The 72,089-nt window shown below is 35.9% G+C and overlaps 1 long non-coding RNA gene across 1 annotated transcript; it reads left to right on the top strand.

The window, feature by feature from the left end:
- Positions 1–26,919: 26,919 nt before the first annotated feature.
- Positions 26,920–68,864, top strand: LOC114013107 (uncharacterized). The gene is made up of 9 exons (XR_003555965.2): positions 26,920–27,009; positions 39,134–39,233; positions 47,433–47,471; positions 48,272–48,448; positions 49,460–49,543; positions 49,844–49,989; positions 63,947–65,522; positions 66,991–67,128; positions 68,488–68,864. It is a non-coding gene; the product is annotated as an uncharacterized LOC114013107 (long non-coding RNA).
- Positions 68,865–72,089: the final 3,225 nt, after the last annotated feature.

Raw genomic sequence — 72,089 nt, 5'->3', positions numbered from 1 at the left:
CCTCCACTGAGATAGGATAAATGAATTTGTAAGTGCTCCAAGTTTGTTTCAGTACAGAGTGAAACAGGTTCACATAAAGTATTATCAGTAATATTCAATAGCTACTGGGTTTTCCATGTGTTTTTCTTTCTTACCTGAGTACCCCCAAATTAAACTGCATTTATTTAACTGAGTTTTGCTGACTATCAAACCTGTATCTTTTCTTGCCATTTCAAAACCTATTCTTAATGTATTTTATTTAGATTATTTTAGATTGGGCATTAAATACAAACCGTACCAGAAAGAGGAAAAATCAAATCCTCTTGCTCAGAAGAGGTAGTAAAATGAGGGCAATATGTGCCAAACCTTGCTTCTAGATTTCACCTGGAAGGATCCTTCCTCTATGTCTTTTCCTTTTCCTAGATTGTGATACAACAGATACATGCAAGATAATTCTGGATAAGCTTTAGAGGATACAGATGGGAAAATATGAAGTGAACAGAAAGGAATATAAGGTGGCTAAAGATTTAGTAAAGGAAGACAACAAGTTATGCTGAAAGATCAATTATCAGACTGTCATTACATCAGTAGAATTCACTAAGGGTTGTTTTTTGGTGAATTTTGCTTTTAATAATTTGGTGAATTATTTTTGTATAAAGAAGTAGGTGGTTCCTAAAATTTTATTTTCTGATAACATATACTGGTGAAAGTGCCAAGAAAGGAAAAAGCCTTTTTAGGTTAAATATTATTTGGTCACCAGAACAAACTACATAGACTGTCCATGAACTTAGCTGGATATAAACTCTTCAGAAAAAAAGAAATGTTGGAAAAGGCTTAAAAATGGACTCTAATGTCAAGAAGACATAGCAGTTTTTAAGATAGCAATTTATTGAACCATATTATGGATATAGTATATTATATGATGACATTCTCAGAAGTGTAGCACATAATTTTAGTAAAATTAAAATACAGTCCAATGAAAAAAGATAGTTTATGATATATAAAGCAAAACTCCCAAACTCTGTGACTTGAACTCAGCTGACTTTCACTAAAGTTATGAAATGTTGTAAAAGTTCAGTTATTGTTAACGTCCTGACAATAACAAAAATGCAAAGTTGCGATGTTGAATGAAATATTACAAAGTGCTACTTGTTTTAAATGAGTTTAAGGTTGTGGGTTAAAAATAAACATATTAAACTGTTTGAAATATCAGATGTGACCATTTAAATGGAGGAGGTATTTAATACATAAGTCCAAGGGACCTATTTTGGGACTTGTCCATGCAACCTTGATTGTGGCATTTGTTTGTTCATGTCCTACATATTTTCCTTTTAGTATACATATTTTTATTGAATTATTATAAAATTGTGTGTTATTCATTACTGCAATTACTCTGCATTTTGTTTTTTGTGTAAAAATTACATCCAGAGCTGTATTATTTATATTGTAGTTCCAGTGCTGTCTTCTGCAGAAGGTTATGTCTTTTTACTGCTTGTTAAAGCCAACAAGAAAAAAATCATTGATATTTGTCTGTACCAAATTCTTGTACACACATCAAGTAGAAATAAATAAGATAAAATAGCCCCAAATCCTACTAAGAGAAATGGTAGTGCTTGATAAAAGCCTTGGGAATTGCAATAGGTACAAATAAACCCTCCAGTCTTGGAAATGATCAGTGGCAGGTAGGCAGTCTCCTTTCGGTTGTATTTCTTCTATTGTTCTGGTATGGACAATTACCATGTCAAAGGACTTAACCAACTGCTTTAAAATGTCATTAATTTTCTTAAATGAAACGTATCACAGGAAATAGCTCCAGTGCTTAATTTCAGAAGCTTGGATAATACACTGTGGACCTATCTTGGGACAAGCAGTCCTCTAACATTTTGTTTGCCCTTGAGATTTAGAAGGAATCATATCTATAGTATTCATAATAACTAGCAATTTAACCAAGTTCAAATTAGATGTGAACAAATGGATTAACAAGCACCTCATTAAAATTTTAATTTCCATTTCATTTATCACTTTTAATAGAATCAACTCTGTTTCAGGGTGGGGGAAGATTCATTTCCAAGTATAACATTAATTTCACTTGTTTTTACCAATAGCTTGAATTTTTTCTATAAAATATATGCTGCGTAGTTTCGAAATATTTGACCTGCACATAAAACTAATACATGTTTAAAGAGTAAGCAAAATCTAGATTGATATAGTAGATGTTTTTTAAACTAATGAACTTTACAGTACTGTTGTCTGTAATATTTTCCTCTAAGTGTTAATGTGTGCTTACTTGTAATGATTTTAAGAAAAATAAATGAATTTAAAATAAGCACATATTGAGGAATTATTTAAATAATTTCACTGAAAATATCAGTGTAAATATTTCAGAAGTAAATTCTGACTTTTAAACTTTACATTCGGATTGCAACTTCAAAGCAATATTTTAAATTACTTTGAATTCCTTGGATAGCATATATCATTAACATGTGCAGAAGTTTCATAATTTAATGTTTTCCTTCAAATACAGCTGTTCTAAAGCTCCAACTTGAATATATCTATTATTGAAGAATGATTTTATATAAAAATGTATGTCTTAAAAATGTGTTTTATTAACGTATTTATTTTCAAGGGGAAAAGAACATGAATTATAGGAAAATAATAATTTTATGTTGTGGTGGTTCATCTATCCTTTGAAGTTCCTGTATTCATTTGTGATGTGTTCCAGGTGTCATGTGGCAGTTTTTTTGGTTACAGAAAGTTTTTCTACAGGCATGTTTTTCCCCAAATATTTACTTCATGTTCTTTTCTATTTTACACTGACATATGTTATACTGATCACTGACAGAAGCAGAATAATTGTTTAGGGCTCTTTTTCTATGTAGCGCCAATATGAATGTCTAATTCTTAAGTCTCTATAAAATAATTTAGAGAGGGATCAAAACCACTTTAAATTATTACACAGCACATGATAGAGCAAGTAGGTTTTCACTGTAATGGCAGGCTGTGTGCTTGAGAGAGAGAGAAAGGAAGAATGGGAATGGTGTTTCAGGCACTTGCAAAAATTCTTCTAGCACACATTTTGGGCAAGAGAGAAAAAAAAAATATGAATGGACAAATGTCTGAAAAAGAATCCAAAACAAAGAAATATGTTGCTTATTTAAGATGGAGGAATGTATGTTAGGCTTTTTGGGTGTCAGTGCAGGTCAAGACTAAACAGTAATTGTCAGGGTTTTCTTGGTGTTTTGTTTTTTCCCTAAATATATATATTTAAATGTAGCTTCTCTGTAATATTGTAATCAATTTTAGACAGCAGTTTTTCACTAAATTGATTGGAGCTATGGTGTAAAAATCTAAAACTGAATAGGCACCTGAACATTCATTAAGATCTTAAAAAAAAAAAAACACAAAACAAACAAAACCCCCCAAAACCAACACCCCCCAGGAATTCATTAAAAATAAAACTGATCATTCTAAGAGTAGCCATCTACCATAGTAAGACATGAATAATGCATTTCTAACTGTTTTTCAGTTAAAGTTGTTCTGAGAACCCAGGAAAACTAGCATAACTGGTTAAGAAAGCCAGAATTCAGGAAAATGTTCTTATTTCACATCTGAAAGATAAAGAAAGATGAAAGATAAAGAAACCTTGTGTAAGTGCATACATACATGCATGTGGTAGTGCTGTTGGGTTGCTGCTGAGAGTGGTTGACTACTTTTTCCGTGGAGAACTGCATGAGTAGGTTAACGAGGACAAAAGGTTGTCTGGATTTAAGTGATGTTATCAGGTTAGATTAAATATGTTTTGAGGCCTCTGTTCCACTGCTTCAACAGCCTGACTTTTTCTTCTGATAAATTCCTTTCGTGTTTGGACTTCTGTTTAGCAAAAGAATAAGTAGAATCTTTTTGGGTTTTTTTCCTCCAGTCTTCTTTTTGTTCTTGAGAGTTTTGTTTTGTTTCGCCACAAGTTTATGTTCTGTGCAGTTATCTCTCTGGTACAAAGATGTCTAGTTTCATTTACCTTGATGTCGCCCTAGGTCCACAAATCCATCTACATTGTACAGATGCAGAGCTAATTTATAATAGATGCAATTTTGTAAATGTCATGGTTTCACCCCAGCTGGCAACCAAGCACCACACAGCAGCTGCAGTGGGACGGCAGAGGGAACCAGAAGAGTAAAAGTGAGAAAATTTGTGGATTGAGGTAAAGACAGTTTAACAGGTAAAGCAAAAGCTGCATGCACAAGCAAAGCAGATCAACGAATTCATTCACCACTTTGCATGGGCAGGCCTGTGTTCAGCCACCTCCAGGAAAGCCGGGCTCCATCACACCTAATGTTTATTTGGGAAGACAAATGCTGTCACTCTGAACGCCTCCCTCCCGCTTCCTCCTTCCCCCAGCTTCATGTGCCAGCAGGACATCACGTGGTATGGGATACCCCTTTGGTCAGTTGGGGACAGCTGTTTGGGCTGTGTCCCCTCCCAACTCTGGGGCACCCCCAGCCTGCTGCTGGTAGAGAGGGGTGAGAGACAGAAAAGCCGTTGGCTCTGTGTAAGTGCTGATCAGCAGTAACTAAACTAGCCTGGCATTATCTGCATTGTTTCCAGCATGAATCCAAAACATAGCCATGCACTAGCAACTATGAAGAAAATTAACTCTACCCTAGCCAAAACCAGCGCAATAAATCATACCTTGCTGTACTATTTCATTAAGTAATGTTTTGACATGTTCTAATCAAACTTTTCTTTCTAACTTGTTGGAGACAAAAGAATATGTCAAGGCACTAAATGGTACTTTGAGTTATTAAGGTAAATTAATTCAAGTAATTGCTATGAAGGTAGAAGACTGAAGTACAGGCTAAGGTTAATAAAAATAATTTAGACATTTTATTTATATATATACTTTCTGTTTCTGTCAGGATTTACATTTCCCAGAATGCCATTTAGCATGGATTTCAACTAGTGGACTGAATGTAACTGAAAACCAGGCATATAGCTGGAAAAGTACAAATAACTTTTTGCTTCTTTTCCAGAAGCTAGTTTCCTCCTGTAAAATGAAGTCACAGTTTATTGAAAAGATGTCTTGGGGGGGGGGGGGGCAGGGAGAAGAAGGAATAAAAAACAAATAAACCCCAAACTCAGAGAAGAACAAAAGGAGTCTGTTAAGACCATTTGCCTGGGTATTTTCAAAGACACAGTGTTCGTTGTCTTTCTGCCATTAAAAAAAATCACATGAAAAAAAGCAATCTTTTAAGGAAATGTCTGTATTTTACGGAAAGGCAGATGCCGTGAATAAGCATTTCTGTTTTGAGTATTTCTGTTCTGTGAAGTATTAATACACAAGATGATGATGAAATATTGTCATCAAAGGCAAGTCTCCAACACTGACAGACATTTTTTAACATCCTTGTGATTGAAAGACTCAGAGCACTTTTCTTCTTGTATCTTTTAGCATCTTAATCAAAATGTCTGAGGTACACAGCTGAATGCTTACAAAAGTCTAACTAGTCTCTCGGGGCCTAGGATGGCTTGCACATTTGTGATGTTATTTGATGGATTATACATTAGGCCATTTCAAGCATTGTTCCAGTCAGTAGACAACCCAAAACCATAGTGCAAGGTGTTTTTTAATAAAAATTCTAGTGAAAAGATTTCTTCCCACTTGAATGAATGAATCACAATCATATTTACATAGAAATGCTCTTCTAGTGCTACTTATGCCTTAAATCTTTAGATCTTGAGATTGATCATGCAGGCCAGTTTCAAACTTGGAGAATATCATAGAATCATGTAATGGTTCAGGTTGGAAGGGTCTTCAAGTGGCCATCTCCCTGCTCAAAGCAGGGTAGGCTGTAAGTTAGATTTTATCCAGGCTGGGCTTGAAAAACTCCAAGGATGGAGTCTGCATAACCTGAGCCACCTGTTCCAGCGCCTAACTGGCCCTTAGGGTGAAAAAAAAAGTCCTCCTATTTCCAGTCACAACCTTGGTTTTTTCAATTTAAATGTTTATACTGTGTCATAGGGTATGTGCTCTGACCATCTTGGTGGCCCTCCACTGGGCATAGCTCTTTTTATCAATGGCTTTCTTGTAGTGGAGGAGGTGGCAAAATAGGGTGTGCTACTCTAGGTGCCGGTAGCAATGCCTTGGGATAAAGGGCTGAAGGGGAATAATCACTTCCCTGACCTACTGGCTGTGCTGCATATGGCCTAGGATGGTGCTGGCTGCCTTTGATGCCGGGATACTTTGCTGGTTTATTTCAGCTCAGTGTTTGCCAGGACAGGTCTTTTCCAGCAGAGCTGCTCTCCAGCCACTCCATCCCCAGCTTGTAATTGTGCAAGAGGTTCTTCTTTCCCAGCTGCAGGGCTTGGCCTTTGTCCTTTTTTAATATATTAGAGTTTGTGTTTGGCCATTCCTCTAGCCTGTCCTCTGACTAGCATCCCCACCCACAAGCATGTCTACCAGACCCCCTCCAGTCTGGGGTCATTTGCAGACTCGATGAGAACACACTCTGTTGCCTCCTCTGGGTCATTGATTGGGTTGTTAAAAAGGAGAGGTCCCAATACAGGCCGCTGTGGTACTCCACTTGTTGCTGGCCTCCAGGTAGAGTTTGATATACTAACCACTACACTTTGAACCTGACTATCCCACCAGTTTTTTAACTGTCTAGTTGTCTGTGCATCCAGACTAACATCTTGTGTTGGATACAAGAATATTGTGGGAGACAGTGTTTAAAGCTTGCTGGTCCATAGTGGATCCCAGACACAGTTTAAATGTCCTGGAACAAAGAACAACATTGATGCCATTCAGGACTTTTCCATTGTTTCTGCCTGGAAAATAGTCCCTATCCTGATGGGGGAAATAATGGCTGTGTATATACAAACATACGTGTTTGAAGCCCAGTTGTTTATGAGTTGCAGATAAGCTGTTTAGGACTGGTGCATCACCACTTGGAACAATTTGTTAGTGCATTATCTCTTGATAGAGATCGTAGACTTAAGATATACTTAAGTATGAAAGCCTCCAGTTCATCCCAAATTTGTTCAAAAGCTGTTGCCTGATATTCACAGATACTGAGTTTGGAACAACCCATAGCAGAATAGGAAACTTCCTGACATGAAAACGCATGCAGGAGAGAGGAAGTGTTTTGCTTCTGAGAACCTGAAAAATCTATGCACTGGGGCAGTCTTCTTGCTGTTGTTTATTCTTCCATTATTACTTTTAAAACAAAAGCAGTACTCTTGACTTGCTTTTCACCAAATCAAGGCATTTTATTTGCTGCATATTATTTATCTGTTTTACGAAGGCCTGGCTTATATTTGTTTTCTTGTTAGAAAAACCCAGCTTGCTGAAACATAAACTTTTTTTTTTTCCTTTCAGTATGACGGAACCTCCATTAAAATAAATGCATCGTCTTGACTTGACATTCACAGTATTTTATTTGGATATGCTAACAAAGAATTTGCAGCCTCTGTTTATGTCAAAATGGCCATATGTTTTCATTCTGATTGGTATACAACTGTGTGTTTTTACCAAAGCCTTATTTCTTTCCAAGCAGCAAAACTCACCCTTGTAGAACTCTGTATTGTGTTTATGTAGAAGGTCTATTTTCAAATCTCATATAGATAGTTAAACAAACAAGCAAGTCAGTAGGGTTACTTACATTTCAATAAGTTAATTTTTTCCCCAGTTGTTTTATACAGGTATTTTCAACAGCCTGCTTCGTTTTATCAGAGCTCAGCATTTTACCATCTGAATTGCAGATGAAGAAGGAACTAGATGATGGTTGAGATTGCTATGGGTTTTATTCTTGTATATACATATGCTACAGGAACTTCTGAGTAAGACAATGAAATTCAGAAATTATTTGTGCACCATTACTGTGACGCTCACATAGATATCCTGAAGGTCCAAGGTTAGGTCATGAGACCCCACCTGGACTACTGTGTTCAGCTCTGGGGCTCCCAGCATAAGAAAGACACAGACCTGCTCGAGCAGTTCCAGGGAAGGGCCATGAAGATGTTCAGGGAGCTGGAGCATCTCCCATATGAGGGCAGGCTGAGAGGGTTGGAGTTATTCAGACTAGGGAAAAGGAGGCTCCAGAGACACCCTATAGTGACCTCCCGGTACTTGAAGGGGGCCTACAGGAAAGATGGAAAGGGACTCTTTATCAAGGAGTGTAGTGATAGGATGAGGGGTAATGATTTTGAACTGAAAGAGAGTAGATTTAGAGTAGATATTAGGAAGAAATTCTTTACTGCTAGGGTGGTGAGACACAGGAACAGGTTGCCTGGAGAAGCTGTGGATGCCCCATGCCTGGAAGTGTTCAAGGCCAGACTGGATGGGGCTCTGAGCAACCTGGTCTAGTGGAAAATATCCCAAACCACGATATTTCTATGGTTCCATAATTAGCTTTTTCCAACATACATTTATAATATTATAATCCTATATTGCAGTGAAGGATTGATAGTACTAGAGAAGGTATTTAGAAAGATTTAGAGTTTCAAGTCTGTCACTGTCATTTTTTTCCAGATGGCATAAACAAAGCAGGTAGCTATTTAGATCATTTGACTGCAAGCTGGATGAGAGTTATGAGCTGTAGCTCAGCCTGGATTCGCTGAACTGTTAGCTGACTAGTGGAGCTGTTCAGAGAAGGTGACTGACATAAAAGCAGCTCATGCTATGGTACGCTGGTATGATTCAGAACAGTTTCTTTTCAAAGTATTCCTTATCCATATTTGTCTCATATTTATTAAACCCAAAATTTATTTTTTAATTTATATTTTTAGTGGCTTTCAAAATGTCACCTCAGTGTTGTCATGGTAGAAGAGAGCAGCAGTGTTTGATTTGTTATTGTTGAAACCACTGACATGCTGAAAAACTGGTACTGTCTCCATAAACCTTCCAACATGACTGATTCTTGCTACAGGCTTTGAGCCCATGAGAGCGGCTTCACTGATTACCTCTCCTGTGTCCCTGCAGTTTTCAAGGCTGGATATATTGACAAAAAAATCTTCAAGAACTCTGATGTTAAATCCAACCATACAAGTTCATGGTTTTCTTTTCTCTTGGGTTTCTTTTCTGCCTGTGGTCTTTCTCAGTCTTATTAGCACCTTTGTTTTTTACTGCCTTACAACACTTGGCAGCCAGGATGGTGGGGAAGTATTGATAAAGGCAGAGGAGAAGACCTTTAACATTAGAAGTTTGTTGGTTTTTTTTTTCTTTTTGAAATGATGTGGAAAAATGTTAAAATAAGAGTGAAATGCTTAGAAAGGGTCTTCAGAAAGTTGTTATTGGCTAAATTGCCTGGCTGTTTAGTATTTAGTTGTTTGGGGCTGCTTTGCTGCTGTAAAACCAGTTATGTTTTTGTTGTTCAAAGCATGCTAGTGAACATAACCACAGAAATGAACTAGTGTCGTGGTTTAACCCCATCCAGCAACTAAATACCACACAGCCTCTTGCTTACTCCTCTTTCCCTACCCCGCACCCCCAGCAGGATGGGAAGGAGAATTGGGAAAAGATAAAACCTGTGGGCTGAGATAAAAACAGTTTCATAATTAAAATAAAGTAAAAAAACTACCACCACCACCACCATTAATAATTGTAATGAAGAGGAGACAGAGAGAGGAATAAGACCCAAGGGAAAACAAACCCACAAGTGATGCACAACACAATTGCTCACCACCCGCTGACCAATGACCAGCCAGTCCCCCAGCAGTGACTGGCAGCTCCCATACAGCTCCCCCATTTATATACTGAGCATGACGTTCTATGATATGGAATATCCCTTTGGCTAGTTCAGGTCAGCTGTCCTGGCCCTGGTCCCTGCCAGCTTCTTGTGCACCTCCTCACTGGCAGAGCATGGGGAACTGAAAAGTCCTTGATTTGCAGTAAGCACTAAGCAACAACTAATATGTAAGTCTGTTATCAACACTATTCTCATAATAAATGCAAACCGCAGCACTGTATTAGCTACTAAGAAGAAAATTAACTCTGTCCCAACAGAAACCAGGACAACTAGGAAATAAATAAAGATTATTCTTTGTATATTAAGGTACTTAAAACATAAGGAAGTTTAAGTTCAATTACTTGCTCTTTTTAACAGGCTTTATAGTCCTTTCCCTAGCTGACCTATGTGTTGTCCAGTGTAGTAGGACAAGCTCTTTCAGGTCAGCATTGCTCTTCTGATTGAAGGTCTGCCAGAAATCAGGATAGAGTTGAAGATCTGTTGGGTAAAGTACTACAAGAAGTATCACAACTGACTGGGGAAATAAAATCCATAATCCAGTTAATTCACATTTTTGTTTCATTTAAAAATGTGCTATATTAAAAATGTTAACACAAGAAGGGTTATTTCATACATGCTTTGAGTTAGGCACCGAACAAAATACACGTTACTGAGTAATGGTACTACTGATTGACCTGCAGGATGTAAGTGTGATGAAGTGTATAGATGTAATCAACCATGTATTTATAGAAATGTGTGGCAAATTATTAGAACAGAAACATTTATTTTTACCACTTAGTCTGTAACGTGTGATTTCTGTCATTATATGAGTTCCTGTGAGAGAAGTTGTATTGTAAGAGAGTTTAAAACAATCTTCATTTGCTATTACAAATATTTAAATTTCACAGAAGGGCTCATTAAAATTATAACTGTTGTGTGAATTTCCTTATTATATTATTAATTTGCTGTCTTTCATTTTATTTCCTATTAAAAGCAGTCTTCTAGTGTCTGGTCTAGCAACCTATGACTTAATCATTAGATTTATACTTTCTGTCCTTAGAGTGTTGAAAGGTCAGTGGAATCAAAAAACATTGCCTTTGGCCATCCATTATGAGTCATAGACCTACCCTCCTTTGTTGAAAGCAACCATCAGACTATCTAAGAGGTATTCCTTTTAAAGTTGCAACACTTACTTTGTTTCCCTCATAATCAGTGGAGTAAAATCTCCCAAGAATTTGGAGCTTCTAAGCAATTTGCTGAAACAGCAAGTGATCTGACTGACCTTAGCTGCCTATTTTGCCAACTCTTTGAAGACAAGCTGTTTTTAAGACAGGCAGTGTCAGGATAATATGCATAAAAATCATGTACTTCTTTAACTATAGCTTTAAAGAAAGAATGTTAGTATTAGAAATTCCTTGTAGCATCAGTCACTAAAGTCACTAAACACTATTTGTAATTTCAATCTCCTATTAGAAATGCAATTCCTTAGTAAGTTATTTCCTATAAGAGATATTTCCTGAATTAAAAATGGTAAGACAAGGCAACAAGAAGGATTTGTTAAGACTTTATTAAGGACTTGATAGAACTCTTTGCTGCCAATGGTCATCAAGTTACTGCATCAATGTAAATATCCATACTATATATAATCTGAAGTAATATTTGGATGCTACATCTAAGTATGTCCTCTAAAGAACATTCTGCCGAAGTGCAAGGTTTGATGCTTTTATCTTGGAATACGTGGCTTGTATGCCGATTACCCTAGCGCCTAAGACCAGCGTTGAATGTACTAACCTAAGTACATTGACCCTTGCACTCCAACCTTCGGGGCACTTCTGGTTTACAGTCTTAACTGTCCGGGGACCATATAACAGTTAAAGCAAGGAACATGCCAGCTTTGCAGTGGAGTGTCATCAGCATCAATAAAAGGCGCAGGAGTGCTATAGATCAGTGGTAAACCTTAAAAACATCTACATACAATTCTCTGCCCCAATTTCTCTGCCAAACACTAAAAGGCTTTTGGGTGCTATTCAATATTCTTTTATGGTTCAGATTTTGTGTTTTTCTTTCCTCCAATTCAGTCATCTCCTTCCAGTGATAAGACCAAGTGACAATGGCTCTAAAAAACCCCAGCAAAAACACCAAACCACAAAATACTTGCTCAGAACTCTTTCTCCTGTTGTTTATACTAGAATTTGTTATGTTACAGTTTGAGAGTAAGATTTCTGCTTTCTAGTGGAATGTCTGACAAATACAGTAGTGTCATCTAACTTTGAAGTTAGCCCTGTTTTAAGTGTGGGGCTGAGCTAGATGACCTGAAAGTGTCACTCCCAACCTAAATTATGAGACGAAAGACACTGAAAAGGTATTTCAAACTCCCATTCTGCCGGGTACCCTCATCGTTCTGTGTTAGCAGAACTTAATGTTTCTCTCATTTAGGTGTACACTGTGATGTCTTATTTGTACTATTTTATGTAGAGTCCTGCTTTTGCACAGTTTACCAAAAGGCAATAGCTTTTGGTCAGAGGACTTATCTAAACTACTTACATTTTTTCCAATTTATCTGTGCTCTGTTAAGTCTCTTAGACCAGTATCATTAGATTTCTTAGAAATAAAATCTCTAACATTTATATAGGAAGTGGAAATTAAAACCATTGCATGTATTTTCAACTTGGGAATCAAGTTAGATGACTGGTTTGGGAAAAATTATGAAATCTTAATGAGAGTAGCATCCTGATAGCCTTATATTTTAAGAGCATGGTAGCCTGTATATTTAAAACAACTTTTAAATCTTTGAGGCCTGTGTTGAAAGGCCAAATACCTTCGTTCTGTAGACCTTGTAGCTGTTAGCCTGTAGTTATTTGAATTTTTCACTGGATCACACCCAAACTCTCAAAGAGTGGCCAGTTCTGAAGGGCTGGAAATATTATAATAAAGCAAGCATAATGTGATTTCTTTTTGGGTAATATTCTCCAAGCTCCTAGCAATGTTCATCTTGGTTACAAGTAATATTACTGTGTTTTGTAGCCTTTAAACTTTTATTCTCTGTTTTTATTGAGCTACTTTTTAAACCTTTAAACCTGTATGCATTGGTAATTACTACCACACTTTAATCATTATGGTAAAAAGAATAGTATTTTCTTGTTTTTAGTAATTTTGATGATTTCCTTTGAATATTTTTATTTTTCTTGTTAGTAGAATATATAAAATATTCCTTGCTCTTGTGACTTTATAGGTCTTTGCCACATCTCTTCTGAGTTGGTTCTTTTCCAGATGGACTTTGAATTTCTCTCTGGCTGTCTGGAAGCTGTTTTGTACCTTGTTTACCCTTCATTTGCATTTTGTAAGGTTAGATATTGTTTTATGATGAAAAGCAATAGGACCAGAATATATGGATGTGCTATAAATAACTACCATATCAATGGATGGAGTCTGTTTAATTCAACGTTCTGCTCCAAAAGGGATCATAAGAGGTCCTTGGAAAGGAGAAAAAAACACTCAAGTAATTAATATGTATCCAGAAGTCCACAATTTTGATCTTGATTATAGCCTTTGCTAATGTGTCTAGTATGACATCTGGCTTAGAGATCTGGGTTTGCTGAAATTTCCCTGGTACCTTTTATGAGGATAGTCATTGCTTTTGTTTTCCTGTATTCCTGTACCAAAGAAAAATAAAACTTTACATACTACCTTTAATAATTCAGATTGTTCATTCCCGAGTTGTACTAGAGTATGTGGATGAATACAGTCCTGATCCTGGTGACTGGTTTAAAGTCCATTCTGCCTGTTTGTACTGTCACCTCGTTTGCAGCTCAATTTGAGACAGACCCTCTGTTGCAGCCTCTTCTGCCCCCAAATGGTTCTGATACAGTCATCTCCTTAGCTGCTTCTACAACAAATGCCGGTGCAGAGGCCTCCTTTGGCTTATTTGTTATGACTTTGAGTGCTTCTGCTGTATCAAGGTTGTCAGCTGGTCTTACAGTCTCCCTGCCAGATTTTTTTTCTCTGATGTTTTGGAATGAAAAAATTATCATTAGAAGATTTGATTCCTCCAGCTAGTTAAGATAGATTGGTAAGATCTCTGAGGTTTTTGTTTTTTCTTCCCCTTCACTTGCTTTTTTTTTTTTTTTTTTTTTTTTTTTTTTTTTGTGCTTTTACTTTTAATCTATTAGAATTTATTTCTGTTTTCTTTGCTTAAGTACTATTTTTGCTTTTTTTTTTTTTAATTGCTTTTTTTTAATTGCCTCCTTTGCTTTGCTCTGTAGTCAGTCTGACATCCATAGTGATATTTGTTCTTTAGATCAAAGAGAACCAGACGGTACACCTATCATAGTGTCCATGGTAAAAAACTGCCCTTCCTGTGGTGGGTGGTGGTAGCTAATTTTTTTCTTTTTAAAAAAAGATTATAATCTTGGCTCCAAATAATTCCTTTAAATCCTGTACAGAATAATAATAGTGATGAGTTCAGCTTTTATGGCTACATCCATTTTGTTTTCCAGTGCAGATTTGAACTTATACTTAAATTCAATGTCATCTTCCATTTATATTTGATACCAGAAATCTCAGACTTTGGAAGTGTTGTGGTGGGTAGGACACACATATGTAAGAAATAGAGGGGAAACAATGGCAAAGTTCAGAGTAAGGAAGTGGAAAGGAAGATCAAATGAGTGGAAGTGAGAAAAAAGGAAAAAAGTGAAAGTGAAGAGACAGTGGATGTACTGCATGGTGGAACAAAAATTATATTAACAAATCATGTATTGAACAATATCAATGACATAATTCTTTAAATAATAGAATCCAGAATATATCCAGTGAAGTACTAAGCACTGAAGTATACAAAATTTTAAGTGCTAATGCATATAAGCACATAAAGCCTGAAGTCATGAAACAATGATTCAGCTGTAAATCAGTTATCTATCGCAGTCTCAGACTTAATGGAGCTGGGTAGTGGGAGGTGCAGCTTTGGCCTCCCAGTGTCTTGAAAAGCTGTTCTGATCTTTACGGCCAGAAAGGTATAGAGCTAGGTTGACTTTGTTTTACACATTTTCTAAATTATTAGGAACAGGGATGCACTTAATGTAAGAATTATTACTGAGTTTTTATTTATTTTGGAATTCAATAGAAGGAGCTTGCACCTATGTTTTTTGCGTTATTAGTATATTTTAGGGCAAAAATGAAATTTGATGCTACTGGGTTTATTTCTGTGAAGTGTTGAGTACTTTTTGATGATGCCATCGAAGATTGAAGCCTTGTAACAAACTTAATCAAAGAATCTGAGGACACAGATTTCAGTTATTGATGAACACAGTATCTGTAGAAGTCACTTATCACTGATACAGATTAGATGCTGTTAAATGTATCAGTATATACTGCTTCTAGAACAAGCAGACTTTACAATCAGCAAGATATTTTTATGAAATAAAAATGTAATTTTATACTGAAAAGCTTTTGCTTCTTGAGTGAAGTTCTAATCTGAGTAGTAATAGTAAATTCCATTTTTCCTGTATCCATTGAATTTAAACTTCTGCTAACTGGGCTGTTATGTGTTAGTTACAGCTTCTACCATTAGAAATCTTCAAAGAGCTTCATGAAAATGAAGACTACTTCCAGTTTCTTATAAAAAATACAGCAAATGAAAAAAATTCTTATGCATTTCATATATACTGAGCTACATGTGATACATACATAGGATATGTAGGTCCCTAATGTATTCTGGTATAGAGAAGTGCATATGAAGAGTATTCCAAAGTAACCATTATGAGCTAGAATAGGGGGAAAATAATTTTGGCAGATGGAGGGATTATCCTTTACATTCATGATTGTTGTGCACCACATAGATATGATTGTGCTATAATAGAATCTATAATTGCTATGATTTGGATTGACATCTTGGATGCTATTGTAAGATAAACAATAGATAATGATGGCGACAGGGACCTTGGAAAAATTCAGGTAGAATTAGGGTTAGAATTAAGTATTGAGACTTTAAGGATAGTAGAATATTTTACTACTTACAGCTGTAAATTTTATTTTAAAATCTGCTTTTTCTACAGTAAAGTGAAAATACGCTGGTGGATGTTGCTTCCTTCTCTTTATACTGCTAAACAACCGTGGCAGGGCTGACTTCTATCACTAGCTCAATTTTGCATGTGAAATATCCCAGACCACAATGAAAGTAGTTCTTGAATTTTCTCCAGTAGAGAAATACTCCTGGATCCATGTTGGTACACCTGGAAACCTCATTTCCTTCTTGTAATATTCCATAATACTTTCAGAGAGGGTCCACAGACATTGTCTGGTTTGCTTGAACCTTGATTTAACAGCACAGAGTTTAAGTACTGAACAATTGCATTACTGACAGTAAGAATTCAGTTTATGTCTATGAATCAAGTCTCATGAAAAAAGGAGCTTTATGAAAGGTATTCAGAGTATTAAATGGAAGGAATATCATGAAGTGAAATTAGTATGCTTATGCAAATGACCTAGCTATGACTTCATAATTTGTAATGGTATTCAGTTAGGCAGTGTTTACACTTGTTAATGACTACCTTTATGAGTGATAATTGATCTTGCTCATTATCATATTAAATCCTTGATCATATGTCATTAGTTGGGAATGTAATAAATGGTCTGTTTGATTTTTAGTGTAATGAACTAATTAGACTAATTAAAATCAATATGTGTGCCAATATTAGACTTTGAATCCAAATGCTGCTGCTGTCTGCTGGCTAAAAATCAGTAACTCAGTAAAAAAGTGGCCTAATGCTGATTTATGAGCACTTGATGAACGTGAGGTAGAATAAATTGCTTGTAGTGGTAGAAACAGCATTAGTGAAGTACAAGATACTAAGTGCATTGTAAGGTCAGCAGTAAGGGCATACTTACATGTGTAGTTATGTGGCACCTTTAAACCTTCCTGGTTGATTAAATCATTCTTCAGAAATTATTCAGTATAAATATTGTAAGTGCATTAACTATAAATACAATATTCTGTGTATGTGTCTGGATGTACATGCAATTGATTGCTCTCTGTGTGCATATGTGTTTATGTATGTTAGAACATTTTGTAAATTTTAAATTTTTTACAGCACTTTTATTTTTATAGTAATCTGTGAATATACCAAATAGGTCACCCTTTCAAATTTAGTAATGTACTGTTATTGCAATGTGTTGTTCAACCATGGTATCCATTCACTTTTATGTTTATGAGGAATTGTGTTTATAAACCCTAAGGGAGACAGGAACACATCCTGTAATTCTGTAATGACCTTTTGGAGAAGAAGGAAATGGCTACTGGGAAATGAAGGGGAATAGTATTGCAGAATTTGCTATCTTGTTAGTATAAGCAGCAAAAAATGGGTGGAAATCCTTTTGGCTCCAAGAACAGATTAGAAAAAATATTAGGTGATGGGGAGAAATATGCCACGTTCTTATTTTCAATAAAAAATGTTTGTAAGTCAAAGTTTTAAGTGTAAAATATATATTATTAATGTCCATGTTTATAAAAGGTCCCCCTAGATACCTCATAGGTTCTTTGTGGAGCACCTGGTATTTTCAAAATAGATGGTAGTATGTCTATTTATTGATAAGCAGTGGACAGAGCAGAGCTTTATTTTGTCAGTCTTCCACTATTTATTTTGTAGTAATTATATGTTTATTTTGTCACTAAGAAAGCACATAAGCTGCTTGCTGTCTTTTTGGGTGGTGGGTTTTGGTTTTGGTTTTGGTTAAATTTTGCTGGAACAGAGACATTCAGAATTAGTGGGATCTCCATCCTTTTTTTCCACCTCTCCTACCACACACTTAACAGGTACGGTGTGGTGTTGAAGACAATACAGAATGGCAGAGGAGAATTCGGTACGTTATTTCTCACACCTTGAGGATATAATTTTACATTACAAAGTTGTCAGTGTCCCAATCAGTAAAGCAGAATAAATGATATACACCTAATTTCTAACTAAATAGTACTAAGGCTAAGTACAAAAAATTGGTAATGTAAGTACATAAATATGAGGAAACAGAGCTCAGAATCTTACAGCTCCCAGGCCTAAACTTAATCCATGCGATTGTGTGGCTTTTGAGGAAGTACCTCTTCCACTTAAGGCACTGAAAATGTGGGTGTTCAGACACTCTAAATTTCAGGCTTTGTAGGAATAATCCCTTAATCATCTGACCTAATTTTGATGATGAATATTTTAAAATAGTGGTGATTTATTAATAAGAATTTCAGAAAGGCATGATTTGAAATAGGTGTCAACTCTAATTTAAACAAGTACTTGAAGAAAATCTACAGCATTAATGTAGACTTAAATTGATAGTAGCCATTGAAATTTAATTTTTTTTCTTCAGCTTATATACAGAAGAGAAGAACTCATGTTCAGAATATATACTCATGTACTGAACAGTGAGAATAAAATCTGTTAAAATGGTTTACCGTTTTAGTGGTTGCTTTTAGTGGTTTATTTGAGACTTAAGGCTTCGGAATAATTTATTGAGTGTTTTTCACTAGTAATTCACTAATTGTCAGATTCAGTAAACCCAGTAATTATTAACAGGAAATGCTTAACCAATTGTCATTGCCCACGATATTAAAAAGTTTAGTCTTTGGATGAGATCGGAACAGAAACTTGAAAATTATGTGTAGTAATCTAAATATGGGAGAGTGTGTTGATCGGAAGCTTCATTATGGTAAGAGATATGTATAGTTCTCAGATACAGTGAACAACTGTATGCAACATGCAACAACAGACTATACTTAGTATATGCAGCTTGAATCCCAGAGAAAATACTTCATTTTGTGCTTGAAGCAGTATACCCTGAGAACATAAATGAGATCCTTTATGTCGGAGATGCATTCAGTATGCATATTATCAGCCCTCTGATCCAAAGCACATAACCAATGTCCTTGATTCGTATAAATGTACTGAATGCCCTGAGGAGCTGTGTGGGTTTGAAACATCTGACAGTTGTTTGTGAGGTGGCATGAGTTCAAGTACCTTTCTTAGCAGCAAGGTTGGGGGGAGACACTTCTGCTAGGGTTTTTAAATCAATTTTTCATCCTTCATTTACTAAACTTGAGAAAGCAACTTGTTTAAAATGGGGTGTCTCTCCATTAGTATGGTAAGTGCTCCACCATGTATTTCTTCTTGTATGAGAGAAACAGAGAATAAAAAGAAATATGTACAGTTTAGCTGAATCTTGGCCCAACAGGAGGCAGCAGAAATTTAACCCTTGACTTTAGCTTTACTAGACTGGCTGTTAGCCAGAATGCGTGTGTGTTATGTGTCATTACTCTTGCTATTGTGATGTTTAATGCCTGATTTTGAACTTTGAATTTTCCTTGAAGAAGTTATTCTGTGGAAAAGAGGTTACTATTGTTGATTTTTTTTCCCTTTGGTATTACTTTTTTTTTTTTTCCCTGTGATAAAAAGAAGAAAAGTTTCTGAGGATTTTTGAAAAAAATCAGTGTTACTTTAATTCCTTCTTTCTTTTAGTAGTAGTTCTCCTCATAATCATAGTTCACTGACTTAAATCTTGAAGCTTCTGTGAGGGTGTTTATCTAGTTATAATAATTTCAGCTTTCTTTTTAATTTTATATGCATGGTATATTTTGTCCTTGCACAATACCTTCCTTATTGGAGAAATTATGGATTTGCATGGTAAAGATAAAAAGGATGGGAAAAAGGGGTAAGAGCTGTATCAAAAATGAGTCAGTGCTGCACCCTCCTTATTTTGGGGGGGCTAGATGGGACATTATTAATCAAAGGAGAAAAGCAGGAGAGCTTGCTGGTCCTGACTCATCTGGGAACTAACTAACTTGGCTCTTGAAGCCTAGAATTACCTACCATCAGTTAGGACACACCAGGAGACAGTGATAAGAACAAAGGAAAGCCACATGCCTGGAGAAAGGGCAGCAAGGTTTTTTATTTGTTTACTTTTTCCTTTCGGGAGGGAAGAGCCATGGTCTCCAGTCAGATTTTCCTCACAGAGTTAGGGAAACCAAAGCTATCAGGTACAAAGGTTTCTTACGCTTTGTCTCAACTCAGAGGGAGTGTTGATTGTGGAGCATCTTAGCAAGTGAGTTTCTGTGTTGCCAAATAACTGTCAACCAGGCCTAAGAGCTCTTGTGCCAGACAAACCAGGACTGTGGGCCTGATGCTGATAGACTCTGGATTTTAGGAAGGGCCTTTTGATCCAGTGACTAGGTCTTTGCCCAGCTTACCTCGTAAATTGAAAAGGAATTCTAGTGTTTCCTGGCCATGGGTCTTAGAAAGTTTTGTGTTTGGGAACATATTGTTATTAAAAAGAAAGCTGCAGCGTGACGTTTTAATTAGCATCATGTATCTGTGTCATTCTTCTGTATATGAAGCACTGAGACATCTTCACTGGTTATCTGTTACGTTGCCTGAATTGCACTCCTCGAGAATTAATTTATTATCTAAGAATGTCTTCATGTACTTGAAAACATTCCTTCAGTTCTATAACACAATTTGTAACAAGAGCAAATTTAATCTAGGCTACTGTTATGCCACCTTTGTATAGGCCTTTTGAAATTCCTCAGATTTTAGTTCTGATCCAGTCTGGAGTTAGGAGCTAGCTGGTGCCTGTAGTGGTCCTTCCAGTCAGTTCTGAAAAAACAGGCTACTTCCTTGTAGCATATGAAATATTATTTGCTGGTGCTGAAGAAATAAAGACCCAAGTGAACAAAAATAAACACTTTTTACACCCACGGCCAACTCATGCTTTGCCCAGAGAACAGCTTAGGTCTCGTTGGTGTGGGTTGCCCTATGCTGACAGTGTTGATGCCAGCACGCTCCAGAATGGGCCACCCACGGTGCATAAGGAACAAATTGTACTGGTGCTCAGCCACACACAGCTGTAGCAGAGCAGGCATGCCTAGTGCCCACCCTCTTGCGTGTGCCATTAAAAAGGAGCTATACACCTTGCACACCTATAGACACTGTCTAGATTTTTTTATCAGTGAAGGCTTTCTGCCCTTTCTGCTGATACTGGTGCTTCTCCTTAGCAAACGGTGGCAGAGAGACACGTCTTATCCAGATGAATGGTTCCAGGTGAGTGCAGTTTGAAGGAGAAATTGTGCCTTTAAGGATCTACTGCTCCTATAGACCTTCAGTTCATGGTCCTTTGCCTCAGGTTCCTCTGAGTTTTGGAGTCATGAATCAGATGACTGTCCTTGTAGCGGGGGCATTTAGGGTAAAGGAAGCTATTACCTGGTGAGGGGACTATTAAGTCCTGCATATCCGGAATAGTTGTAGTTGGCAGCCATTACCCCCTTCAAAGTCTTCTGCTGCAATCTGTTGCATTTTTCTCACAAGCTCACAAAAGATAGAGGTGCTTGTTCTGTGGAGTGTGACAATACCAGGCTCCCAGTCAGCTGTTAATCTGAGATAGATCCACTGTAAGTCTGGTTATAGAGATATGCAATGCTGTGTTGCAGATCTGCTGCTGCCTCCCTTTACTGGTTATGTCCTCAGAGTTGTCTTTAAATGCACAGGGGGCCATGGACATTATAGCTATTTATGAAACCTGTCACGTGGTCTTCACAATTACATCATTTGTAGCAGATGGCTGTTATGTATTTGCCAATAGGTGGTGTGGCTGTTGGTGTGGCTCTTGGTGCAGGCTGTGCAGGGTGCATGGCACAGAGCACCACTTGCCCAGACAGCACAGCCCAGGACCTCAGACTGTCAGCTTGGTCCTGCACTCCAGCAGGGCTGTGGTGGTGGGATGGCAGCCCTGCAGAGAACCCAGGGCTGCAGGCAGCCCCATAACTGAGTGGGTGCCAACACTGAGGTCATGTGAGCATCACCGCTACTTCACTAGCAAAATCTGTATTGGGAAGCTGCCAAACTTCATTCTGGACTTTTTGCAGTATGCCTGGCTGCTCTTGTGTCTAGCAGACCTGTTGTCTGCATCAGAACTAATACATGAAGATATATCTATATCTCTCTCTCTATATGATTGTACAGTGCCACCTGCACATCCAGGTTACCTGTAGCTCAACAAGTAGCAAATGGGCCTTTGTAGCCAGTGTCAGCTACCTGCAAGCACCACGTGTACTGTATCAACAAGGTCTCCTATTAAATTCTTCTCACATCTAGACAAAGCAGAAGCAAGAATACCTATCCCAAGCTCTCTTCTTACATTCTCAAAAGATACAATATACCCCTCAAAATAATACTTGAGGCCACCAATAAACATCTCACCTGTTAAGCACAGGCAGTAACTCAGTAAAGCTCCCTGGCCTGAAAAGGGGAAGTGAATCAGGTGTCCTGTATCCAGTTGCATCCTTTGGCAAGGCTGAAGTGATTTGGGCTGTTACAATCCTCAGATTATGGTCACTGAAGGCAATTGTGTCTGTTGTGTCTTGTGCATGGCTTTGGGGTAATTTATCCCTGGCAGTTATTGTTTATAAAGCTGGAGCTGCCATATTTGGCAAGATGCTGGTGTAGGTATTCATATGAAAGACTGCCTACTGCAACATGCAGTGCCTCAGATCCTCTGAAATTTTAGCATATATAGGTTTTCAGAGTCAAGAAAATGGCTTAAGTAGTCTCTATCAAACTGTGCTTTTGCTGCAGGTAGCAAAATGAAACCTGATAATTCGGGTTTTTTTCAACTAAATTCTACATATGCTTTTCCACTGAATATTTCTAATATTTTTTTTTTCTTTTTAATGCACATGATGTTTATATGCAACTTCTGACTCCAGAAGTGCAATGAACCATTAGCAGTCTGGTGATGTATTAGTAACATCTGTTTCTTAAGATTACTCCCTCCTAAAATTAGTATATTAACTACCTCCCTGTAGGAAAAAACTCTAACCTAAACCAGAACCAAACTAATATTAAAATATCCAATCAGTTACTTTCTTATGAATGCCACGTAAACTGAGACTATGTATGAATACAAACAAATCTAAATCAAAGATATTAATTTAACACTAAAGTCCTATGCTAAATATAAATTTCACAAATGTTACCATATACCTGTCTTGCAGATAGAGAAGAGAGTGTCAGAAAAATATGTTTGAGAATGAATTTATATATGAATATATGAAATGTATTTTCAGATGAAAAATGACATAAATGGAGACATCTAACTCAATTTAACTGACTTTTGTTATTTATAAATTTTGCATCTATTTTTAATTAATTCTAACCATATATATCTTCTTTGCAAGAACTTATTTCCCAAAAATTCCTAGGGAAAGCAAAGTTATTTGTGTAAGCTCTCTAATTTGTGGACAAATTTTACAGATATTAGTATAATCTTATTAATAAATTTTAAACTAAATATATTCTAATTGTGTTTATAATAGCATATGATACTTTCTTTTGTATTCAGCCCCCCCATAGTCATCTTTTTATGTGAGAATATAATATCGATGAACAGGTAGTTCGAATAAGACAATATGTAAGAATAAAACACATTCTATTTTTAAAATTTCTTAAAAAGCATTGGATTTGTATTTTTATTGCTAAAAGTTACATGATAGAATCTTTTAAAGGAATCCTGAAGAATTCCATCATTCCTCATTCCATCTTTATGCAGCTATGAAGAACATGAGAGAATTTTTCACAGTGCAGAAATGTATCTGCCTTCCCACTATGTTTCTCAAGTTCTTAAAAAATTAAACCCCAAAGCGTATTCTCTAAAATCAAAGAGAGATTTAAGTAACCAAACCATAGTTACTGGAATTAGAATCCTGATTCACATCAGAAAATAGTCTGGGATCTTTCATTGACGTATTTAGGGTTAAATTGGTAATTCAAAGTACTGTGTGCCTAGACACTCAGAAATTTGGGTACATTCTGACTTCTGGGGCTTTATCTTTGTTGCTTTGTAACTCATAATAGTAAGAAAAGATTCAATCAAATTGACATAGGAAAAATAAAGTGTGAAAATCACTCATGCTAAGATTTTACAGTTTTCTTCAAGAAAGGATTTCATACTCTAGTGTACAAATATCCAGAGTATCACTTTCTAATGCAATGTATCATCATATAACTTCAGGTAAAATAAACCCTGAATTGAAAATAAAATATGGATTCTAAAGAAATGCTATAGGTATGTTTTTCTTCTTTTTTTACAGTTGTACAGAATTAGCTTGGAAAGTAGTTTTACATTTATTCACTTTTGGTATCGTTTTTAATTTGCATCTTGCTGCTTGATGACTGCACTTGATGGGTACAGTATGACAACAGGTAATAGATACAATAACAGTAAAACAGTGATCATTACTGCTGGGACTAGAAACCCCCATCACTGCTTTTTTTAGCTTTCCTCAGCTGGAAAGTTTTGACATCTGCTGGTTTGGGACATAGCTGAACAGCTGTCAGCAGTGGGGTAGCTGCTTTCAGCAGCAGTTGGCGGGATGGCAGGGTGCCAGCTTGTACCATCTGTGCGCCTGACATTTCATTCTAATTAACAGTAGGGTTAATTGTTCTGGCAGGCTCAAATGTAGTGTCTAACATTACCCAAGGGAAACATGTACAAGTGCAGGAGTGGCAGGGAGCTGGGGACAGCGTTGCTAACAAACCTATTGAGGGAGAATGGTTAACAACTACTGATGATTTTACTAGCTGGCCACATGCAATAAGGCTGAGGTATTTTTTTATTCTGATGAATTATGCCAAGCCTGTAATGATGTAGAAGAAATCAAGCTTTGAAAGGCTGAGACTGCTGCCTTGGGGCAATTGAGAGGGAACAATTTGCATGTTATTACTGCATATTCATACCTAATTGTGTTAGGCTTTGCTAATAGAGCAGAATGACAGTATGAAAAATCGAGCAACTGCTTTATAGCCAACAAAGCTAGTGTTTTTTCCCTACACTATGAGTGCTGAATGATCATTTAGACATTTAGTTGTTCAATATGACAAGTCTACCATTTGTTAGCTTGACATATAGTAATTTATAAAGGAGTATTCTAATTTTACTTTTAGTTTATTCTCATTTTATACAGTATTCATGGAAGCAATTTGAATGGGGATATTCATAGCTATTGTGAGTAGCTGCGATTCAAATAAAAATTTTGTATGAAGTATTTCTATTGTTTTATGACGTATTAATTTTAATGTTTAAATAGCTTTTTCAGATGTTAATATAACATAAATGAGAAGTTGATGAGAAATCTCTATTATGATCATGTTGCTACATACTGATTTAGCTAATGTTTTTACATTCCCATCAAGACCCCTATTTCTAGAGTGTTGGGGTTGCAGGTTGGTTTAAGAAGTTGTCAAGAAATACCATACCTGGTCTATAGATTCTAGATCCAAAAATAGTGATACACTCAGTTTAGGCTGAGTTACAATCCAGCACGTAGATGTAAATATCTCAAAAGATCAAGCAGAATGCGTTTTTGTCATGTGTATTTATGCAACAGTACAAAAATAGACCTACCTCTTCAGGAAAATTGTGCCTCAGTTTCACTCTAAGTTATTGATGGTATACTCTTCCAAATTTATAAAATCTCATTTCTTATTCCCTTATTTCATACTGTTCCATAGGCATGACTAATACTCTACATTGCTGTAAATCACATACATTAAAATATTAACTGTCTCTGAAAAAAATTGAAATTAACTAGCTTAGTTTCTAAAAATACTGAGAAAAGTTGATAGTGATACCACACACGACACAAAAAAAAGGAGAGAAATAAGATTTTCAATAGCTACTAAGTGATTTTGGGATCTAAATTACTTGAACATGTAGCAGGCCTACATTGTACAGTGTGCTGATGGTAAACTTTTCTCAGAGGGAAGTGGCCTTAGTTCATTAGTGTATTGGTTAATCTCAGAAACAATAGATGAGATTCTCAAAACCTGGACACAGCAGAGCAGATCAAAAGAAACTGAGCAGGAGTTTCAGTTGTTGGTATGCTTTATGGTTGTAAAATTAAACTACATTTTTAGTATGCTGGGTGAAACTTGAGATTCAAAACTTCATTATATTATTTGTATATTTATTTATATATATATATGTGTGCACAAATGTATATATATAGTAAATATATATATATTTATATATAAAACAGATTTGACTGATGTATAAATATGTTTATACAAATGTAATGCTTTCTTCATGGAGGAGCATTGTACTGTGGGTAGTTTATACATGGTTTTGTATGTAGTCAGTAGAAACAGTTGTACTCCATCTACTTTGTTTATATGCAAAATATTTCCAACATATAATTAAATTATTTCGGTAATATTTCTTTTCATTACTAGTACTGATATGTTTTATGCAAGATATTTAAATATTTCAATCTGTTCAATTGAATACAGTTTTACAGTAGATTGCTATGTAATTGAAGTGTATGCAATATGTTTACATTCTAAAACTGTGGTTATTGGTCAGTATTTTTCATTTTTTACTTTAGATGTGGAACCTTACTGCTAAAACTACTTTCTATTTTTCTTTTTTTTTTTTTTCTCTCTTTTTTTTTTTTTTGTGAGGAGATTCTGATTTATAAAGAAATCAGATGTTGAGCCTCTGGTGTTACAATTGCAGCAATGGACAATGTGACTGCTACAGTAGGAATGACCTTAACACAAAGTTAACTCATGTGAAAAAGACATCTCACTGTATAGATTTATAGTTTTTACCTTTTAAATAAATCAAATTATCTTAATGCTTTATTTCCTTTCAAAACCAAAAAAGACTCAGCTGGTTATATTTACCTGGATATTACAAAGAATGTCACTGAATATATATGAACATCTTTAACAAATCAACATTCTGAAAATGCCTAGAGCTAATGTAATTTAGTATGCATGGAAGAAGATGCTAAATATATTGGCCTTCAGCAGAAAATAATAAAATGGTTTGATTAGGTTTAATTTAATTATTGTTGCAAGTGAAAATCCTCTATTCCTGCCTTCTCTGTCCTTCAAAGAATTCCTCATGGAAGAAAAGCAGTAAAAAATCCACTTACCATGTTGCAAAAAGGCATGTCAGTCAAGGCCATTATGAGGTCTTGTCCAGTCATTTCCTTGTCTTTTTTTTTTTTTTTTTTTTTAACTGTAACAGCTGAACTTCAGTTCTTTGCAATCTATACTCTCAATATATATCTAATCTGGTGCCTTCCTGACCTCCTGGTGGAAAACAAAAGTAGAAAATCTGCCAAGACTTTACAAGACTTAAAAGTTAAATTAACAAAATGCAATAAATACCATGTTGGTTAATGTTGCTTTTTCAGGACTCATCAGAGAAGATTCTTCTACACTGTGATTATTCTTGATTTGTAGTCTGGATGTATTTGACTCCTCCTTATTCCTTCCTGCAGGTAGGTGAGCTCTCCATTATACATTTCCTGTACTAAATTCCAAATATCAAAATCATAGGAATTTTTTGTCATCACTTTCTGTACAAAGCAAATATTTCTAGCCAATACTATTACTTCTTTTTCTCAGTATCTCTTAATATAATTTACCACAGTGTTAAATTACTAGGTAATCCATATGCTCCATCCTTTCTAAACAGGTTCTTGGAGCATTTTTTTCTTACTCCTTTCAGTAGGTTCCTTTGCTTTTCAAAGCATAGAAGTTAATATCTTTTTATCATTTATTCAGGCTTCTATCATATGCTATTGCCTGTCATGAAGAAGAGCCATGTCCGAATGCAAGTAATGCCACTTTTTTTTATAGGAACCATACAACCATTTTCAGAAAATATATTTTCTTTTTTTTTATTAGCACTTCACAGTTATAGAAAACATCTGAGGCATTATACTCAAGATTATTTTTTTGGTGGGTTTACATAGAGTGTTCTAAGTCTGTCTGAAAGGTGGAAAGAAGAATACATCAAGAGGACTGTGAAATCTAGTTAACCAGTACTTAGTAGCTATTACCAGCTGAATCTTGGTTTCTAAACTGCTTCCATTGGAAATTTCTTCCACCCTACTTTGCAGTGTATGTTCATATGCATTCCTATTCCTATGCAGTCCATTTATATGTCAGTTGTGGTGAGCAAGCAGCAGACAGAAGAATTACAAATCAGTGAAACATTGTTTACATATAGTGTTCATTCACCTATCCTTATCTTTCCTATCTTTTTCCTTTTTCTTTTCCTTTCTCCTACATACTGCCTTGAAAAATATATATTTCATGCTGTGCTGAATTCTAGATATTTCTGTGCTTATTTCTAGATACTAATTGACTTTGGAGACTTTTGGACTATGAAAGAAATGAACAAATTGTCTTTATACTTGTCTTGATTGACAACACTGGTTTTGAGGAATCTTTGCTGTTCTGATTAGTGGTGGGTGTAAAAGTAAAACTGTCTCTAAGAGATTCTGTTGTGCATGATGCTGGAGGGGGAACACAAGAAATACCATTACTGGTAATTTTTCTATCTCAAATTTTTCCTCATGCAGAAGAGCAGCTAAATCGTTTCATGCTGCCACATCAACAATACTGAAATATGGAAAAATCCTTGACTTTGTGGGTGAGGTTGATGCAATTTTGATGGATGTGAGTGCTTGGCATATTCATCTTTAATTACCATCTAGAATTGTTTCAGGGTTTCTTTTTTTTTTTTTGAAACAAGGAAGAGTAAAAACAAGCCTCAAGAAATAGTAAAAATTTGGTTTGGCTGAAGCTTACTGAAACAGAGTTATATTGATTTTGGCTACTTCTATTCCATATATTTAGTTATCTGAACATGTTTTTTGTTATTCAATATCAATAATTCTAGTATGTTATAGTTGGAAGGTATATTTCAAATTAATATTTCCCATACTAGAGAACTGTGGATTTTACTATAAATTGCAAGAATATGTATTATTAGCTTGATGCCAACTATATATTTTTGTTAATATTTGTAGTAAGTGTTCATACTGCAAGGAACTTGATACTAAACTGTGAATTCAAATCCTGTTGCTGACTTGCAGGGTTTTTCAAATTTTAATATCATGTAATTATACATTTGAGCTGCCATGTCAATGGACATGATTGAGAAAAAGGCTAGCTCCATTTTCTTCATTTTCTTTATTCCCCTCCATCAGATATTTATACATATCAATAGGATCCCCCTGAGCCTTCTCCCTGACAATGTCAGGGACTGGGTGGTCTCTGAGTAGTTGGTGTGTTCAACCTCTCCTCGTAGGAGAGATGCTCCAGTCCCTTATTCCTCTTTGTGGCTCTTTGTTGGTATCACTCCAGTATGTCCATGCCTCTCTTGTACTAGGGAGCATCATTTTCTCTGCTCGCTGTAGACAGGTGCCATTCCCCTCCTACCATATGTATATGAATCCCTACATCAGCTTAAACAGTTCCTGGAACTCTTATGGTTTTATCCGAATGCTCCCAGAATGGAGTTTAGTCTTCACTTGAGAAGTTTTGGGGGTTTTGTTACCATCTCAGATTCAAGCAGTTAAAATTAGTTTGATTAATCCATAAAACAACATAGGCAAAATGGGAAATTGTAGACCTGAATATGAATGATTAATGAAGCAAACTGTCAGGAGTTTGCTTGCTTACCTTTTATAGATTGTAGCTTTAATGCAGCAATTCTGCATTAATCACAAATAACAGATAAAGTATGGAGAATGAGATAGAAAATTAAAGAATGATGGCACATCTGTGAGATACTGGATGCATAATAAGGGTGTAGGTATTCTTGCACTGCTAGATAGAGGGTATCTCTGCCTGCCTATTTGACCTTATCATTACATCTGCTATATTGTGGTGGCATTCTGGTACTTCAATTCCAGAAGAATTTAGATATGCAACTTTTCCAAAGCTCCTATAACTAACTGCACACATTATTCACAAAGAACAACTTCTGCAAAATAAGAGTTCTGGCCTCCTTCTGGCTACATATGTCCACATCTGGAATAAATCTAACTTAAATCAAGAAAAAAGAATCGTTCTATGCTTCTCACATATCTCTTTGCATGTCATGACTAAGCCAAAATTTGACTGTGCCCATTGTCTTACTTTCTTCTAGTAAGTGTGAGGAAAACTATTTGACGTGTTTGTGTGAACACTGAATATTTTCCAGAGAGCTTGGGAAAATTTAAGTCTGTATTTTAACTTCTGTATGAATAAAAGATATAAGATTCTTAAATATTGGTAAAACTAATAATTTAGGGGAATTGTAATACACTTTCCTATTCATACACACCGCACAGAATCGTAATATTTTCCTTGCCATCTGTATTACTGGTAACTGGTCATGGGTTCATTATTTTGTTTGACAAATAATATATATTTTAACATAAATAGCCATAATGTAGCTTTGCTTGCATTGCCATCATGCAGTTATATCTGTTTAAAGACATTTTGGCTAGAGTAGTTTTAATATTAAAAGCATATAGCTGTGTCATTTTTTTTTCTTCTTTTTGTTTTTTTATTCTTGTGTCTATAATTGATTAATGTTCATTTAGGTGAATAATTTATAACTCATACAGCTTCTGGCTTATTAATTGTTTAATTTCAGAGAAAGTAACTGGGTACTAAGGAGAAGCAAGTTGTCATGCAGAGGGACACATTCCATTTAAATACTCCATTGATACATAGAGTAGATGTGGTCAAAGTACTTCATATGTGCTTCTTACATCTACTACTGTACTTGTAAAGAAAAATAGTGATAATGAAGATTAAAGGGTATTAGGGTTATTTTAAAAGAGGCATTTGATAGCATGTGATTTGTAAAATTTTATGATCCTGTGCTGGTTTTGTTTTTCCCTATGTCATTTTTTTGCATTGTTAGTTTTCTCCGTAGTAAACCAAGCAGAAAGAGGAGCACATTGCACGAATATTGCTCACACTTAATAATAAACAAGATTACATATGAAAATGATTAAATGATAAAATTAACCTTAAATTGTAGATAAGCCTTTCGCCTTTGCAACTGAAATTAATCTTGAGACATATTTAGATCAAAGGAGCAGAATCTGAATCAACATTGATCTTTTGATGAGGTTATACAGTAGTTCTCCTTCACTTGAGAACCTATGACATTTGCTAGACAGAACTTAATTTCATTTTAGGTAGATCAAGAAGAGTTCTTCCTTATTAGAGAGAAGTAGCTAGTGGTGCTTAACACTTTGGAGTTGGCTAAGTGTTGCGATCAGAGTATGATGATGAAACATTTTTGGAAGATTTTATTTTAGGAATTGCTAATAATAGCAGCTTCACAGTATTTGTACATGCGACATAGCTAACTTCACCTTGTACTTTAAAGTGTGCTGTTTATAGAAGGGTAATTAAAGAAAGACAGAAAATTAATCCAGGGATCTTGTGTGTTAGCTTTCTGTTGTAGTTATTTTACTGTTCTTTGAAAGAACTGAATTAGTTATTTTTAGTAGTATTGGGAAGGAAGAAAAAATAAAAGTCAAATAGCCTGCAGTTGAATTTCTTTGTTTTGATCCTGACATTTAAAAACTGGCAAGTTATTATATGTCACAGAAAACAGGTATGGATATATCATCTCCTTCTGCCAAAGCCAAAAGTTGTTAATAAGATGCCTATCTCCTTTTCTTTACTTAGAATTGATAGCATGTTCTGTCAGCAGACAAAATAGTCCCAAAATAATTTGCATTTTCCACATTTGCGGAGCTGCATGCCTTACACTCAAGAGCAAAGACATGGAGAAACCCATGTTCTTCTTTACTATGCTATAGTGATAGGAAAAGAAGAATAGCTTGCTGTCTTTACATTTCTCCTATCCCTATGAGTGCTGCACGAATCTCTCTTACAGCAAAGAAAACGGATTGAGAAGGCAAATACTTTTGTGTTTCTTATGGTCTCAAACAGCAGGAGGTCTTCATGTGATATGATACCTGAAGGGCCCTGTAAGTTCTGAGTCTATTACTAGCTACCTGTCCAACTTCTTTTCCAAGAAGCATCAGGTGTATACAATGGCTGGATTCGCAGGCATGATTGGTTCTCTGCAATCATCTTTCATAGCTCTGGCAATGAAGAAGAGGCACCTATTCTCAATAAATCTTTACAGAGCAAGGTTCCCATAGGTCCCAGCAGTGTCTCTAAAAGGAGAACTCCAGGGTGCAGCTGGATATCATCCAATCTTGCAGTGCCAACTTTTTTTTTCCCCTCAGATCTTTACTCTTTGCAGTGCCAACTAATTCTCCACTTATCAAATGTTCTATAAAACAAGTAATTGCAGGAGGACATCTCTTGAAGATACAACAGGCTGCAGTCCAAATGTTGCATTCTTTAACCCTTCAATTCACAATGAAAGCAGCCTGTATCTTTGGCAGTTACTTACTGCATATAATAGATCTTTCTCAAACTGAAGACTCTGAGTTGCCTGAAACCTCAGCTATTGTGATTTCTGGGACTAATGAGGCTCTGCTGACTGTAACACTACTTATGTTTTCTGATGTAGGAAAAATTCAAAGTCAAGGTGTCTCTCAAACTTTTTCAGGAAACTCAAAGCCCTACAATGGAACCTGTATCTAAAAAGTGCCTCACAAATTAGTATGTCTAGGAGAGACTGAAGAAAAAGAGGAGTAACATAAAAATGAATTGGATGCGTTTTTAAAGAAAATTGAAGTGGTTTGGTTTTGGGGTTTTTTTGTTTGTTTGTTTGTTTTTTAAATATATAACCTGATACCTCAACTAATGTTAAGCATTCTAAAGTGGAAAAATGCCAGAAACTCTGAATTCAGGTAACATAGATGAGGATAAGGAATCTCAGGAATAGCAGAACTATATAAATGTGATTTAAGGCTCAGACTTTCTCTGTGTATTCTTACAGCTTTTAAGTGTCTTGCAGTGTTAAGTAAAATAATGTTGTTTCCTCCTTCAATAATGTTCACTGACTTCTGTACATGTATGGCACAGTATTAGTGCATATGACATTTTGGCATTTTCACAAATGTTTTCTCAGTTACATGCTATGTATTCTGTCTGTCAGATGCCAACATATTCATGTACAAATAAACAGCAGATTGTTTCATAACACTTGGTGAAGGGAGTTCCAGAAAAATACTACAAAATGATTTGATATAATTGTTTGAAGGGAGATTAAAGAATGTGTAAAGGATCAAGTATAGGAGAGCAGTCCAAGAAAAACGGAGCAGTTCACTGACTGAAACATGGCTATTCCCTTTAGATGTCCCTTAAATCCTGTAAGTGGAAACAGACAAATACACAGAGGGGTTACAGGGAATGGAAAAATCTTATGTTGGGAAGGAAGGACCAACATACATAGACCAAGAAATGGAGGAAAACTATTTGATAAAGTTGAACTCATATGCTGAGTGAATTCAAGGACAGTTTCCAATAGTAGGCAGGCAGGTTTCATATAGCTGAAAAGATTAAGGTGCTATACAGTACAGAAACTAGTGGTGGTATTTAAATTCTTGTAGTGGGATATTATTTGGAAACAGGAATGATTTAGAGAGGCAGAGTGGTTTGCTAAAGCATTTATAGGTTATTAAATGATAAAAATTAAATTTGAAGGCTAGAAAATGTAATGTTTTATCATTTAAAGTTACTGTAAAGAGGTAGTAAGGTACCTGGAAAACACTAGCTTGGCAAATACAATTTCTAAATCTTTTCTTCTTACAGAGAAACCTAAAGTTTATTATCATAACTGATATGTTATGACGCTACTATAGGAGAAAAATTCAGCCAAAATTGTAAATTTGCTCCAATTGAACCAACATAGTGCACAAATGTAAAAGTGTGGGTTTTTTTTGTTGTTTGTTGTTTGTTTTTTTAATTTTATGCTAACTGTATCATCAATAAGTTGTTTTTAAACTGCTTTACAAATACTAACTACTTAAGGGATGGTGGCAGGTAAAGAGTGGAAAGAAGTGTGAGTCCTCCTGGGTATGTCTTGCTTCTGCTGTGAACAAGCAACGTTGGATACAATTGTCCAGGCTGTCCTTTGAGCTTTGAGGTTAACTTAACAACTTGTAGTTAGATCCCTACTGTTTCCAAGTTAATTGGTCCACCTTCTCACATTCATACAGAAATCATGCTGCCCTGGAAAGTCAGTTCAAACTTCCTGACATTAAGACAGCATTTTCACAGGGGAAAAAACAAGGCGTTTTCTTAAAGATCAAGATACTATAACCTTAGAGAAGTGGGCCCTAAAAGTATAATATTGAAAATTTCCTGGACGTTTGTGTTTCCTTGATATGATGTGAAAGAAATAATAATTCTTGTAAGAATCAAAATGCAGTTTGCGTCTGACTCTAGGTCAAAGCGTTAGATAACAGGCTATGTGGATATCCTGAGAGACTGTCACAGCATGGGGTAGTGAAGGGGTTTCTTATAAGACAATAAAAAGACAACAGACTAGAATTCTCTATTAGTGTACCAGTAAAATGGAGAGGATATTCCTAATTAACGTTAAGGTCATGCACAGCTCTTTGTGAATGCAGGGCCTAAGTTGTATGGTCAGTAGAGCTTAGATGTAGCATAGACATGAGTACAAATGTGGAAAAAATTCAAATCTAGCCTTGATTTTCAACCATAGTGGAAAGTTTAGATTTATTTTTTTTTAATGAAAGAATTCTTTAATCTAGCAACCACGTAGAGCCCTGATGTCTGTACTTCTAGTCATTATAGAATCCTTATATCCTTATTCTTTTTTTTTTTCTTCCGAATTTATAGTTTATATCTAAAATATTTGATTTGTTTAATTCCTACCAGGAAGGTAAACACACCTCTTTGTTTTTCCCCTTGTAAGACCCTATAAAATTGTGATGCTACAAGTATTTTCTTTAGATTTTGCCTTTTTTTTTTTCCCTGTTTGCCATTTTATGGAGTTACTGCTATATTATCACTGTTTTAGCTGTTATTTTTAAATTCAGAGGGAATCTGTGGGACCAATGAGAATACATTGATTTTCTCTAAAGGTACTTAGAAGAAAGAGGTCTAATAGAAATCCTTTTTCTGTTTAAGAGCTATGAAAAATGCAGTCTCACTTACAGGATAGTCAAAGGAAAATACAGAAAGTGTCCAGCAGAAGAATGAGACTTCAGTCTCCCTCTTTGTGATTTTTCATTGTGCCCATCGTGGTGAAGCTTGCAATCTCATGCTAAAGATTTGTAGTTAATGCTAGAACTTTTCTCGGACATAAGGGAATTTCAGCAATGTTCCACAATGGAGCAGAAGAGACATAAGATAAAATGGCTCCAAATGAAATCCATTCTCTTTATTTTGGCTGAGTCAAACAGGAGGTAGCACTTTTCATGTGTTCATATGAGAAGGTGTTTGCTCTCTCCCCACCTCAAAAATAAGTTTATCTGAGATTTTTTTCTAAAATGAAATGGGACTTGGGTCAATGCTTAGACTGTATGAGATACCAGACCTATATAAAAAGACAGGAGATCAGATTTCCTCCAATACTACATTTTGCAAAGGAAATCACAACCTTGATTTTGTACTGCTGGTAACTAAAAGGCAAAGAAGCATTAGAAGCATCTTGTATGTTTTCTGTGTGCTCTTTTATATTTTTGAGGTGTCCCACTGCTTAATAGTGCTACCACTTTAGGTGAAACCCTTTCCTTAAGTCTGCATGCAACTATCTCTGCTTTGGTATCTTTGCCACAAAAAAGGCATTAAATATCCTGTAGAAAGTAGTCAAGAGAGAAAAGAAAATTCACAGTTTGAACTGGGACTGTTTTCGGGTTTCTGACTAGCAGCTGCCATTCTCATCATGAGGTCATTAATCCAGCTGAATGGGGTGTCAGTCTACTATATTACGACTTCTATACCTTTACAAATAGATCCCCTGATAGCAGATCTGGGTTCTTAAGCTGAACAGAAACTGGTTTCTGTGATTATAAAAACACTAAGGAAGAATTTTCTAGCATCTGTTAGAGCCTTCCACCCTCTCCTTGATAACCTTATTCCACGTTCTTTTTTGATCCAATGGTTGAGGTGGCTAAATTATTAGATTTATTTCAGAACTCAGCAGTCAAATGGTTTCTTGATTCATCACTGCATTTTTGGGCATCAGTTATTTACCTTAATTTTTAAAAAATCACTGAACAATGTGATTTTTTCATTGTGTGCAGGTATGGGTACAATTGGGAAACTAAAACTAAAAAGTCAGGATTATCACAGTTTACTGTAAATTAAAGTTATGAAAAGAATAAGATATTTTCACTGTTTAAAAAAGGCTTCTTTTTTTTTTTAGAAAAGAATGTAAAAATGGTGATACCTGTGTGTTTGCTATATTTCTGAAAGATCTATCAGTTTGTGTACTGCATACATGTATGTATGTCTTTCAGACTCATATCAATCTGACAGATGCAAAAAGCAGAAAAGACAAAGAAAACCTAGTGTGAACTTCATGCAAATACAGTTACATCAGATGTTTTATATTACAGTTGTATAGGAAAGTGTGCCATTTTATAAAAGAAAACGTAGAAGATATGAAGTTCTTCTGAGTGCACCTTTCTAATTTAGAAAGCCCATTCGTTTTCTGCTGTTAGATTATAGTTTGAATTCAAAGGAGTAATTCTTCAAAAAAAGAATCAGCCTTATTTGTTCAATTCTATATCAAGATAACCATGAATGTAAAACAATATAATGAAAATAATAGCTGAAGGAGTCTGCCCACCTCCAGGTTTTTTTTCTGATTATTTTCTGCAAAATCTCACCTTTATATATATTAATATAATTAAAATAAGAATGTCAGCTCCTGCTTTGAGTCTAACTTGGGCTTTATAAACTAGCTTGACTCTTGGAATTTTTCAGTACAATTGAAAATTAGGTATTAACTTTAAAAACAATGCTAAATATTTATTTTTTTAGGCTGCTATTTTCCTGTTGCACCTTAAGGTATTCTAAAAGGGATGCTGTTTGGTGTTTGTTTAGAATACAGTTGTGAAAAAGAATTGGTTTTTATTCTCACAACAAACTTCCTTGTAAGCACCTGAAAAATATCAAGAATTTTAAAAAAGTAAATGTATGCTTAAGTCTGTTGCATACAGTTCTGTCCATGCTCGTACATTACAGAGGTAGTTTAATCACCCATAAGAAATTACTAGCTTCTCTGTTCGTGAAGCATGACATTTCAATTGCACAGCCAATAAAAGAATTACATGAAGAGGGCTGAAATGATTTACTGTATGGAAAGCCACAAGACCAAGGTTACCATGGTGAACTACCTTTCTGTGCATACAAGGTCAAGTGAGAGTGACCTGTCAGTGGACAACCTTCAGTGCTAACATAGTAATATATTGCACCAACAATGGTTTGTTATCTGCTTTTTAAATAATTATAAACATTTTATTATTGGATATTTTTTCATTGCTTTTTTTTTTACATGTGGACAATAATGAATGCAGAAATCATTTTATGCTTCAGTAACAGTAGTTTTAACAGCATTAGATGAACATCTATGTTTAACAAATTTTTATGAATTGTAACTGTATACAGTAATGTTTCTCTAGGTATGTTCAGAGGTTAAAAAAAGCTTACCAAGGTTTTCCAGATATTTAATCTAATGTGTATGAGATTCTAGTTGATGCTTTTCGTATTTTCTGACTCTGCATTATTGTATATTGCAGAATTCTTCATTCAGTTCCAATGGGGCTGGAGATAGGGAAGCAGGGAGCACTGCAAATAGTCTGTGTACAAATATTGTCAAAGAAAACATACAATTATAATTAAAATGTTTAGAAAAAAGTCTGAAAAGCAGGGAGTTCATCTAATGGTTCTCTGAAAAATATTTTGTTGATGCATAAAATGAGAGCTATACTAATAAATGTCTCTTGAATTACATATGCTGTAAGAAAATGAAACCCTTTGGGTTATGAATCTTGGATTTAAAGAAGCAGTCATCAAATATTTAAGATGAAAATGCAGTAACACATGCTAGCTGTCATGTGTAAGTTTGGTGAATGTTATGACAAGGTTTTTAAAACATTCATAGTCAGAGTATTTTTATAAAAATGTTCATTAATTCAAACAGACATTCATATCTGGCAACCTGCATTACAATCGAGATTTCTAGATGCATTAGAAATCTTTGTAAAGCCAAGAAAATATGGGTGAAATATATAGCAATCATGTTTAAATTATACATTATAAGCCATACCTATCGGTATGTTGTCATATTATGCATTAAATTTAGTGCATCAATCAGGTTGTTATAATTCTGATGTCGCCAAAAGGCACAAAATATGACAAACAGGACTAGGCATGTAGATATTATCATACTCAATAATTCAATGAGCATTTGTTTTATGTAAATTAACTCCTGTTAATAAAAATTACACTCATTTATTACACCACTTCCATGTGATAATTAAAAAAATGTCCTTTTTCTTGCAAATCGTTACAAAATGTGAATAATGCATTTGTTTAATATCTTTATAAACAAAATCCTACCATCAGATTAGTTCTGGAAATGAAAGTGTTATTGATTTCTATAATAATTTCATAATACTGTTACATTGCAGGGCTGAAACTGCTAATCTTGTTTTTGTGGAGAACTCTATGCATTTAAAGCAGTGCTTGAACTCTCACATACAGCATATAAACAACATTAATTTGATACAGGCTGCTATTGTTGAATCTGCAGGAAAAGTACCTTTCAAAATATGGAGAATAAAAGAGGGAGATACTTCTAACTGTAGCTTTTAACATAATAAATACAACTATCTAATAAAACAGTGTTGCAGAAGAGTGGCTTTTCTCAACACATTCAAGCATATTGCGTGGTAATATACCAAAATTTCAATATGGTTTCGATCTTCTTAATTTATACTTGAAATATATATCAACTTGAGGAAAGTTTAGAGCTGTTGTCTTAATAAATCCCTGGCATGTCTATGATTATAAGTGATCTCTAAAGGAAAATGCAATATATCACCTGACCTTGTGTCTATTTTCCCATTTAAAAAAAAAAAAAAAATAAAACCAGAAGCTTATTATTCCCTGCTTTTAATTCCAGAATGTTAGGGTTCATTGGATTTTCTTTTTTTCTCTTTATTTTTTTCTCTTTTCAATAATTAGACTTTCTTAAGATGTTAGTTTGCTGATCTTACTAGAACAGAAGACAGAAGTGAGTAGGTGTGTGGGAAAAGACCTAGAAGTTTTCTTCTCACTGTTCCAGTTCTCTCCCCCATCCCACTGGGGAGGAAGGAGCAAGTGGCTGTGTGGTGCTTAGTTGCCAGCTGGGGTTAAACTGCAACAACTTTCAAAGTGTAAATAGCATCTAGGTACCATGGGTATATGCAGCATATAAATTACTAACTCAATGTGGAGGGATTTTTCTCAGTAAGGCTTGTACTTAAGTGCATACAAACTCTATATGCTGGTGGAAAAGAAACAAAACACAGCAACAGGCAGCAGCCTTTGTTCGGCAGGAGAGAGTATTAAGCCCAAATCAAAGCAAGCAACAAATGTAAAAACATAAGTGAACAAAAATAGCATTTTAACCTGAAGATAAATCCTTACTACTTCTCCTTACAGCTATATAACTAGAATTCATACCCATGTGGAGAGAAAAAAGGAAGAGAAAAAGAATCTTTGTACGCTAAGGGTCACGTGCAACCTATGGCAAGTGCTACAGGTATGGCAAATCTGAGTCTCTTGAGTTATGTATGCAGCACTGAACATGGGAAGAGGATAGTTACACCATTTAATAGTGGTATATTTAAAGTAAGATGGCCTCACCTATATTTAGGGGAAGATGAAACTTGGATATAGTAATACCCTTAACTATTCAAAATGTTTTCATAAGCTACTAAGTAAAACTTCTGGGAAGTGTTAATTTTCTAAAAGCATTTTCTCTCACATAATCCTTCCGTCTTTTCATGATCTATATGTTTTTCTCTGACTGCAGTTTTTTTTCTACAGATCTGCTGAATTGGCACTGCCAGTTCATGTAACAGTAATACTTCATATAGCTTCCAAAAATTTGGCAAGGACTTCTGAATAAGTATTTTTGGATAAATCTGTATGTAGCTTATAAAGTATATTTAGTGGATAGATGTTGCATTCTATAATAGCATGTAATACTTACCATAAGGGTCTTTAATTGTGAATGTAATTATTATTTTCATTATGAGGAAGACACTTTGAAAAAAGAATGGTCCAGATGAAGTTTCTTGCTTTGAATTCTCTTTCTTGGAAAACTGCAGGTACATGTTCATAATTTGACAGCACTGCATTATGGATTAGCTAGTGAAGGCTATTCTACAGTGAGCTCTGCAGTCATCTCATTGACCTCCTTGAAGCATATAATCTCTGTGACACCAACACTGCTGCCAAACTCATGTTTAAGTGTTGCAGCTAACCAAGATTTTAAAAGAATTGTATTTAAAACTCAAAAAGACATGAATGTTGAATTCTGAAAAAAATAATTTTATAAATAACGTGTTTTGTAATTCCTAAGGCTATAAGGAAAATAATTGAGAAGCACTGATTCAGGGTTTTCTACTGTATAAACAAAACCTTATTTTAGATGTTAATGAATTAATAGTATATTCATATACACTGATGACCTATATGTGAAGTATGAACAATGCAATTTAAAATGTCTAAAGGATTAAGTTCCTTAAATATTTTTAATAGAAAAAGATTGTCTATAAAACAGAAGTAGTTTGTGCAATAAAGTATTTAAATACATAAATTAGTTGTATACTTTAGGGGAGAAGAGTTGCCTAAGTTGAGAATACAAAACTCTAGAAAAATACTTAAATCTAAATACAAACTCAAGGTCTGTTTAAAAGTAGATTGTGCATTTCCAAAGATAACTCGAGTGTGAATGTATTGTTTTGCTGGCACAGACTTACTAGGTAGATGAAGGAGCCTGTATCCTTTCAATTCTCCTCTGTTTGCATAATATGGTCATATGACATAATAACAGTAATATGATGCAAAGGGTACTTCTACTTCAGTTCCTGGCTACAGGAGCTGAATCAGGTGATGAATAACCTACATACAAGTACCAAATTCCACTTAGAGAACTCTGTGCAGTTGACTTTGCTGAGACAGTTTCTCTCCAAGATAAAATCCTAGTTTGGATTTTAAAATTTAGGGAAAAGCAAATTTCAGTTGGAAGCAATTTGAAGCCATAAATTTAGAAAGAGAAGTAAGTTGTAAAATAACAGTAGGGAAGGGACTTGTCTGTGAAGCGTGGATATAAAGAAGAGAAGAGTTTGGAACAGAAGGAGGAAGGAAGCAAACTGTAACCTAAAGAAAATGGACCTTTACATAACCCTTGAATAGCTGCAATATATTATATCCCCACTCAAATACTTTTTCTGCTGTCACTATCTACTTTGTATCCCTTCTTTGTCCAGGTTTTCCATACTGTCTCACCTTAATGTCAGTTTTCCTTAGGTGTATCTTTTACATTCTAAATTGTCCCCAAATCTCTGTGTTTACCTATCTGTCTTTGATTCTGAGTGCCAGTCCCTTTTTCTAGCTTTGTCTTCCATCTATTGTTTTATTAGTACTTATTTTCCACCCCAGGTGACCTTGCTTTTCATCACATTATTTCTACACCAAATGCTTTGGTTGCCCTTAGCGCTAACCTTTATATTCACAACTCCCCTTGTATTTGTTCATAAAAATGAGGAAAAACAGTCAGTGAAAAGTTCATTCAAAGCAAAGATCAAAATCCCTGGATGTAGTAGAACTGAACTTTTAAAGGTATTATTTATTGACATATTTATTTATGTAGTCGCTTTCTTTGTGTTTTTTTCCATGTTTGTGGACTTTGCCCTTGCCTACTACAAAAAATATAATTTTTACTTTTATACAAAAGTCCAAAAGTTCTCATGTTTTTGTCTTTTGACTTTTGCTCATTTATCCTTAGGAGTTATGGTATTAATATTGGTAGCGTACTGTTATCGATCCATTTCACATCTTTTCCTGATTTGTAAACAGAGGTTTTTTTCAAGTTTAGAGTCATTCAGCAATGGATCGGGATCCATTTTTTTGTGGACAGATCCAGTCAAAAATATTGAAAACAACATGTAAACTAAGTCCAGTTTAATCCCATGCGGGTTAAGCTGCTTTGTATTTTGGGGTTCACTCCTATATTATCAGCAAAATGCAGAAAATAAAAATGTATTCCAGTAGAGGCTGAACTGAGATACATGTCTCTCATACTTGAGCTGTTTTCTTTCTCTGTGCTATTTGTTTCAATCTGCACAGCTGTTCATTCAAGAATGTATAGATTTTGAAAGGCACACCTGGATTTACAGCTCATCTTTCGGATCCATGTTCCTTTCTTTGAAAAAGTTCATTGGAATAGCATTGCTGGCATTGTGTCCTTAAGCAGTTCAGATATAACTACCCCCAGTGACATGCTTACTGCATTTCCGTATACAGGATGACTTTCAGCCTAAGAAACATTTGTAAGACTACTCCTACCAAAACCAAAATGATCAATTATTTTATACTGGTCCAGTTTTCAGCTTCATTTCTTTCTTCAAGTCAGCTGAGGGATATTTCTGCGTTACCAGAAGATGCCATTTCAGTTTACATCTTAAACTATACTTTGTCCCCAGATGATGTTGTAAAATGAATTGCATTCAGGCAGAGGCTTCTCAAGCACAACTGCTTCATTTAACAGCAGCATATAAAGATTCAACTCCCAATACCTGGAGTTATTTCTTCGCTAACAGTTATAGCATCAGACTTAAACTGGAAATGTGTTTTGGAGAATGCAGGTTTTCTGAGCCAATTAACTTATATTGTGAAATATACAGCATAACATTTTTTTCTGTTTTAAGCAAAGGCAACTAAGAAACTTAAAAAACTCAGAAGTCTTGTGTCAACTTCTGAGATAAGAATAAAAAATTAAATTAAGGGTTTCTCTGAGACTTTTGGTAATTTCAAATGGAGCAAGAATTCCTGTCTTCATCTCTTTGCCTTCCAGAAGTTTTCTAACAAACTTAATCACAGTTAATCTTTAAAATTCTGTAGACTATAGTAGAAAGGGAATAGAAAATTCCGTATTGATGTGAACTTCTGTGAAATTCTACCATTACAGAAATCTTACTGTGAGGACTCAGAAGTGATATACTGTACACTACATTTTTAAAAAAGCTGACTATACATTTCTTATTTCATCTGAGTGCTTTCTAAGTGTTCATGGATACTGTTACAGAAGAGCCTTCTCATTTAGAGAAATCTTGTCAAGAGCGTATTGATAAGGAAGAAAGGCATAAAAGGATTAATTACCTGCTCAAGAAAACCAAGACCTGTGACAGAAGTGAAACTTCTGAGATTCTGAGAAGAAGGACCAATGTTTCCTCCTAGTGTTGACTGGGTTTGTAAATGACGTGGACCTACATGATTTTTTTAAACTCCTCATTTTGTTCTGTTTTCTGTAAACTCCTCATTTTGTTCTCAATCTCTTTCCTGAGAAGACTCAAGGAAGAACTTAATTATGCTAACTGAAGTAGTTTACAATGCTCAGGGTTTTTTTTTTTAGGTAGTAGAAAATAGCTAGTAAAGAGGTGAAGACAGATTAAAAGAAGGCATACAGTGGATCCAGAAAACACCCTCCCTGAAAAACTGGAAGCTGATGAGTCATTGATTTTAAAAAATATTGTTTCTTGACATTAGTAATTTTACTTACTGTTGTCTGGTCTTGTACAGTATCTCCCTTATGAAAGTGTATTGAGAAAGGTTACTTTCACAAATATGACTTTTTAGTTGGTCTTTCAATTTGGTTGTGTCATGCATGCAGCAGGAATTGCATGGATAGCTGAGAGTGTTTAAGTTTTTCATATTTCAGAGCTGTTAGAAAACCAGAAAAAATCAGTGTCATCCTTGGTGAATTATACTTTTAGGTTCTGATGGGGAAAAAGGCTAAGCCAAATTATTTCAGATTTTGAGGTTTTTTTTAGAGGAATCCCAGAATATAATGATGAATGAACAGACAATGTATTTTATGTACTTCTCTTTAGGGCTCATTTTTGCCATCTTTTTTATTCACTCTCATGTGCAAGAAGGTCATGTGCCTTCAGTAAGTGAGCATAGCCCAGGCTATACTATTTCCTTGTTGATTGTGTGATGTAATATCAGTTCAGTGCTTGATATTTTTCCAGATTACGGAGACTAGCATGAATACAGGCATATTACACTCATTTTAGACTAGAGAAATGTGTATAATGAGAAAATAACTTTAAAACCTAGCCAGTAAAATGTTTTCATCCTCAACTAAGACCATGGTCTTTTCATTTGCGGGGTGGCAGAGGGTCTGCTCTGCTCTTAGGGTTAGAAAATTCAGGAGTAGCCAAAATTATTTTTTCATTTACAGTTGGTTTTTTTCTGTTGTAGCTTTAGCTGTTGATGTTAAATTTTCATCCCATCACTAAAGATTAGAAAACTGGTTTAATTTTTGCATTAAACATTGATATTATGTTCAGGATGTCATGCCACTGTAGACATCTTTCTGTTTTCTGTAAGAAAGGAGACTGCATTATATACCTTACTTCTATTAGTGATGGAGGTTATCAATGAGTCCAATATTGCTAAACCTTTGGAATATTTAAACCTATACTAAATCTATACACCTCATAAGAATCTTCTTCAGTGACCATATTTTAATATCACAGAATCACAAATAATGGTTGGGTTTAGAAGGGACCTCTGGAGACCATCTAGCCCAACCCCTGCTAAAGCAGGTTCACCTGAGCAAGTTGCACAGGGTCACGTCTAGGTTGGTTTTAAATGTCTCCAGAGAAGGAGACTCCACAGCCTCTATGTGCAGCCTGTTCCAGTGCTCTATCACCCTCAAGGTAAAGAAGTTTTTCCTCACATTCAGACGGAACTTGCTGTATTACAGTTTGTTCCCGTTGCCCCTTGTCCTGTCGCTGGGCACCACTGAAGAGCCTGGCCCCATCCTCTTGGCACCCACCCTTAAGATATCTGTAGACATTGATAAGATCCACTCACAGCCTTATCTTCTCCAGGCTAAACAGGCCCAGCTCTCAGCCTTTCCTCATGAGGGAGATGCTCCAGTTCCTTAATTATCTTTGTAGCCCTCCACTGGACCCTCTCCAGTAGTTCCCTGTCTCTCTTAAACTGGGGACTCCCAGAACTGGACACAGGACTCCAGATGCAGGCCCCACCAGGGCAGAGCAGAGGGGGAGGATCACCTCCCTTTACCTGCAGGCCATATTGTTCCTAACGCACCCCAGGATCCCACTGGCCTTCTTGGCCACCAGGACACACTGCTGGCCCATGGGCAGCTTGCTGCCCAGCAGGACTCCCAGGTCCCTCTCCACAGAGCTGCCTTCCAGCAGGTCAGCCCCAGCCTGTGCTGGTGCATGGGGCTGTTCCTCCTCAGATGGAGGACCCTACACTTGCCTTTGTTGAACTTCATGAGGTTCCTCTCTGCCCAGCCCTCCAGCCTGCCCAGGTCTCGCTGAATGGCAGCGCAGCCTGCTGGTGCGTCAGCCACTCCTCCCATTTTGGTATCATCAGCAAATGTGCTGAGGGTGCACTCGGTCCCTTCTTCCAGGTCATTGATGGACAAGTTGAAGAAGACTGAAGCTGGTACTGACCCCTGGGGAGCATGGCTAGCTACAGGCCTACAGCTAGAGTCTATGCAACTGATCACAACCCTGTGAGTTCTGCCGTTCAGCCAGTTGTCAATCCACCTCACTGTCCCCTCACCTAATTACCTATGAGGTTGTTATAGGAGACAGTGTCAAAAGCCTTTCTGAAGTCAGGGTAGACAACATCCACCGCCTTCCCCTTGTCTACCCAGCCAGTCATTCCATCATAGAAATCTATTTAGGTTGGTCACGCATAATTTCCCCTTGGTGAATCCATATTGACTACTCCTGATAACCTTCTTTTCCTCCACATGCTTAGAAGTGAAGGAAGTTAGCAAACCATTTTGGGTGTAAGAAATCTAAAAGTTTTTATCTTCCAGTTAATGGTCAAGATGTTAAAACTAACCAATTTTTTTTTTTTTTTATATTGAGACTAAAAGCTAATACAGAATAAAAAAAAATTATAATATAAAAACAGTAAAGAGGAAAGTGAAAGAATAATGAATACAGAAAAAAACCCCATCCCTTTGAAATATTGATAGCTGTTTTATAGCTCTTGGTCTCCAAAACAGCTTTTTCATATATTCAGTTGTTCTCAGCAGGGATCATTATAATTTCAAAGTTTTTTATTTTAGTCTTCCTTTTATTCCTTTAGTTTTCAGGAAGATATTAACAATAATTACCCACAAACACTGACATAAAGGTGTCCCTTGATGCCTATCCAAATGAGTGGTCAATAAAGAGATTAACAGAGTAATACTCACTCTATACATGCACACCTCTGTAGAAGGGTAAACTTCTTTTCAGGCACCTAGGTGTGAACTTGAATGTTCAGAGTCAAGTTACGTGTCTACAGATCATAAAGTTTGTTGAAGTGACTGGCGAGTCAATAGTCATTACAGCCTCTTTGCTTGTAGAAAGGTTCCATTCAGCCAAATGCAGTTGCTCAACTGACCTTTTGGTCAACAGCTACAATTAAAGGCTGTATCTCCTGTACAAGATAGATGAGAACATAGTCTTCAATGCTAACAATAATAGAAAAAAGTTCCTTGCAGATCTGTCTGTCTTTCTTTTTTTTTCTTTAGGTTCCCACAATGTTGGATTATCTGCCTAAACTGATAAGAATCCATTCTTGCTCACCTCTTTTAAGGTCCACACAAGGTCCATTTTAATTTACCACTCTTCTATTGATCAGGCTTCTGCTTTCCTCTCATCCTGCAGTTCAGACATTTCTTGAGGAGTGTTTTAAAATTGTCTGCTTTTAGACACCCTATGATCTGGTGGGACTTAAAATCAGAATGATAGATATATTATTATGTCTCCTTTGAAAATATTAAATTCCTCTAGGTATAAAAGTTGCTTTCTTCTTGCCATAGGACAAATTCAGTTATATGAAGGATGACTCTTCTTGCATCTGTTTTTCAGAGGGATGATCTTTCTTCTAATGTAGCCAAATTTTCTCTCCTTTTGTCTGTAACAGTTAAACCAAGCTTCCAGTTTTCCTTCTTGAACTTGAGGCCTCTGAAATAAGCATTTACCTTTCATATGTTCAAAGTCAAGGACATTTTTGATATTCACAGCCATCAGGAAATTTCCTGTGCTGTTAATTTTCCAAATTTAGCCGTTTCTACTCAATGGCTGTCCAGAAGGGTAGTGGCCTGAATTGAGTTTTACTATGAAACTGCTGAAATGGATCCCCTTAATAAAATCAGGGCATAATCCACTAGACATCAGACAATATTACTGGCATTGTTGGGAAATCTTTCTCATAGCTCTCTGTTGTACTGTCACTAGGTGCAATATTATTTTGGGTTGCTGAGGGCCAATATGGTTCTACATTCGCTGATTGCTTTAAGTGCTCCAAAACTGCTCTGCTACGTAGTTGATAAAGCATTTTATTGGAGTTATCTAAAGTGTGAATGTGCATTTGGACTATAAATAGAAGAAAGAGAAGCTGCATACCTGTAAAAGATAATCTTTGAGATTTTGGGTCAAAAAGTACAAGTTTTCTGGCTGATTTTCTCTTTCAAAGCTCTTTGATGTTTCCAGATGTACATTCCTTTAGATGAATAGGAATAGAAATGCTTTTACCTTAAATATCTATATGCTGGGCGTAAGCAATTGTAAAACATGAATGTGTCCTGTGTGAGTAGAAGGAAAATAAGGCTGTCTTCAAGTAGCAAAATGTAACTGCAGTCTTTACGTTACTGTACATATGGTTGTTTCAAGAGCTCCCATTTTTTTAGATGCTGCTCTTATTGCTGATGAGACTCACTATTTTTTGGGTAAGTTATCTTCAAGTACAATACGTGCCTTTGGATTTTGAGAATTATGTTAGGAGGAAGGGCTTCCCATGTTGAGTTATGCACATGCACTTGTTGCACCTGAACAGTCAGCATGGGCATCATGATTGACTAATCTGATTGCCTTCTTTGTTGGAATGGTTGCTTACATGGGCCAGAGAGAGCCTGTAGTGTAATTCAACTTCAGCATGACTTTTAACACTTTTTCAACTGTATTTTTATTTATAAACTGAGATAATGAGTTGGATGAATGGGTTGGTAGATGGATTGAAAAATGATCAGGCGTTAGGACTCGGAGGATAGTAATTAATGGCCTAGCTTCCAGATGACAACCAATAGTCAATACTGCAGCCTTTCTTATTCAGTTATTTTCATCAATGATTGGGATGACGAGATAGAATGGACCTTCAGCAAATTTGCACATGAGGCTAAATTGGGAAAAGAAGGTTAAGTGATGTGCTGGACAGAAAAATGTTGAGAAACTTAGGGACCAGACCAACAGAAACCTAATAAAGCTTAAAGGGAGAAGTGCAAAGTCCCGCACTTCAGACAGAATAACCAAGTGTATCAGTACAGCCTGGGAACTAATTGACTTAGTAGCAGCTCTGCTTAAAAGGAGAGGTTATAGTGGGTTGCAAGCTGAGTGTGAATGGAATGCCATCATCACAAATAAGGCAAACTGGACTACATTGGAAGGAGTGTGGAGAATATACCAGGGAAAGTTATTATTTCTTTGTGCTTCACACTGAGGGGGCTGTAACTGGAGTATTTTGTTCATATAGGCCTTACAGTTTAGGAAGGGTGTTGAAAAACTGAAAAGGATCCAAAAGAGGCCTATCAAGAAGATAACATGGTTGGAGACCTGCAGCACATGATCTTCAATGAGAGGTGGCTTAGCCTGGTGAAAGAAAGGCTAAAGAGACCTTTGATAGCATTTCTTTGATAGCAGAAATTTGAAGGTAAACTACAAAGATGATGGAGCTAACTCTTCTTAGTGGTGGTATTTGGTATAATAAAAGACAAAAGCCACAAGTTTCAGCTTCAGCGTGGATGTTAGAAAAAATGATTCACCAGGAGGGTCATGCTGACCGGAACAGTTTATGAAGCTAGGTGGTGGAACCTCCATCCTTGGGGTTTTTTGAAACTTGTCTAGACAAAGCCAAAGCCAAAGCTGACCCAGTCTAGTACTGGTTGTGGTCCTACTTTGATTGAGTTGTTCAACTAGGTGACCACTAGACATCCCTTGTAATCAATGTTTCTATGATTCTATGCCTTGTACTACTGGTTACTTGCATACTTCAGTTGTCCTTGTACTCCAGATTGGGTGAAAAAACATAGTCAGGGACTGTGGCCACTGTGTTTATTACACATGTAGACATAGTAGTATAGGAATTCCGTGATTAATTAAATATTTCCTTTTCTTCCTGGAAGCATCGGAAGATTTACATATGGAGACAACAAAAGCTTTACTGTCATAATCCCTGAAGAGTAGCAGGAAATATGTTTTGTTAGCTCTGTTCCCTGGGATTCCTAATAGTGTTTGTATAAATTAAAAACTGTTAATAGCAGAACACTGTAATTGATTAGCTTCTGTATGTTTACAGCTCTCTTTAATTGCTTAAAAATGCCATTTGTCAGCTTCATGTTCTATTGACAATGTTATCGATTTATCTGATTTGGGCTTTGTCTTGTCTCTCGTACATAAAACTCACATATGCAGTTCAAATGGGAAATGACTCTATTGATTTCCTTAACTTGAGCCCAAATGCTAAAGATTTTTGGATAAGCTTTCTCATTACTTAAGCCAAAATCAATAAGAGAGAGCATCTTTTAATGAAAGAGCAGTTTGAGCAACGTACTTCAGAAATGGGGTCCTGTTCATCCTATGCTTTACAAATCGATCTCCTTGGTTCCTTAAGTGAGGTCCAATTGGTTGACATTGTGGTTTGTCTTTGTGTGTAAACTTGCAGCTTCAGAAAAGAGAAGCTGAGCTACAGAGACAGCAGAAGGAAACACTTTCTCTGTAACAGAAAAAGGACAATCATTTTCTTGAGGTACTACACAATGTGTTGTAAGTGTGCTCTGTAAAATTCTGGCTTTTTATAGCCATTTTTAAACTATATAATTTATAGAAAAAATAATAATATGCTTTTCAGTCCTATCTCTTTCTCTATTATTATTCCTTTGTGTGTTGTTACTACACTATTTAAAAATATTATATACTTAAATGATACAAGTAGTTAATTTGGAAATATCACCGTCTTTTTTGATTTTTCTACATAAAATACTATCACAGGCTGCAGTCCAATCATATTGCTTTGTTAACCTGTTAATTTGTTCTGGTTTTGTTTCAGCTCTAGCCTCAAGAAATTAGACTTAGTGGCTCCAGACTAACCTGTGTAAAATGGAATATGAGATAAAAAATGGAGAGCTGAAGTTGAAGAGGTACAGAATGAACCTGGTATATCCAGCTAGTTATATGGGCAGGCCAAATGTTCAGGTACTGTACTAAGATATCATTAACTGCCAAGAACTACATAAATTAAGCTGATTATGCCTTCACTTAATTAACTGAGAATGACCTATTGATGTATAGGCAGAGCAAGTTAGAGACTACATGCTGCACTGTACTGAATTTATAGGTTTTCAATTAGTCCTACTATTGACTCAGACTACTTAGAAAAGGAGTTTACTTTTATGTTTTGTAGCAGGTTTTTAAATTAGTAAATTATTTGAAAACAGTCTGTTTGTATGTTCTTGGATTATGTGAAAAATGATCCAGTGAAAATTGTTTATTCATCTAAATCTATAGTTTTTACCTCATGTCTGAATAACACGTATACAATATTTGGTTTTTTTAAACTGCTGTTATGACTTGTTGTAAGTCTTGTTTATTCATCTCCAAATTTTAGTCATAATAGTTTTAGAAATTATCTAATCAGATCAGTCGTTCAAATAGTATTTTAAAGAAATGCAAGGAAAAATTCCACAGAAATCTGATAATTTTATTACAAAATTATTTACATATTTTCTTTCAAAAAAAAAGTCCATTGGCTGCTATTTTAGTTAAGCCCTATTTGAAAAAGAAGTTTTTAGTCTTACATACATTACATGATAAAGATTTACTAAATGTATTAAATAATCTCAGTAATATATTTACAGATTTTGTTCAAAGGAAAATGTGAATTTGTCTCAGGCAGGGATTTTTATTATGCAGAACTGTGGTTATTATTATACAGTTAGTATTTGGTTACAAATTGATGTCCACTGTAGACATGCTTAGAAACAATCATGCAGTTAGAAACCAAAGACAGGAAAAAAATTTAGCTGTTAATTAGTAATACTGCTGCAAATTTTGGAGAAAAGTAATAAGCTTAAAAATGTTAGCATGTAATAGTAGAACAGTTACATCATGTTGATGAATCTTCTGTAATGTTTCTATTTTAAAAGAGATTTTTAACACAAAGAGAATAATAAAATATCCTATAGATAAGACTGTTTATTTAATATACCAAGGAAAATAAAACATCATGTATGCTTAGTAAAAAAGACCCTGAATATTCATGTTTGAGTCCCTGAACAGTTTTATTTAGCTCATTCTTAAGTATAGATTTTAGGGAGTAATGTACCTGCTTTACAGGATTTGGTTGTCCAGGATACATTTCTGTGACCAAAATTAGTGTAAAATCTGCGTTTTTTAAAAAATGGTGCACTAAATGGAAGGATATGTACAGTCTTACCATCCCCTGGGACTAGGTTGCTGTCTTTATTCATGTAGTTCTCTCTAATCTTTTAGAAAATTAAGAAAATTTAAGTACATAGATTATAATATGTAACTATATTTTTTTAAAGATTAATTTTCAGTTTTTAAAATGGCTGTGATTCTTAGATTTGAGGTTTTTATCTTGGTGCATGCCTGTGATATTCAGTTACCTTATGCCATAGCATTTGTCTGAGGATTTATAGTTAAACCTACACTTTGTAATTCAGTGATCGCTTTATTAAAATATTTCCTGATGTTTTCCCAGTCTATATTGGAGATGACTACATTGTCTACAAATGCAGCACTTAGTTTTCCTTCAAATGTGGTCCATAAGCCTTTGGTATGGACTGTCACACATGGAACACAAAATGCATTGTGGTAAATTGATATAGGTCCTTGACTTCACTACAGTAGGACTGTAGTGGCAGCCCCAACATCTGGCGCTCAGCTGCTGTCCAGCTGCTTTGAATATTCACTGACTGACCAAGCCCAGTCTCTCTTTTGTTCCCCTTATTGACACGTGCGTTAACACGTGCAACTTGTTATTCTCCTATATGATCACTTCCATAATTGTTTTGTTGACTTGTTTACTGAATCATTTATTGTGTTATTGGTAAGTGGCTTATGAGTTCTACCACTCACCTACCACCTGTTTGTCTCTCAGTATTTTATCTGCATTCTCAACCAGTTAATTTATATTCACTTCTTGTACCTCATACCTTCCCCTCTTAGCCCACCTCTCTCTCTTTATCCTCCCACATTAGCATTTGCCCAGGTCTTTGCCTGCTTTTCTCTCTTGTATTTCTCACTGCCATTTCCAATTACCTGACTCATTTTTTAAGCCTCATATCTACCACTTAGTTCTGTTTCTGTAGGAGATCTTACACTGTGAATTCTTCATATAGCGGATGGTCAGAAATGACACTTTTATGCTATGTTATTTTTCTCTCCCTTTTCTCTTTCCATTGATTTGAAGGAGTTCATTCACCTCACCCATCTTGTTTCTTTGGCATCACAAACTCTTATCCACCCACTCACAGCCTTAAGTTATCCACACTGTAAGTAAGTAAAACTTAACTTCTTTTCCCAGTTACCCAAGAAATCTCTCCAAATGCTCATGACTCTTACCTCTTTTCTTTTCTCCTTTGCTATCATAATGTCATTTTGCAAATGTTTCCAGCTGAAGTGGTAAGATTGTTTTCCTGCTCCATCATTTGACTGTGCCATTTTTAATTCTTCTCGTTTTACATCCCAATAAATTAATTTATTGTTCCTTAATCTTCATGGTTTTTTTCTCATTTTTGACACTTGTCATTTGCTATGTCACTTTTTATGTCACATATTTCAAATTCCTCTTTTTTTTCCAGTGATGTCAGAGTGAAATTGCAATTTGTCTGCTCCTTCACTGGCTGTCTTTATACTTTCTTCCATTACAAACCTGAAGCATGCTGTATTCTTCCTGGATTCATCTTTTTTGTAAACTTTTTCCTGCTAGTCAACCTTATGGTGATCTTTAAATAAATTGACCAGGCAGTAATCACCGAATTTTGCATCAGTGGAAGAAAGTGATGAATCACCCTTTCCTCTCCCTCTTGTCTTCCTGACAAATATCCAGACCTTTGCACAGTGTGTGACCATCAAGTTTTACAGCTTGCATATTCATGTTGTCAATTTTAATTACAGCGTTCAGGTCTCTCTTCTTCCTATTTATCGCATTAACTTACTATTAACTTCAAATTGAATTACAGCTTAGTTAGGTCAGGAATCACACCTACATTTGTGATCTTTTTTATTAGGTCCAGCAGAAGAGGCTGCACTTTTATTTATAAATGTAACAGTAGTAGGGCATGCTGGCTGTAGGGATTCTTATGATGCCTGTGCTCCCCCAAATAAATCTTGGGAATGGTTCAGGAGTATGTTGTATAGGTATAGGCTCATTTCCAGTAGACAGTTGACCTGTTTAATATAGTGGATGCTGGCTGGGCTGATCCATGATCATTGGCCTCAGTGACAAAGAGTAGCTCTTGGCACATTTAATTTACTGGCATGGGTGTAGTCTGTCTTGATCCTGATGGACTTTTTGATCTCTGCCTTTGCACAAAAAAATAGTAGTTCCACTAATTGCAACAGATTAGGCTGAGAGGAGTTGAAATGGAATTTGTAATATTATTTTCATAAACTGAGAATAGGTCTGACCATAAGTCATCTTAAATGATTAACAAGTTCCTATCTGTGTAGCACAACATGTAGTGTATGTTTCTCATAGAACAGTACATAATTACTTCTGCCTAGATATTTGTATGCCTGTCAGAAATAGAGAACTGCTGCTAAAATCCCTTTTCTAGCACAGTTTTGTCACATAAGCTAAGGTCATCAGAATTCTATAGTTGTCCTTTAAGGGTATGTCAGCATTACAGGCAGTGGTGGGCGTAGACAAACATACTGAACAACAAATATATAATTCCCTCATTCTGACAAAACTCTTAGAGCTGCATCACACTGCATCCTAGGTCAACACACACAGGGCTTTATGATCTTCCTAATCTCCCTTTGGAACCGTTGCTTCGTCTCTAATATGAGATGCCTAAGGTATCAGTTTATATGCTTCTACACTGCAAACTCTACTGCTCTATGGCTGTTTTCTTTACATTGTTCTTTTTTATTTAATGTCTTTTCCAAGCATTTTTTTTTTTTTTAAATGAGATAATGCAGGTATAGTTGGATCTTAGTCCTAATAGGTATGTATGATCTCTTCCCAGAGAAGCGAACAGTTTGCCTGGGAGGTTTGCCCAGAGATATGCTGCAAATGTTTACCTATAATTCTCCAGCAAGAAACCAGCTGAGAAAAGCTTAAATACCTCTACTTTGTGAAGAGCTGAACAAGATTTCATACCATCATTGGAACGCTCAGTTTGTATTTCAGTGATTTTTTTTTTCTACTGACTAACTGTTGAATACTATCTTATACCATAATTTTACATGAGTAGCATCCTTTGAATGCTTGTCCATCTATATATTCACACTCTGTGAATTTGCATTGCAGGCACATTGAGTTAGAAGTACCCAGTGGTTCTGTCTAATTTTTCAAACTATATAAAATAATTAAAATTAATGACTAGGACACAGATTTTATTCTTAGCAATTCAGAAGTATCTAAGAGATATGTTTTGAAAAGGAGAGGGAGAGAAATGTAGGTAGTGAATTTATAAGAAAACAACAGAACTGAAGAGCTATAATAACTGAAAAGTTTCCTTCTCTTTCAAGTGCAGCCTCTTCACAGGCATGTTCACACAGTGGATTATTCTTAGCAGTACATTTCCTTTGTAGTGAAAGTTACTTGGAAATTGATCTTGAAATCTTCTTAGAAGAGCAGAACCATAGGACAGCTCTAGCAAATGCATCCTTTGAACGTCCTATCTTAGCAAAGTAATTGGTGGAACTGAATATGCAGTTCCAAGGTACCACTCCGCCAGTCTCAGTAATACTGGCAGCCTTCAATGAATCTGCTACTAAGGTTAGTGTTCTGGCACATTTCTCTTACAGCAAATCATCATGTTTTTTGCTGTGCAGTTGGACAATACCTACCTGGAAATGTCCATGTCCTTTGAACTCTCTTAATGGAAAACAGAAACAAAGATATGACTGTCCAAGGGATACAAAGTTACTTTGGCCTTCCAGGCATCCGAACTAGAGAACAAAAAGGTAAATGGTAAACTACTTTCTTGATTAAAACTGAATTCCTATAAAATTGATCCAGAACTTCAGCTATCTTCAGTATTTAGGGAAGAATACAGAAGTGAAAGGTACAAAGATGTGTCCATAGCCAGTTGATCAGTAAGTGGTCAGTGGTCCAAAGGCTGATCCACAAGTATAATGAAGAGCAGATTGAGGCTGTATGACAGGTAGTACTGAAGTGTGACATATCAAACAAGAAAAACCCAATTGGATGATCAAAAAAATGCAAGACAATAGAGTGAGGAAAGAACTAAACAACAAATAATTTCTAAAAGGTGATTTAACAGCTATAAGTAACTTCATAGAGAAAATTATAAACCCCTACTCTTAAGAGGAAATGAGAAAGCATTAGACGAAGTACAATATATCTTGTGACCTAAAATATGAGTTTGGCAAAAAAAACGGTTATAATGGTATAACGCTATACAAAAACACTTCTTGAAGAAACGCTGGTAATTTTTCTTGTTACATAACAGATAAATAATAACACGACTCTATGTTCCAGAACTACATTAAAATCTATCTAGAATTCTGTTACAATATACAGGTTTTGTACCTAATAGTGATTTAAGTCAGACCTCAGAATTTTTCCTGTATTCTTGCCCAGTGTCTTCCACTGGGAGGTTAAGTTTATGCATTATTTTAGAATGCTTAAAAGCATACCCCTAGTATCTCAACTTTCCTTGTCTTCATTTGATTATAGAAATCTAGGATATTTTTTTCAGTTTTTTAGTTCTTTTACTTTGAAAGATCTGATTTCTCCCATATGATCATTGGAATTAGTACTTTTATTTATTTGCAGTTATAATGAATGAAGGACTAGTTTGGCAATTTTTTTTTCTGTGATCACTATGAAAGACCTGTACTAAAAATATGGTATGATTTATCAACATTTATATAAAAAATGTTCCAGAGGACTTCTGAAACCATAGGTAATGGCACTGATAGTATAGTAGAGAAATGTTATATAGTTACACATTTTTTACAAACTATTTTTCATAATCATAATTGAGCAAATATTAGTCTGGGCTAACTTACTAATAATTTCAGCATCATATATGTTCCCAACCCCAACTATTCCATAATAAGGAGAAGTTATGGGAGAGAAGAAGAATTACTTTAATTTTTCAGTATAAGCTTTCTATAATGTATGTTTTTCAATGTACTAATATGTTGTTACATATCAGGATAGTTTATTGACAGTTGCATCAATTTTTAAAATGAGTATTAATGTTTTATATGTTGCTGTATAAAAGGTGTACATATAGCCATGAAGCTCACATTTCTGCAACTGTTTGGATTCCTTTTTTACAAGCATTCAGAAGAATCAGATATAAAATTCTTACTTTGTCAGATGATATCACGTACTGACGAAATATCATCTTACAAAGAATGTCGCACAGTGCAACTACATGAAAATTAATATACTGCAAAAATGCCGAAGCTCTGTGCATGTAAGTATCTGAATTTTGAGTCTTTCCCCAGACAAAAGTATTGCCTTGGGTATTCATTACTATTCTTCACTGATGTACTTGAGTTACACCTAACATACTTTTACAGATAAAATGACAGTGCAGTCATCAGTTGAATAGAAGGTAAGATGGGCATCTTAAACAATATTTGAATCAAAATGTAAAGAAAAAATTTTGAGCTGCTTGACAAAAATGAAAAAATACTGCTACTGGGTCTGGGTGGGATGTCTTCATAGCAGCTTGTATGCTGCTTTGTTTTATATTGGTGACCAAAATAGTGCTGATAACACAGTGATGTTTTAGCTGTTGCTGAATAGTGAGTGCTTTCCACAGCATCAGGGCATTCTGTGTTTCTCATGCTGGCTCCCCAGGGAGTGGGCTTGGGGAGGGTAAGAGGCTGGGAGGGAACACAGGCAGGTCAGCTGACCTCAGCTGACTGTAAAAGTATTCTATGCTATATAACATCATGCTCATCAATAAAAAACTGAGGAAAGAGGCGTCTGGGAGAGGTAGCTATTGCTTGGAGACTGGATAGGCATTGGTCTGCTTGAGGGAGGTGGTGAGTGAGTGCTTTTGATGCGATGACTTGTTTTATTTTTTTCTTCCTCTTTCCTTCACTTATTAAACTGTCTTAATCTCAACCCACAACTTTTCTAGCTTTTGCTCTTTTTATTCTCTACCCTGTCCTGCTGAGGGAGTGGAGTGATGGTGTGTGAGTGAGCGAGTGGCTGTGTGGTGCCTAGCTGCTGGCTGGGGTCAGCCCACTGCATCAGGAAAGGAAACTTGTTTTTCCTATAAGGTTTTACAATTCTGTTCATTTTTCAGACACACAAAATAAAGGGATAGCTTCACAAAATTGAAGACAGATACTGATTATATTTTTTCCTCCTGTGCATACATTGCAGTGGTTGTAGCAATTACTGGGAACTAGGAGATGAGATGTAACTCAACATGAACAGAGACTTGAAGTAGAAATGCTCCACCTTTGCTTTAAATTAAATACACAGAAGATATCATAAGTATTCTAGTATTTAGAACTATGGGTTTAGGGTTTTTTTGCCTCCCATACTAATTGACTAGAAAGAGATAATTGTTTGAACAAGGAAAATGCTTAATGTATATGAAACCCCACCTGCTGTTTCTTTGCAGAATATATATATTTTTTTTTTTCATCTAGGGTGGGTTTCAATCCACAAGATTTCAGTTGCTTTTAGAATTGCCAGAGTTCTCCTATGAACCACATATATGTCCTCTCAGGGAAGATGCAAACCCTTTGTGTCTCCTGCATTTCTCCTTCCTCTTTCTTCACTTCTCCCAAAAGTCCCACTTAGAGCAGGCAGCAGCCATGATAGCATGATTAGGGCACCTCACATGCTGCACAGCCTGCTTTTGAAATGAACTGTTATTATATGGTAGAAAGAGGAAGGGAAAAATATGTTAGTTTTCCAATCTACCATCACACTAGCTTTCTAATCCCCCATCTGAAACAAGTGAAGATTTGCATCCAACACTCTTGCTGCACAGGCAAGTACTTTTACCAGCATTGAACAAAAAAAGGAGAAAGTATCATCCCTCCCTTACATCCAACTGAATAAAAACCTGTCCTGGTTTCAGCTGGGATAGGGTTAATTTTCTTAGTAGCTGGTGCAGTGCTGTGTTTTATATTTAGCATGAGAATAGTGTTGAGAACTCACTGTTTTAGTTGTTGCCAAGTAGTGCTTGTTCGAAATCAAGGACTTTCTAAGTTTCCCATGCTCTGCCAGTGAGGAGGTGCACAAGAAGCTGGGAGGGACCAGGGCCAGGACAGCTGACCTGAACTAACCAAAGGGATATTCGATATCATAGAGCGTCATGCTCAATGTATAAATGGGCCGGAGCTGTCTGAGAGGTGCCAGTCACTGCTGGGGGACTGGCTGGTCATCGGTCAGCGGGTGGTGAGCAATTGTGTTGTGCATCACTTGTGGGTTTGTTTTCCCTTGGGTTTTATTCCTCTCTCTCTTTCCCCCCACTCTTCAATACAGTTGTTATTGTTGATGTTGTTATTATTATTATTTTATTTCAATTATTAAACTGTCTTATCTCAACCCGTGGGTTTTATCTTTTTCTGATTCTCCTCTCCATCCCACTGGGGATGGGGGACTGGGTGAGCAGCTGCATGGTACTTAGTTGTTGGCTGGGGTTAAACCATGACAAAGACTTCAGTTCTTTCTTGAAATTTGTCCTGAAGTTATACCAAAATAAATAGCTACTGGATTTCAGAACCTTTCACATTTCTTGCTGATACCAATGCATTTCAATTCAGTTTATGAATCACTGCAGGTATGTCCAAACTGGATTGTTCTATGAATAAAAAATCTGCTAAAAAATTGACTTGCACTACTTCTCTATAATGAATTGACATCTGCTAAGACCAATAAGATTGTATTAAGGCTACCAAAAATCTGAAGGAGGAAGAAATAAGATGTTTTAAAGATAAAATAAGGAACAGAATAACAAAATAATATCTTTTTTAAAGACATTTTAGCACCATGTGGGTTGAGTGATAGACTATCCATACCATACCGTACTGTACCATACCATACCATCTATTTATGTTTGGTTTGGATTCTCTTATGTTGAAATTATATCCTGAAATCAGTTCTCATACAATATATTGACACTCTTCAGAGTTCCTGAATTGACATAGTCAACTTGACAGAGGGGAGAAGCATGATAACATCTTAGAAATACAAGTGACACAGGAAACTCAAGAATCTTAAAACTAAGCAAAGAAAACCTTATGCAACACAGGGTTTTGCAAGTAATGAATGGGAAGGAAGGCTTGGGAGAGGGGTCAGTGAGAGCTGCAAGCTGTTTTGGGATGTCTTCACAGTATGTAAGTCCTTTTGGTAAAGGAATTGAAAGAATGGAACAGAAGAGCATTGAAAGTGTTTTTCACCATGAGATACCATAATCTCGCTTAAGGATTCAGAAGTATTTTGAGAAATAATATGCTGAAATTATATTAATCCCTCTTCTCAGATGATACTGAAAACATGAATGTCTGGGAGGGGAATGTGTTAATCAAATTTCAATATATAGAGGGGGCAAAATGGGGAACCCACAATGCATAGCAGATTTTTATTTATTTGTTCATATTTATTTATTTAAAGTATTTATCAGTACTTCCTTAACTTTAAAATTTACTTTCTTACATTTGTACTTAGTAAGTTCTAAAACCCAATAATGTTTTAAAAAATAATACATTAAACAAATGTTGAATATATTAAATGCATTGAATACACCATCACCAAGTTTGCAAATGACATCAAACTGGGGGGGGAGGTAGGTATGCCAGGAGGAAAAGCCACCATTCAGAGACCTCAACAGGTTCAAAGACTGGGCCAGCAAGAATCACATGTGGGAATCCTGGTGGAGAGCAAGCTGAACGTGAACCAGTGGTGTGCCTTGCAGCAATGAAGGCAAATGTGTCCTGGGCTGCATGAGCAGGATTTTGGCCAGGATCAACAGAAGTGATTAATTCACTGAGCTTGCTGCTTGTTAGGCTACACCTGTAAAATTATGTTCAGTTTTGGTTTCCTTCAATTCCAGAGAAAAATAAAAAATTTGGAGAGGACTCCATGGGGGGCCTGCCAAGATGTTTACAGTATTGGAGAACTTGGTATATAAAGAAACATCGAAGTATTTGGGTTTTTTTCAGTCTGTGGAACAGAAAGGCTACTGTAACCTAATCACAGTTTTCCAATACCTCAAAGGTTGAGTATAGAGAAGACAGAGGTTCTCTTTTCACAAGGGTGAATGGTGACAGGGCAAGAGTCAAAGGGCACAGATGACTTCCAGGGAAATGCAAACTGTTCTAAAAGAATATTTATTCACCTTAGGAACAAGTAAAATTTGGAATAGGTGGCCCAGAAAAATGATGGAATATTCCTCATCAGAAATGTTAAAGACTTGGCTTAAGGAGGCCCTCGATAACCTGATCTAGAGACCTGTTTTCAACAGGAAGTTTGAACAGATGGCTGCTCAGGGTCCCTCCCGACTGAGGTTTTCCTATGATTCTAGGTAGCGCTTTTCACAAAATTAATGAGTTAAATTGACTAATGAATGACAGCATGTATTTATTATAAATGTCCTTAATTTTTTATGTTTTCAATAAGATATGCTAGTATTGTAACTTTTTTGTGATGATTGCATCATTTTTTTGTTTGGAGTTATTTTAATACCATGTTCCGATTTGTCACAATGACCTACCATCTTCTAAGTGCTTTTTCTCTACTCATTTAAAAACAGTAAAAAATTAGTACTTCAATACTTTGGTAAGGACAGTGATGGTCTGTGTGAAAAATCTGTAGAGTTTGTCAAGGGCTTTAAAAGTCCCAGTGGAGAGATTCTGAATTCTTTTAAATTACATTCAGACTTAAAAGATCAGTGGCACAGCTTTCTTTTCCACACTTTCCCCCTTCTTTCTGTTAGAGGTCCTCCCCCCGAACTATTCACACCCACTCTGAGTTTAAGGTATCTCAGTAATATTTATATTTACAGTATCTCAGTAATACTATATTTATTAATTGTTTCCAACAGCAATGACAAAACAGGTAAAAAAAATCATGGTAGTTATAAGACATTTAATGGAGATCAGAGTAACTTTGAACACAATGATTGCAGCAAACTTTTAAAGTGTTTACTATTAGTCAATACAGATGGTGCATTAGAAAAAAACCCAGTCTTTTAGCATTATTTTAACTAGATGAGTTCCAGAAAAATCGAATCATGCTAAATGTTTGTCATATTAATTTCTTCATATTAAATTTAAAGCAATCGGCATATGACTTGAGTTTGGATCTCATACGTAACATTGTTCAGAAATTTTACAAAATGAAATTGAGATATTCTAAAACTCATCAAAATACTGCTTGCCTCTATTTTTAACACAATAATTTTTTTAATGTGATTGAGGACGTTGCAAATGTAGATTGTATTTTTTCAGTAGAGATCATAAAAAAGCGAGCAGCTAACACAGGTGAACATCTGTGGCAGCTTATGTTTAGCCAAGGGAAGTCTGTTGCACAAGATGCAGATGCATGTCAGAGAAAGACCTCAAGGATCTTAAAACTTTGCAGACATAGCTTTTATTTCATTTGTCCTCATGAAATTTAATGTTGTCAAGATCTAATTATTTTGGGTACTCAGGATAGCAAGATCACCGTTTGCCCCACAAAAGATCCCAATCTCTTCAGTGTGCAAGACACTTGTCTTTGTTTTAGAATTCTTTCTCCTGAATGATCTGTTTTGAAATATGTTTCCACAGAAGTATTCTAGACATTTAGCAGTTTGAGAATAAGGGGCTTGACAAGGTTGGTTTACCTTATATATCACCACCACTAGGTAGCAACAAGCCATGATCTGTTTTCACTTGGGGAAAATGGAAGAAGAAAAACAGAACCTGTTTCCCAGCTTTGCAGGAACAGCTAACAAATTAAGAATGATGGGATGAAATACTGTTCTTAAAAAGGCAAGTAGACACTGACTAGTTTCAGTGTATTTTCAAGGTTTAAGTTTGACAAAAATCTAGGCTAGAGCTGCAAAAGAGAATTCAGGTAGCAATTCTGGATTTGTGTTCCGTGAGATTGAATGTGAAGAATCCAGTTTGTAGTGCATATGTACTACTGAAGTAACAAACTGAGAGAGAATAAGGGAAGACGTGGAAAATACAAACAGCAGGACAAAGGCTGATGGTAATAAAGGTAAATGATATAGAGTTGAAAGGAATTTCTTGACTAGATAGAAAATAATCAATCACCCTTCCGTGTACTGGCCATGGGAGAAATTAATTAGTTAATGAGCAGTAAGGAAAACAGTGGAGTAGTAAAGGGAGAAGGAAGATAGCTAATATTTTGTTCCTAATTTCCTTGGAAAATTAGGTGTATGTGATCACACTTTTAATCCATCCTCTAGTGGTTTCAAATTCAAAACTGAAGGACAAATCTCAAAATTAATTTTATAAGTTTTGTGAAAACTAGCAGCCACATAGTAGAAACTCAGAATATGACTCTTTGAAAGAGAGGTTGTCTGACTGAAAGCTGAGCACATTAGACACAGGGACCTGGTGGTGCTCGGAGGAGCAATGTGAAAGGTAGAGAAGCCTTTGTAACCTGGTGGAATACACTGAACCAGCTGCTCCTTAGATCACCAGAGGAGAACAATTAACCTGTTGTCCTTGATGTGACATCCACCAATATGACTCGGCAAAGATCCTCTCCCCTGTAGTGCCACACAGCTAAGACATGCGGGTTTTATTGTGAGACGCCAGGGCAACAAAGTGAGTTTTGAGATTGTGTAGGTTGTATGATTGGATGTGTTGAGAACGAATGACAGTGGGGAAAGGAAGGGAACAAGGTAGACTGGGTAGGAATAATTGTGGGACAGTAGAGAGAAAAGAGGATAAAGCAGCTTTTCCTTTTCTTTTCTGACAGCCCTGTACTTTATCACCTCGGCTTATTCTGCATTTATATTAAATCCTCTTTCTAACTACCTTGTATGTGGGCGTGCTCTCTGTCATAAGCCTGTACATGGAAATAGTAGCAAACTGCAAACTGGACTAGCAGATGAATAGGATAAGAGGTGTGAGTGCCAGCCACTACGGAGAGAGTGAGAGAGACCATGGTCTGAGGGACCCATGGGTCTGGCTGCTGCTAAGTGGACAAGACACTGAGTGTCTAAAGCCTGATGCTGCAGAGTCCGTAATGTGTGTGTGTGCATGCAAGACAGCTATCAAGCTTAAGTCAGACTAGCTGTTGAGTAGGAAGAAAGGTCGGAGTGCCAGCCTCCAGAGTGGAACCACAAGTAGGGAGCTGAGAGCCTAGGGGCTGAGCAACTGGAGGAGACCAGGTTTCTAGGGGTCACCTGTGGGACAATCCTGTGTGATGTCTGTACGTTGAACTTCAGTTGGTCAGATGGAGAAGAGAGAGAAGGCAGGACTGTCTGTGCTGTTCATACTTAACACAAAAGCTGTGTTGATGTGGGTAGCAGTATGGCCCCTTCTCACTGTGCAATCTGTGTGGTTGGCCATGTATGTATGCTTTGCATCGTGTGTGCATGTGCGCACCTATTGGAAATACATGCTCTACCTTGCTACTGCCTGGATGTAGGGACATGGAGCTGCAGGAGCCTTGTCTCTGTGGGGATGGGACAAAAGAAGTTCTGAAGTCCATCAGATCCATCTACCCCTAACTGCAGTGTTGCATAGTCTGTGTCGTGGGCACTGTCTGGCTCACCCACTAACACAGGGCAGTGGCAGGCTGGACCTTGCTGTAGTCTTCCCACCTCAGTGGAGTCAAAGAGGTGAAGTACGTAACGAATGATAAAACTTTATAGTAAGTTAAGCTTCATTACTTTGTCTGCTTGTGAAACCAACAGTTCATATGATTATTCTGACTGGTTTTTTTTTTGGTTTGAGTTTTTTTCTATTTTTTTTTTTTTTAAACCAGGAGGATAATGTCATGTCTGGACAATACAAAGTATTTTACTCGTATCTCAGGAGTTTTAATAGAATCAAAGGAACTTTGGGTTGAGTGCAGCATTTCTCTTTCTCTTGCCTTTATTGTATTTGGAGATCTTGAGTTCAAGTAATGGAGACAATATCCAGGCATCAATAAATGGATTTTTATTATTTAAGTATTCCAGTGTTTTTTATTATTTACTTCCCCCCCCATCTATAAATTTAGATAAATCAGTACCTATGCTTCAGCTAAGTTTAAAACTATACTTACCTTGGAACTTTTTAGCAAGATAGATCTTGCTACCATCCTTGAACTTCTACTGATCAGAAGTCAGTATCTGTGCTCTAGATTTTACAGGGCGTTTTGAATGCTTATTTAGAATAAGTTAACATAATTTTTCCAGTAAAGCCTGTTGCAAAATATTACTAATTGACATGCCATTTACCAGACTTGTAATTCTTTTTTAGAAATGGTCACAATATTTGCAATCTCCTTTTTGCTCAGTTGTGGTTTTTAGAATGCTTAATGTCTTAGAGAAAAAACAATCAAAGCTGTAAAATTAGCCTTTGTTAGACAACTCCATTGAGAATAAACTCTCTTCATGGGAAAATTTTATTGAAGCACTGCATTCTTATTTAATTTGAACAACGTGAACATAGCTGAGAAATGTACTTTTTAATCCACAAAATGTGATACAGTTTAAAGATTAAGTTTCAGAACTGTTTGTTAATGATAACCATAATGTAATATTTTGCTAGAATTTGTTTTCAGATTTAATTTGAAAAATGTCAGCATTTCTTAAACTTGGATGCGCAAAATAGGTTCTCAAGTGTATGTTAGCTACATACAGCTTGATTATGAAAAACACTGCTTAATGCTTAAGATTGTGCATCAATTATTTTTGAAGATAAATTACCCTTTTGAAGCTAGTAGCTAAATGGATGTTTAGATGCTATGCTAGATTACTTGGGATGTCAGCATCTTCCCATGACAGACTCCTGAGACAAATACAATTATAGCTACAACCAGTCCACAGTGCATATTCTGCCCCAGATAAGAGTTCCACAGACACTACTCATTCTCTGAAAGTGAGAGCAAAATTTACATTCCAAATAGCAAACATAAATTATTGCAAAAAAATAATGAATAAATTGATTTATTGGATTAACACTAAATCAAGGAATAATTTCTGGAGTTCATAAAAGATCGGCAAATATAAAGGCTTGGTTAATCAGGCTGATGGTAAACTTTAAAATATCTTGTTGATTTTTTCATTTAGCGAATTTCATCATAATGTCATCTGAACATATTTACTCCAACATGCACAGACTGGGCTGGGGGTTGTGAAATTTTATTTTACAACCAGAATGTGCTTCTTTTTGCTCTTTGCATTCTTTGTCACTTTTAATATCTTTAGTGGTTCTTGAAATATTTGGTGCTTCAAATACGACCTGCCATTTCAACAAATGGACTGATTGAATCTGTCAGACTGGTGGAATTTACAGTAAATTCACTGCAGCACAAGTGAAACCATGAGAAATTTTGTTGTCTTAAATAGCTGAATGTAAGTAATCTCTTCATCAAAATACTATCATGAATTTATGTACAAAAGAAGAAAGTTAATTTGTAAACATTGCATAGTAGATTCTGTTAGAATACTCACATTAATATAAATCAATTTTTAATTATCCAAATAAGAGCAGAAATATTTTTAATCAAAATTAAGCAGCTGAGTACTTTTAAAATATTTGGCTTTAAATCCTTTCTTGAGCAATATATGTTGACTAGTGTACTGACCTACAGAAAAATAAAGATTTTGTTCTAGGAATTCTAAAATTACTTGTTTTTTCTTTTCTTGATTCCATTTATTTTGAAAATAGAATGTTGCTTATTAAATCAGAGACCCTTACAACAGATTCTGTTACACAAAAATGAAACACACTTGTGTATTCAGCAAAGGTTTAGTAATTTGTCAAATACAACATTTAAGTTATATAATTGTCCTTTTTTGGTCACTATCTTATTTAAAACATGCTGACCACACATTTTTCACCATAATATAGAATAAAATATGACATTTTTTCTGAGTTATATTAAAGTGAGTGATTGTTTTGTATAAATAGACATTTCTTTCTTCTTTGAAATGAATTTTGGTGTACGGGTGTACTTTTTAGCTTGCCCGTGTTTGACTGAGGACATTTTCGTTGTGATGGCAAACATGTTTCAGTGCCTGTGTTGCTGTGTTAAACCTAATAGTTAACTTTGTTATTATGCCTATATGAATACTAACACAGTAATAAAAATCATTTTAATAGCCCTGTGAAGCAGACCACATAAACCAAGAACATTTATTTTCATTGAAGGCTTGTGCTAATTTTTTATTAAGAGATACATTAAACATTGATACATCCAACCTCTGATTGAACCTTCAGAGTTGTCACATATAGGGGTAGCTGAAGATTTATTATGCAATATAAAATTAGGCGTATACAGTAAGCTTCATAATAAATGACCTTTGCAGACTGGAGATTGCCACATAGAATAGTTTCTTTTCTTGCATAGTAGAAAGGAATTTGAAAGAACAAATATGAAGACATAGAAGTTGGAAATACTAAAGTGAAAAATATTCTCAGAGAAAATTCAAAATTGTTTCCTGATGGGAAAACACATTCTAGAAAGTCTGTCTTTCAGTGATGGAAAATCAAAATATGGTAGATGATACACATATTTTGGCAATGCTTTTTTGACACACTATAGGTAGGAATACTGCAAAATGATGATAATAAGTCTAATATACTTTTGTAATACATCAAGAAATGCTTGGTAAAGATTTAGTAGAAAGCTCACTACAAAAAGATTTCTCTGGTGCATAAATGTGTGAGTTAATGGAACAATAAGACACCTTGGTAGAAGCAAATATGTATTAAGTGGTAAGGAACAATACAGAATGACAGAAAGGTTAACTTCTTTGTAGCATGTATAGATCTTTACTTATTCTTATCTATGTCTTTTCTGTTGATTTAAATACACAGCTGGAAGACCAAAAGACATTTGTTCAGCAGCACAGGCAGCCTTCAGTGGACAATCAGAATGTGCTTACAGCTGAGGAAGCTCACTGGCATGATGCCTTTGTCACTTTTAAATCTGATTTCAAAGAACTTGAAAAGAAGGTACGTAAAACCTTTAATACAGCTCAGCCACAAAGTCGGAGTGACAAAAGATCTCATAACAAAACTATCAAATGCAACATGCAAAGTATTTTGAAAATGATACTGTGTATGAACCCTAAATAAGCATTTATTGTATTTATTTTTTACTGTGGAAACTGCATTAATTACACTGAAGTATATTTATACATGGTGGAAGAAAAATTCTAAGTAAAACCACTGCTTTTTTCTTGATTAGTTCACTGTAAAAAGATCATATGATTTTTATGACCTAACACCTAGAATTATTATAAAGGAACATATGCCATTGTGTAGCTCATGTTTATACTAAGTAAAATTAATAGACATGGATGTAGACTTTGTTTACTCTTGAAGACCAGAAAATGTGGCGGTATATGAGAATGGCATGTTTCTCTCTATTTAAATTCAATCATTTTTTAAAAATAGGTCTACAAAGTTATTAGTTTAAGGACTGGGATTTTATTTCAGAGTTTTTAGATCCATTTATGTATACCAAAATAAAATTAAAAATATAATTAAAACGGTGAAGCTGGGATTATTTTACAGAATAGTTGGTATATCTTACTTTCCCTCTGTGAAATGAGTTGATAATGCCTTTGCTGTAAGTAATGGACTAGTGATGTGTCACTGGAATTATATACAGTGCTCTTGGCAATCTTTGTCAATCTCACCCCGCAGGACCTCTACCATATCACGATAAGCTAGTGGCAGATTGTCTAAATAATGAGCAATAATTTGCACTACTGCTGCCCATGATGCACTTGGTTAAGGCATAGAGGCCTCAGTGCAAGATAGCAATTTTGTTTTATTTCATAGAAATGAAAAAATCTACTTGTTACAGTCTGGCAACTGTAGATGGAATAAATGTTCTAAACACTATTGAAAATACCTAATAATTTTTAATTAGATAACAATACTAACAGGAACCAGAAAATTAGGGAAAATACTATTTTCATAAATAAAATCTACAGCGACTAGGATTATTAAATTTGTGAAAATTTACTCCAGTACATGTAGTAGTATGCATAGACTGCACCATCCAAGGTTGTCAGCCTCTGGGTAAGTGCTTTACTGAGAAAACAGGGAAAAGGAGTTTACCTGAGTGCACACACATCTTCAGGGCAATTTCTCAGCCTGAGTTGGTTTTGTGTACACATGATGTGTATGCAGTATAGCCTAGATAATAATGTCTCCAAATTTTCACTTGCTCTAAAGAATGACAGTTGTGAAAGGTGTAAATTCATTAACTTTAGTTTTCAGCTAGTATAAGTGACACTTCAAAACTTAAACCTTTTTATAGCTCGTGAAACCTTTCAGTTTTGCTTTGTTTTTTTTAAACAGACTTGGAACATTTCTTGGAACAAGCACTTCTTTTCTTCTGGATGGACTCTCAATACACGTTTGCAGAAATTAAATGGCTTGACTGAATCATGGTACAAGCTACAGCTGTGAATGGCGGTACTTTCAACAGTATGGCCTACTTATGTTTTCATTTGGAACTGATAGCAGTCATTTATTTTAAGTTTCTCCTATGTGCTGCTGTATTAACAAGAAGTGATAATACCTCTTGGGTATGTGAGGAGCACCCACTGTTTTGCTTTTGTCAGGCAACTTTTTCATATTATGGTCATCCAAAATATTTAAGTGGCACCAAAAACTTTGTTTTCCATTGTTAGGCATATGATAGATTGACTAAAAATAAAAAATAATACACTTGAGAGAGCAAGTGAGTCAACTGTCTATCTTATAAATGAGATCTTAGTGTCATGGATTGTTCTTCCTTTCAATATCCTGCCACTTACTAAGTGGTGTTCTTTCCTCTGGCCATTTTTTTGTATGGTCTGAGTAGTGGCAGCTGAGGAGAGTGCTAGAAATGAATCTTTTCAAAATGTGATGCAAGAATTCTCAAATATTTTGTACATTTGGTTGCTGTATGGAATGTACATGTAATATATATGCAACAATTCAAGATACATTATGATGTGTAAGAATACAAGAATCTGAATGGTGTATAACATGGATTATTATTTTCTTCATCTAAATGATCATTTTTATGGTTTTCCTCTAGTATTGCAGAACTTTGTAATTTGGCTATGAAATATGAATTTGTTGGTAAAGGAATTCATATCTTGTGATATAGTCAGACAAATGAACCTTTTCTGTTCTTGTCTTAAAACAGGAAACTTTGATCCTGTCCTTAGTTTTTGGGTTTTAATTCTTTTTACCTACCCTTGTTAAAAATGGGGCAGCAAAGATACAGTGGCTGTAGGGATCTGTATACAGGACAAATGTCTCCTACATATTTGTGGGGAAAAAAATGACCACATCTCTGCAATGGAGCTGAGAGGGTGACAAGCTGTATGTGACAATATTAATGCAAGTGTAGTCACATGTCTATGTCTATATGTATTTCTCAGCAGTGTCCCATCTCCCTGCCAGGACAAAATTGCAGACCTTTGCCCTTCTGTGAGAAAAAAGCAAGGCAAATAATTTCGATTGTTGAGGGAATTAGGACTGCAAAGCATGTTACCAACTTCTTTTGCTCAACGTGATGGACCTGACAGATTGTCAGAGAAGGTCCAAATACGAATATAAATATTTTTGCTTTTTTGTCTCCTCATCAAGAAGCAGATAACAGCTATAATTCCTAGCTTTTATATAGTCTTTCTCCTCCTTTTTTTTCATCCTTGCTCATATACCCATTTAAAACCTTTCATCATAAATGTCATAGCTATTATGTATTGCAGACAAAATGGATGAATGTGAAGAAATATGTCAGAAATGCCCATATCTCTAATGCTATGCCTACTGCTGGACTTTTCAATTTACTCATTTTGGGCAGTTTGCTTTAGAAGGAGGATCAGAGTGCTGGAGGTCTGGCTTGGTTTCAGCCAGCTAAGTTAGTAAATAGGATGAGCAAGGAGCCTATTTCTAGTTTTGCTTTTTCTTTCACATCTTTTCTTTCACACTTCTTTTACTTAGCGGCAGGACAGCAACAAAATTGCCTCAATGGCAGATGTAATCTCTTGACACCAAGATTCTGGAAACACTCCTTGTGGATTTGAGATATAGGTTTCTTTCCCTTTTTGTAACTAATTGTGGAGTCCTTGAAAAAAGATGCAACACAACAGAATGGAGATTGCCTCATTGTGGCATCCCACAGTCTTTTTTTTTTCTTACAAAGTTATACAGCAGATCACAGTTGATTTTTCTCAGTTCTACATTGATTTGGACTATTGTACTTCTTACAAAAATGATTTTCATTTCTAGAGATTTTAATTAGCTCTCCTCAGATGTACTTAAATAGTTAATAATCCCTTGAAGAAGTTTATTCTGATTGATGAGTGTATGCTTTGTGTAAACCTCTTGGGGTTTGTTTTTTTTGTTTTGTAGGCAAAGAAACTTTGGATATGGTGATTCACTCAATAGTGGTGAAGCTGCTGCAGCTGTTTTCCCCAGGCCCAGCCAGCAGCAAGCTGAGCATATATTTACTACAAGCAAAGTATGCATACACACAATGCACGTATATAAGTGGCCAGCCACACAGATCAATGCAGACAGAAAACACAGCACTCATAGAAACACAGGTAGCATCAAATGCCTTAATCTGTTTCCCTCTCTGGCTGATCAGGATGAAAGTCAATTAGTGGAAAATACATACATATATGTACATATATACAGGGTGGATCCATCCGGTATCTGGAGCTTACGCACTGCCTGTGCAATTGAGGTATGGGCAGAAATATGCCCTGTCACATGAGCTTGTAGGACTTTTGTCTCGACCTAAAGAATCTATAAAGGACGTGCTAATTCCTTGCTCTTGGTCAACAAAAAGATATACAATGTGGAATACAGGTTTCTATAAGATAGAACACTTCTCTCAGTGCTGCATTTATTGTGTTGTTTTTTTTTCTTTTTTTTTTTTTTAATTTTAGAAAAAGAAGCTGACTGGTTGTTCTGGACTTTAAAATGAGCTTTTGTATGTGATTGTCAAGTGCGATGGCAACTTTCCAGACTTCTTCAAGACAGTGCAGTCTGTAATTTGAAATTTCCAGGTGGCGTATATTTTACATAGAGAGAAGATCACCTCAGTGTTGTTATTTCTGATGGGTTCATTGGCAGTTCAAGCTTCTGCATGGTCTTTGTATGACTAGGTTGTTTTTTTTCCCAGTAATTTCTTTCTTTTCAGTCTCTGAGGAAAACATGGATTCTGTTGACACATCTCTGTCTCAGTGAAAATTCAAAACCTGAATCTGTACTGTCAGAGACTATGGATATTTGTAAGAATGATTCTTAGTGATGAGAGCTTTCCTAGTTCCTGGCAGAACCTGGTTTATTTGTTGTCTCATCCCCCCAGTGAAATAGCATCTAGCCCTCTTAGGACCAATAGTTTATATATACTTAATGCCTTATGCTTATCTTTGCTTTGGTTGTCTCCAAATGTGATTACACTCATTGTACTTTCTTGCCAAGTAGCAGGTCACTGTTTTTCACACTGTTGGGTTTCTCAGCTGTGGTGATGAATCAGCTCAACGTTCATAAGAAATGCCCCTACACCTACCATGGCTTCCTAAAGCAATGATGTCAAGTATGTCTGTAGCGGAACGGCAAGGTCGTTTGGACATCTTTGTTGTATGTAGGCCTTGGATTCAGGAGGAACAGAAATTGCATTTCAGTATTCTAGAGCTTCACCTTTGCAGTTCAGGCAAAGCATTCCTATTTCATACCTAAAATTGTCACATACAATCAATGATAGCTGACTCAATAAACCTTCACAAGATCACTGTTGATGTAGAGTTCTATATAGCAAACTGACAATGGGAAATCTACTTAATTGTGTTCTTGGTGGTCATGATGTATGACCAACCTTGTTTAGATTTGCTTGCTTCCCACCATGAAAAGGAGTCATCAGTTCTCGTGCTCCCATTTGCATGAACATACAG

Source organism: Falco peregrinus, chromosome 3 (genome assembly GCF_023634155.1).
Source record: "Falco peregrinus isolate bFalPer1 chromosome 3, bFalPer1.pri, whole genome shotgun sequence".
In the NCBI taxonomy this organism is placed as follows: domain Eukaryota; kingdom Metazoa; phylum Chordata; class Aves; order Falconiformes; family Falconidae; genus Falco; species Falco peregrinus.
The sequence above is the reverse complement of the archived record's forward strand: the minus strand, read 5'-3'. Positions and strand labels throughout refer to the sequence as shown.